Source organism: Quercus robur, chromosome 10, assembly GCF_932294415.1.
Source record: "Quercus robur chromosome 10, dhQueRobu3.1, whole genome shotgun sequence".
Lineage (NCBI taxonomy): Eukaryota > Viridiplantae > Streptophyta > Magnoliopsida > Fagales > Fagaceae > Quercus > Quercus robur.
Window position 1 is genome coordinate 31,252,612 of NC_065543.1, and position 71,767 is coordinate 31,324,378.

Here is a 71,767-nt window from a genome sequence, read left to right on the forward strand (position 1 = left end):
CACCTTTTTAGGATTGAGGCTGCCCTAGTAGCCTTTAGGGCGAGGTTCAACATCCCCCAAGATGTTTATATCGAGTTTTGCCTTGAGGGAAATATTTCGAATGATAGACTTCCTAGGGTATTTTTCTTCCCCCTTTTGTCAATCCTTGAGGGCAAGGTTAGATTTCTTGTGGACCCCATATTACTTAGGACCCTTAGTTTCTACGGGCTTAGCTCCGACCAATGTCTCCCTAATTTCTACAAGGTAGTTAATAGTGTGATTCGCTTAAATAACATGTACGATCTAGGGCTCAACCATCTTGACATTAACTTCATGCATAATATCTGCGGTGGCCTCAAAACCGATAATTACTTAAAAATTCGCGACCCCACGGTGAGGTTAATATCATGTCTCCCTGACTCCAATAGGAACTCCGCGAGGGAGTTCATAAAAGTGACCGATAACTGGCTCGCGAGTGAACTCATGCGCCCAACATCACACCGGTAAATCGATCGGTACTTTTACTTCTCGAGCCCACATAATGTAGGATTGATTGCCTCTATCTTGCCTTCCCTTATCCCCTTCTTGCACACATTTCATTAGATTTACTATTATTATTAATTATTATCATATATATATATATATATATATATATATATTGTTTATATTGCTATGCTTCATTTATTATTCAGCACATAAGATTTATTGTGTAGTCTTCAAGCCCCAAAGCAGGGTTCTTAACAAACATTACCCCCTACACCTTACACTCGCAGAAAGAGGCCGAGGGTTTCTGACAAACCCTCCATGGGATCCGACGTTCCTCTTGTTGAGCACACCCTTGCTCCAATCACTACTACCATGGTGACTCCACCGGCCAAGGACACTGCTTCAAAAACAAGACCTACCGAGCAACCAGTGATCATTGAGTCCAACGTGGCCTCCACTTCTGCATCCTCTTCCTCAAGGTGGCACAACACCTTCATGTTGGGGGACAAACCTCTCCCCAACAACTTTTCGGTCTGAACTTGGAGAGAGGGTGGGGGGATTTGGTTGCAAACAGCCTTGGTCAAGCACTGCTTTTGCCCAAGGACATGCATCATTACTTGAGTTGCCGAGATGAAGACATTGCCCTTAAACTGAAGGCTGTAAATACCCCATCTCCCCTACTGCTCCTGTGTGTTTGTTGTTGTTAGTTTCTCTCTCTCTTTTTTTTTTTTTTTTTTGCTTAAGTGTTAGTCCTCGGCAATGTTTAACCTCTTTTTCCTTCTTTTTTTTAGTTAGATTTTGTTCTTCATCTTGTATTTGCTTTATGAATTGAATAATACTTTGGTTATTGAATTTTGAAATTGAAAATATTATAAGTATGTATGCTTGGTTAAGATCTTTTCATGTAATTTTAAGTTCAATTTCAAAAATTATCTCAAGTGTTAATGATTGGCATATATCTTTATAATTAGACCTTTTGATTCGAGTGATGCACTCTTAAGACTTTTGGATAACATTGTGAAAATTTGTTAATAATTATTGTGGATGTCTATGGGATGTTTGAAATATCTCCTAAAAGATAACTTGGAACTTAGATTAATTAATCAGGGTCTTCAACTAGTTGATGACCGAGGTCAAACCAAGGCTAATCCTTTGTCCTTAGAAAAAATTCTTTAAGGTTCCACCTAGTCGGTGACTAGGGTCAAGTCGGAGCTAGGTTTCTGTCATCAGAAAATATCCTTTAAGGTTTTCATCTAGTTGGTGACCGAAGTCATGCCGAGGCTAGGCTTCTGTCCTTAGAAAAAAAATATTTTAAGGTTTCCACCTAGTCGGTGACTGGGATCAGGTCGAGGCTAGGCTTCTGTCCTTAGGATTTTTTTTTTTTTTTTTTTTTAAGTTTTCCACCTAGTTGGTGACTGGGGTTAAGCCAAGGCTAGGCTTCTGTCCTTAGAAAAAATTCTTTAAGGTTTCTACTTAGTCGGTGATTAGGGTCAGGCCGAGGCTAGGCTTCTGTCTTTAGAAAGGTTTCTGCCTAGTCAGTGACCAAAGTCAAGTCGAGGCTAGGCTTCTGTCCTTAGAAAAAAAAATTCTTTAAGATTTCCACCTAGTCGGTGACCAGGGTCAGGCTGAGGTTAGGCTTCTATCCTTAGAAAATATCTTTTAAGGTTTTCACTTAGTCAATGACCTGGGTTATGCCGAGGTTGGGCTTTTGTCCTTAGAAAAACTTCTTTAACGCTTCCACCTAGTCGATGATCGGGGTCAAGCCGAGGTTTAGCTTCTATCATTAGAAAAAATTCTTTAAGGTTTCCATCTAGTCGGTGACCTAGGCCAGGCTGAGGCTAGGCTTCTGCCCTTAGAAAAAAAAATCTTTAAGGTTTCCACCTAGTTGATGACTGGGGTCAGGCCGAGGCTAGGCTTCTGTCCTTAGAAAAAAATTCTTTTAAGAGTTCCCCTTAATCGGTGATCGGGTTCAAACTGAGGCCAAGCTTTTGTCCTTAGAAAAAATTCTTTAGGGTTTTCACCTAGTTGGTGATCGGGGTTAGGCCAAGGCTAAGCTTCTGTCCTTGATCCCTTAAGATAAACAATATGTAAAGTGACCGAACGAATAACTGCCACAATTTAATGAAAAGCAATTGAATTTGTTCTTCATTTCTTTTATTTACGACATAAGACATCCATTATTACAGTTACAACTAATGATTGTACTTCTTCAAATTGCTCATGTTCCAAAGTCGGGGGAGTGGTCTCTCCTCCATATCCTTTAGGTAATATGCTCCAACCCCCGCCACTGTGGTGACTCGGTATAGGCCTTCCCAGTTTGAAGCAAGCTTTCCAATACTTAAATCCTTCATACCTAACACCGCCTTTTGCAGTACTAGATCCCCTACGACAAACTTTCTTCGTCTCACATTCTAGTCATACCTTTGAGCTAGTTTTTGTTGGTAATCTGCCTACCTAATCAAGACCATTTCTCGTCGTTCTTCCAGTAGGTCCAAATCATTGGCTAGCTTAGTGTTATTTTTCTCCGGGGTAAAGTCTGAGACCCTCATGCTACACAGCCCTATTTCCATGGGGATCACTGCCTCGGTTCCATAGGTCACTGAAAAAGGCGTTTCCCCTATAGACCTCCTAGGCGTTGTATAGTAAGCCCATAAGGCATTCGGAAGCTCCGCAACCTATCTTTCTTTAGCTCCTTCCAGCCTTTTCTTAAGTGTGGCAACTATTATTTTATTTGTTGCCTCTACTTGCCTTTTGCTTTGAGGATACACAAAGATGAAATATCAGTTCTTGATCCCTAGGTCATTGCAATACTTCCAGCAAGCCTTACTATCGAACTATAATCTATTTTCTGAAATCAATGTTTCAAGGGCCCCAAACCTAGTTACAATGTTCTTCCAAACAAACTTTTTCGCATCCACATCTCAAAAATTTTCTGTTGCTGGTGGCCCGAGGAAAAGGACCCACAATATTAAACCCCCATTAAGTGAAAGGCCATGGACAAGAGATCGGATTTAGGTGTTACTCTGGTTGGTGAATATTTGGGGAATTCTTCTGACACTGATCACACCTCTTTACGTACTTAGTAGCACCACTTTGCATTTTTGGCCACTAGAAACCTTGAGTCATTGCTCGGTGTGCCAGTGATTTTCCCCCAGTATGGCTCCCACAGATCCCTTCATGTAGCTCGGCTAAGAGGTTGTCCACCTTTTCAGGATAAAGATATAATAAGTACGGTCCACCAAATGACCGTCAATACAATCTCCTATCTCTGCCAACCAGAACCAAACTGAAATTCTCTGTATTTTTTCCGCCTCCTTCACCTCGCTTGGTAGTACGCCGACAGATAAAAACTCTATAATCGAGTCCATCCAACTCAGACTGGTCACCAAGACCACTGAGACATTTAACTGTCGCTCTATACTTAGCTTCTCTTGTACCTCCATTGAGATCATTCAGGGTACACAATTATCCATAAACAAAGCCAAGGTGGCCAACGAGTCAACATGATTGTTCTTTCCCCTTGAGATCTGTGATACCTTCGCCCTCTGGAAACCAGCTGATAATATACCCACCATCTTTAAATACTCGGCCATTCGAGGATCCCTGGCCTCAAAAATTCCTTCCACTTGACTTACCACCAAACGAGAATCTAAAAAAATCTCAACTACTTGTGCAGCCATCTCCTTATCTGTCCTAAGTCCTGCTATAAGTGCCTCATTCTCAACTTCATTGTTGGAAGCCCTGAAGCTCAGCCTTAATGGATGCTTTAACCTTATACCCTTAGGTGACACCAGTACAATGCCCACTCCATCCCCTCGGGCATTAGATGCCCCATCCATGTACACTTGCCACGACCTTAACAAAACTGAACTAAACTGAGCCACATTGCTCATGGTTGGAGTAAACTTCATCACAAAATCTGCCAACACCTGTCCATTTATAGCATTTCGCAACTTGTACCCCATATCAAACAACCCAAGCCTCGTTCCCCATTTAGCTATTCGCCCCCTGAAATCTAATCTCCTTAACAATGACTGCAAGGGGTGTTCAGTCAACACATAGATCGTGTGGGCTTGGAAATAGTGAGGCAACTTCCTCATAGCGTGGACTAAGGCTAGAGCCAGCTTTTCCAGTGGTTGGTACCGTGTTTCAGCATCTACCAGGGTCTTACTAATATAATATACCGACCACTATGCCCCATCCCTAATTTTTAACAACATAGGGCTCACCGCATGATCAGACACTGCTAGGTACATATATAGGTCTTCCTTGGGCTCTAGACAGGTCAAGATAGGTGGGCTCATCAGATAACGCTTCAAATCTTGGAATGCCTCCTCACACTCCTCGGTCCACTAAAACCCTTTCCACTTCTTTAGCAATTGAAAGAATGGCCTGCACTTATTCGCTGATCTTGACACAAAAAGATTTAACGCATCGATCATCCCCGTAAGTCTTTGCACATCTTTCGGGTTGCTCGGAAGTACTAGCTATTGTATGGCTTGTATTTGATCCAAATTTACCACAATTCCCCGACTAGAGATCATGTATCCCAAGAATTTTCCAGCACCTACACCAAATGCGCATTTGTTGGCGTTAAGGCGAACCTTGTGTCACCTAAGGATCTTTAACATCTCAATCAAGTCTGCCACATGATCTTCCTACTTCCGGCTCTTTACTACCATATCATCAATATAAACCTCCACTATGTTCCCAATCTTATCCCAAAAATCCTTGTCACCATTTGTTGATAGGTGGCCTCTACGTTCTTCAGCCTAAAGGGCATCTCTGTGTAGTGATAGTTTCCCTTGGGGGTTAAAAATGATATTTTCTCTTGGTCCTTGTGGTCTAGGGTTATCTAATAATACCCTTGAAATGCTTTTAGAAAGCTCATCCTCGGGTGCCCATATGTGGCATCAGCTAGCGAGTCGATCTTTGGGACCGAGAAAGGATCTTTAGGGCATGCCCGATTCAGATCTGTAAAATTCACACACATTCTCCATTTCCCATTTTTTTTCTTAACTACAACAGTATTTGATAGCCATTCAGGGAAGAACACCTCTTTAATTGACCCAACTTGTTTCAACTTTTCTACCTCTTCCTTCACGACGTCCACATGCTGCTTAGCAGATCTTCTCGGCTTCTACTTTTTATGCTAGAAAAGTGGATCCACGTTCAACTTATGAACGATGAAGTTAGGATCAAAACTGGATACCTCGTATAGACTCCACACGAATACATCCAAATTTTGCACCAAGGCCAGAGGTACAGCAACTCGATCCCCCAATGGTAGACTCTTTCCAATCTGAAAATACCTATCTTCGTATGCAAAGATCCAAACTTGTATCAGCTTTTTCGCATTATTAGCCTTAATGTCCACTATGGCTCAAGTAATTGCTATATCGATTCAGGCTCTACTTGCTGCTTTAGTTTGATCTCATGATTGATCACCGAGACCAGTCATTGTCAGGCAACTTGCTGATCCCCCCTAACCACGCTGACCCCATCCTCAATCAGAAGCTTAACTTTCATATAGAGCGTAGAAGGCACTTCCCCCATGGCATGTATCCATGGCCTACCTAAGATGGCCGTATAGGGAGAGAAAGCATTGACCACTATGAAGTTTACCATCACTTCCTTCCTTTTGGTCATAACGGGGAGCAAAATTTGTCCTTCGAGCACCATTACCTTTTGTCGAACCCTACCAAAGGCATGTCATATTTGGTGAAGTTTTCCTGCTTCAAACCCAAACCCTTGTAAAGGCTGGGATACATTATCTCAGCCCCATTCCCCTGATCTACCAACACTCTTTTTACCCAAAAAAAATAACAATCCTTGAGGTCATGACTAACGCGTCGTCATGCAGTTGGGACGTCCCTTCCAAATCATCATCCCCAAAAGAAATTGGCTCTATATTTAGCCTCAGTCTCTTCTTTGGCCGATCACGTGGATCCCTGCTAAACTATGAAGTCTCTACCTTTCCCTTACTTTGTTGCCTATCATCCTCCAGTTAATCCTTCTCATGAGTTGATCCATGTTCTCGAGGGGTCGCATTATTAGGGATTCCCTTAATTCTGACTCCTGAGGGAGCCTTAGCCTGAATGTACTCGCTGCAACCTGCTCATTTCCCGCACCTATCTCGTTGTACAACTCCCAATACCAATTGGCATAAGATCGAAGTGTCTCCCCACTACCCATCTTTATAGACAGCAACGCATTGATAAGCTGAGGGACCCGACTACAAGTGATGAATTGGGCCCCGAATGCCTGGATCAGTTCTTTGAAGTTGTGTATGGATCATTTCCTTAAACCGTTGAACCATCTCATCGCTGTGGGCCCAAGGCTGAACGAGAATACTTTACACATTACACCATCATTCCAGGAGTACGGGGACATCATCTAAATATAATGGCTTGCGTGTTCCACCGGGTCAATTTTGTCATCGTAGCAGGTAAAAGGTGGGTGATTCAAACACCTTTGCATCTCGGTGTGCTCTATCTCATCAAAGAATGGTGATCCGGCGGCTCACTGAAGTGCTCGTCTCATGGCATCCAAAGCCGCACTTAGGTGCCTATGCCTATTCCTATCATAATGTCGCCCTATAGTTTCGTTGGACCTCTCTCTCAAACACTGTGAATCACTTTGACGAGATGACCTAGCCATGTTGCCTACTTCATAGTCGGGATCACTAGATGACCCCTCACGGTCCCTCCTACAATGTTGGCCTTGATCTCAATTTCTAACTCCCTGACCTGCTTCCGCAAGTTCTCTATCTCATGGTCCCACTTACTACGATGTGAATGCTCGGGTACATTAGATACTGATCTTTCCCCCTGCGAAGATCCCTCATCCGAATCAAGTCTTATCTCATGCCCATCTTGCATGTGATCCTGTTCTCTTTTTCGTTCCCTCTCCAGCCTCCTTTGGCCCCAGGACGAGGCCTTTGATCGATAGCCTCTAGGGCCTATTGATCCCTCTCCTGCATCCTGGGCAGTAATAGACTGTCTTTGGATCTTTAGCTGAGTAGGTGTTTCCCATAGACAATGCCAATTGTATAGGCTTGTTGCCTAATATGACTGGTTAGCCCAGAGGTCAGGCCCTTAATTTACTTGTATGAAATGGGTAATGAGATTCCTACAATGAAAAAACCTCTTAAGGCCAATCTGGCGGCCCAAATGAAAGAGTTTATGGTCTAGCCGGTATCTTCCTACCCCTTTTTGCATATCCCTTGAGAAGTCCAAGGCTTGATGGAGAGTTACTCCTCTTTTGTTGTCCTCACAATTTTCTCTCGTGTGTATCTCTTGCCCTAAATTTTTTCCAACCCCTTTTCTCCCTCCTTTAGCCCCTATTTATAAACTTCTCTTAGTGGTATTGTCATGATGATGGGAAGGCTTTTTTGGTAGGTGGGGCCCCTTTTGGGATATATTCCTAACCAGATGGGATCTACTTCTCAAGACAGATGTGACTCTTTTGAAACTTGCACCCGTTACCAATTAGTTATCTGCAGGCAATTTCACCCAAGGCACTACCGTTGCCAAACAGTCATGTCCCTGATATGTAGCAAATTTCTGGACCAGTGTGTCCTACTACCTGTTATTGGGCTTGGGGTACTCGGTATATTGAAATTGATGGGCTAGGCCTCTATATCACGCTCGTACAATGGGCTGGGCCTCTATATCATGCTCGTATAATGGAATGGGCCTCTATATTTTGCTCGTATAATGGACTAGGCCCCTATATCATGCCTGTACAAAAATTATTACTAATTCTCATATAAGAACACCACCATCATTACTTTTTTTTTATTATTATTATCTATTAATAATAACATTTATATAGATTTTGAGCATAATCTTGCCAATTTGTGTACACGAGCAATTCCCATAATTAGGCCTAAGTGCCCAAGCCTAAGCCCAAGCCCAAGCCCTTGGTGTTGGTCTAGTAGCTCAGGCAGTGGGGAGCTTGTTCATTTATGCATGAGTACTTTGCTACCATAATCCCACTATTGGAGAAAAATAATATGTTTGTTTTTAGACCCCTTAAAACACAATTGGATTAACCTAGTTAATTAGCCAAGTGATTACTTAGTCCTAATTTCAAATCTAGGTTAACACAATCATATAATCATATCAATGTAAAGTGCAAAAAATAAAGAACACAAAGATATGATGACCCAGGAAACCAAACCGGTAAAAACTTGGGAAGGATTTAACCTAGCTATCCTCAAGGTAAACTTGAATCCACTATGAAAGAATCGAAGTTTTACAATAGCGACTTAGACCACTAACAACCTATTGCTATCTACTAGTAGAAAACTTACTGACACGACCACGTGACAGTTCCGAGACCACGGACTCCTTCTTTCTTGGATGCTCCAGCAAGTACAAGCACTCCTGCTTGTGTATCTTTAAGCTTTTATTGCAACAATTGAATGATCATCAAGTTCTTGAATCGAATTCTCCTTCTTGATAATCCTAAGTATGTGTGAAGGCAAATACCTCTAGATCTCACAAAAGATTCACACACACAGCAAAAGGAGCTTCTAAAACGTGGCTTCTAAAACGTGGCTAGGGTTTTCCCTTTTATACTTAGGGTAAAACATAAAACCCTACACGTCATATGGGCTTAGGGTTGAGTTGGAAAATTATGCAGAAAAACGTTCTGTCCGAATTTCGATCGATCGAGTCAGGCAGAATCATACTATAACTTCTGCAGCAACTCGATTCCAACTTTACATAAAACGCATACACTTTGAACAAGTCTAAACAAGACTATAAAACCTGTTTTGATCATGGTTTGCCAACAATACAAATTAGAGTTCTAATACATTAGTTCCTAAGTACTAAGAACCTAACATAATATATAAACAAAAACATCAAAAGGTGACTGCAAGACGTCACATTTAAAAGAACAAAGTTAACAAAATACTCTCTCTATCTCTTGTCTTCATCCCATGAGTCACATCTCATAATTTAAAATCAAGAACCAGCAATTTTATTTTGTCTTGTTTCTGTTTTTTTATTTTTTTTTATTGATAAGTAAGAACCAGCAAATATATATATATATATATATATATATATATATATATATATATTAAACAATGAGAAACTAAAAAGATTGAACATTGTATTGAAATTATAATTTTATAAAAAAAAAAAATTCATTTTTATTTTTACTGAATGAAATATCAATTACATAATGCGTATGATTGTCTACACTCTACACATATTCAGATTTAACCCATGACTAACGGATTAATCATCTTCAAGCCAACACTCTACACATATTCACATTTAACCCATGACTAAATGGATTAATCAACTTCAAGCCAGCATTATTCAATTGATGATTATTATTCAACTCCAAGCCGTGAAGAACACACTGCATCCCTGTCAACAAATGGCCACTATGTCTGAGTCCACCATTGTTCTTTTCTTTGAAGTATACATCCAAGAACTTCCTGAAAGTTTGCAGAGTCAACAAGGTATCCAAACCAGCCTGGTGACTCTTCCCAGCCTCGCGTTCCACTCCTAATCTGTTAGCTACCGTATCTAAACCCCCAAAAAGGCCATCACAGAACTTCATCATATGCTTCAAGTCGAAAAGCCTTTTCCCCAATAAGCACTGCACCAGGTTCATATATCCCACCAGATCATACGGTAGTGATTGTCGGATCAAGATTTTCATCAAGTGGGCAATGTAATAGGCACCATGAAAGGTAACCCAAGCGAAGCAGAGTGATTGCCTAACAACCCAGATTTCAACATCAACGCTGCAAAGTCAGCAGAGTCAATACCCTCCTTCAAGTTCTTGTCGAAATTGATTCCCTGGCTTTTGAGTAACTCGATTGATTCTGTGTTCTGGATGTCATTATAGATATCAAAATCTCTAAAGTTAAACTCCCAAGAGTATTGATACTTGGTACCGAAATTGGGCAATGATCCTTTGTCGTAACAGAGTGCCAAACCCAACTGAATTCAGTGTCGAAAGCCGCCATTCTATGAGTCATCCCTGCAATTTTGATGAGATCAAACTCCTTTAAAAGATTGTGTTTCCACACCTGTCTTACCACAATCAGAGGAAGAGAGACACCATCCATATTGTATTTTGATATCAAAATTTCTCAAGACTCAGAGCAAGAAAGAACTGAAATTGTGCAAACCATTTATTTGCGCTTATTTATAAGCACAATTGAAGAATGGCTGTGCTGTGAAGCGCTTGTCTTACGAATAGGAATAGGAATAGGAAATTTGAATAAGGCGGTGGTTCAAATTTGGGCTGTGACCGTTGGGCTGGTGTTTGGCTTTGCTAGAGACAATTTCTATTCCCAGATGTGCCATCTTGATCTTCCAAAACAATCTCACAAGTCACAAGTCACACCGCGTCCCCTAAAATCAAAATCCAAAACAACAAACACTATGAGCAAAGTTTCGTTTCTTTCTCTCTAATTCCCTCTAATTCTAATTTGCACGTTTATCTATGTTAGGCCTAGGTCAGTTTGGTTCCGTCGGATTTAATTTAAGGACTAAAGTATGGATTTCCTTTTTCTATTCAGAAAAGGAATTAATAAATTTATTTTTTACGAAGGGATTACTTCTTTATTTTGAAGTGTTAAAAAAAAATGTGAACAGACCAAATTATATATAATTCCCAAAAAAATTTAATTTTAAAAAAAAAAAGGTAGAGAAAAAAAAGGGGAACTGATTTTTTTTTTTTTTTTTGGGGTTTGGTTTCATTTGATTAATAAAACATAAATAATAATATATTTTTCAACATAAATTAAATTCAATGTAGTTATCTAATTATAGTTAGCTCAACTGATGAAGCTTTTTGTCGTTGAATAAGAGATAAATTGTTGTCTTAGCTTGCTAATAAGAGAAATCATCAAGGAGTGGACACAATAGCCAATAGGTTTAAATTATAATTATATATATATATATATTAATCATTAGTCAAATATGCAATATTTTGGAGTAAATTGCAAAGTACACCTTGAAGTTTGGTTCCATTAGCAAAAACACACACTCGGTTAGTTTTGGTTATTAAGTGACACATCATCATGTTGATGTGTATTTTTTTCCCAAATCAGCCCAAACAACGTAATTTCACTTAATTGTCAATTACACACACTCCTTTGGATACATTAGGTTAAAGATATTTTATAGTCCAACAACCCAAAGTTATGCTAAACATTCACTAACATAATGTACCCACAATTATATTGAAATATTCAAAGGTGTGGATGAGTTCAAATCCTATTTACACAAAAAAATCAATTGTTGTCTTAGCCTATTGATAAGAGAAATGATTAAGGAAGGGACACAATAGATTTAAATTCTATTGCATCTATAAATTTTGTTTATCATTAGTCAAATATGCAATTTTTCGTGGTAAATTGCAAAGTACACAATGAAGTTTATGGTTGCTTGGATTTTACATCCTAAAGTTTGGTTCTGTTAGTAAAAACACACTTGGTTAGTTTGGCTTTTAAGTGACACATCATTGTGTTGATGTGTTTTTTTTTTTTCCCCAAATTAGCCCCAAACAATGTGTTAGGGTACTTTTTTTTTACACCTATTTTATTTAAGTACCACCTATTTAATTTCAAAAACCACTAATAAGTTATTAGATTTTGCCAAATATTTTTTGCTCTATTATTATGTTAATCACAAATATTTCATATCTCATTATCTAAATTAGGTCATGATATAAACTATCACAAAAAGCCCAAAAAACTCATATTTTATCCAATTTTATTATCCTTATTTTGCTAAACTCAAAACCGGCCCTATGAGCCCAATATACACATCCTATTCTATTTAAAGCCCAAGAATACTTATACTTGGCAATATTTGAAAAGCCCATGATTCAAATTCATGGCAAAACAATTTTATCAATAGAATTCAAATTCATAATAAAAGCCCATGATTTAAACCCATGGCAATTTTACCAATGGAATTCAAATCCATAATCAAAGCTTGTGGTTTAAACCCATGGCAATTTATTTATCCAAAACCCAATTCACATTGGCAATAGCAAAGTCCAATTTTCATTGGCAACATCAAAACCCAATTTTCATTAGCAACATCAAAACCCAATTCTCATTGGCAATATCAAAACTCAATTCTCGCTGGCAATATTTAAAACCTAATTTTCATTGGCAACATCAAAACCCAATTCTCATTGGCAACGTCAAAACCCAGCTTTCACTAGCAATATTTAAAACTCAATTCTCATTGGCAATATCAAAGCCCAATTCTCATTGGCAATATCAAAAGCCCAATTTATGTTGGCACTATTAAAAACCCAAGCTAACTACTTGACACTATTTTATCAAAAGTCCAAGGTTATTAATATTTTGGCAAAATACTACATCATAATTATTTCACTTAAAAGTCCAATAATGAGCAATGCTTTAGATTCTTAAACCTATTACTACAATATTACAAGCTCATGGAATTTATGAATTATTTATTCTCAAAACCCATGGCAATCATCTTATAAAAGTTCATGGAAAGTTATGATTATTTATCTTAGACCCATGACATTTATTTATTTCATATCGTATTATAAACTCATGTTCACTATCTATATTACATCATAACATTCATAATATTTATTTCCAAAACTCATGACAATTATTCACCTTACAAGCATATTATGATTAAAAAAAAACCATGAGAATATCACATTATTCCACTATAATGGTTGTTACCATATTTTATTTGAAACCCTTGGATATTGCCTCTATTTAAAATCCATGGTAAATATTATTCTCAAGAAATATTGGAGGTCATTATTTAAAAGCCCAAAGAAAATATCATTTACAAAAATAATCCATAGCAAAAATTATAAGAAACTATACAAGTTGTTATTTAAAACCCATGAAAATTAATACCCAATACCTATCATAAATATTTATTAAGGCTCATGGATTCATTTTATTTCTACTAACAACTAAAGCCCATGTGGAATAAAAATTCATGGCAATATATGGTAGCTTTGTCCATTTTGTAGGACTCACAATAAGAAAGTAAAAGGATAGGCCCTGATAGGCCAAGAATGTATTGACCCCTTGTGATAAATTAACCAATTAATTAGCCAAGTGAATTAATTAAGCTAATTAACATGCAATACGTGTGGTAGTACAAACAAATCAACAACTAAGTTAAATGCAAAGGAAAGTAAAGTTGACACAGTGATTTATTTTCGAATAGGGAAAATCTCTAAGGCAAAAACCCTACTAGGTGATTTTAAGGTCACCATTCCCGAGAATCTACTAATATCACAACAAGCAGTTACAAGTAAAGGAATCTCAGTACCTTATACTAACCTACAATTGAACCCTTACCCCAATACACAATTGGACTTTTTCTGTAGTGACAATCTCTCCTTTTCAATGCACGGCTCCCAGTACGTGATTAACCAATCGATGCACGGATCCAAGTACATAACTAACCACCAACTTGAGAAGGATGTTGGCTGCAAAGTTCTTCAGTTCATCAATACGATGAAGATCACGAAACTCCTTGGTTACAAACCCTATGGTGTACAAACGTAGAAGCATCTTCAAGAGAAAGATGAACTAAGGCAAATTTGTCTCCGGTCACAATTTGCTTGAACAAAACCTTTGTATCAAGTTTCATCAAGTGTGATGGTCCTTAAAATAATCCTTATATATGTTTAGGATTATGAGAAAAGAAAGCCTAAACAAATATACACAGATACGTGTGAAATCAAATCTAAAAAATTGATTTTTGTAAATCTTAATAGATAGGTTATCTATTAAGCAGCTGTCGAGCACGGGGCTAAACATGTCTTTTAAATCTCGATAGATGCTATCTGTTGAGCTTTAAAATATAGCACTTCTTCACTTGATTCTTGGACAAATTTGCATGGCTTTAATACTTAGACTTGAACTCTTATTTCTTGAAGTATTAAACACATCCTAGATTTACCCAATTACAAGTAAATTGCATTTTGTCAAAAGATTAGCCAATCTAAATGACATATGTTCCTTACATGATTCACACATGTCCTAATAGGCCCAAGTGGAGAGAACCACCACGTTAGAGGCTCACTAAAATACTCAACCCTTATGGCCAAGCCCAACATGAAATCTCAGCCAAAACAGCCTATGTGTGCAAACTGACCCTGCTGAAGAATTCCATTCAGTTCTGCCTTCCACTAGAGGTCACCTCAAGAAGCAACTAAGCTCCCAAACCAAATTAGGAGCTAGCCACCTATCCTACTACCAACTCTGACGTGAACAGTACCAGAGGCTAACACCTAAAAGGCTAATGGGCAACAAATACCCTTCTTCCCCAAGTTTTGGTTACAACTCAAGGAAGCCATAACTAAGACCTCCAAGCTCATGAAATTCTCAACCAAATAGTTTATTTTATTATTAAAAATGTATGTAATTAGTTCATGAACCAAGCCCATGAATCCTAAAGGGGAAATTTTGGGAACATGTGGTTTGGAGGGTATAAAGGGATTTCCAGCGGAACCCTCTGAAGTAGACTTAAAATTTGACATCTGTCTTGGGATGTTAAATCCTACTTCCTAGGGCCCAAATCTCAGTTGCAGTATTAGGATTCCTCCTTAATACCTACCTTAATCCCATTGGCTAAATACAATCTCAGAATTCTTAGCATTTAATGCATGATTATGTTGATTTTTACCCATGTGTGACATTGCCCAAAGAAGCAAAGCAACCCCAAAAGCAAGTCTCCCATTTTAGGCCAAATCCTAGGATAATTAAGTCTGTTGTCGTGCCCCGAATTAGTCCTACCTTTTGGACTTTTGCTAATCAATCCCTTAAGCTTCACTATAAAAGGGAACTATCATCAACTCATGGAGGATAACAAATCTTATCATAAAATTCCTAATCCATCATACTATTTTCAATCCAGAAGTTAGTCCCTTAGTTCAGAAACTAGCCTTTAGTCTATAAATGCTCATATACACTTACCCATAAACGTCACATTCTATCTTCTTAGAAAATCCCAACACCTTAAAAGTAGACACCAAACCCCTCTGAAATTTTCAATTTTCTTGTCACTTGCCTTGTGGTTCAACTCTCCCCAAGCTCATAAATCATTCCCTTAGCCCACATTCACTTAGCCTCAAACATTCCCTTTCTTTTTCTGCATATTCACAACCCATAAATGTTTCATAATTAGTCACAAATAACTCTTTACCCATAAAAGTCTTAGCCTCAACATTAACTCCATCACACCACCACAAGCTTAAATACCCACTCACTCAAAAATAGCCTACACTACACCATTCATGCCCCACATATAGATATTCTAAAAATCTTAGTTTAATATGTGCTGCACTGAGCTGGAATCTCTCTCTCTTCATTCCATCCTATTTTTTCCTCTTTTACTTGCAATTATGAAGCCTTTAATCCTTGTTTATTGTTATTATGATGAAAGTCATAATGTTTTGGATACTATGGAAGTTTTCTCTCATGATAACTTGATAATAATAAGAAAAATATATGATTTTTACCATGTAAACACACTTATTAACCTGTCAGACGTCTGCTGCTGGAGGTTTGTCATGTTCTCTACTGAACCATTTTTCTCTTGTGTACTTGTCATAATGGACCCACTTTTATATTAATCGACTATGGAGGAAATGCATAATTTTTATTATGAAAATATATTTATTAATTTTCCAAGCATTTACCGTTAGACATTTCTCTTGCTTATCGCTAGACTATTATTTAAGCACTTGTTGTGATGGGCTATCCTTTGTGCTAGCTTATCTTTGTAGGGGGTATTTTTGGGCCTTATTATAATCTTTGTTGGATGCAACCTAGACCTTGAGCAAAATGGGCCCTTCACACTTCACCGATAACCTTTGGGCCATGTTTCAAGCCTAAAGTCAAGTCTCAGTCTTGACTCCCCTAACATCACATGGGCGACAATAAAAAACGCCCCCAACACAATGCAGTTTCACTTAATTGACAATTACACACACTCCTTTGGATACATTAGGCTAAAGATATTTTATAGTCCAACAATCCAAAGCTATGCTTAACCTTCACTAACATAATGTAATTACAATTATATTGAAATATTCAAAGGTGTGGAAGTTTTGTTTTCTTCTAAAGAAAAATATGACTTAAAATTTATGATAAACAATGATAGTCACATGACTCACATAGACTAAGGGGAAATGCATACCCCTATGAAATCTAATAAAGTGCAAGCACCTAAAACGGCTGAAAATGACCAAAAGGGAAAACTTTTAAGGAAGTGGACATATAAACTAAACGTATATAGAATGACTAGGGTCACAAGTAATTTAGTCCAAGTATATGATAAGGCAATTCATCTAAGCATGATGACTTTGAATCAGCACAAGCCCAGTTTGATATTTTGGTTATTGCCAAGTTTTTCAGTGTTTGTATGTAAATTTAACAATTAGTTAAAATGTGCACAATTTAGGTCTCACCCATTTAACATGTATGCGAATTGAACAATTAGTTAAATGCACAATTTAGGTCTCTCCTAGATTAATGGTCCATTTGAATTGAGGGGGAGAAAGGAGGAGTAGAGTAGATTTAGCCCAAAATTATCCTATTTTTAGGCAACTCTACTTTACTCTCCTCCAATCCCCTTCCTTTCTCCCTCTATCCAAAAGGGCCCTAAATGAATTGGATGGCTAATGGCCATGGGTACCAAACACAAATTTAAACAGACAACCAGTCTAATTGCCACCTACTTTTGACACAAAAATAAAAGTTAAAAGGATTAAAATAATACATTTGAAATGCTTGGAACAAGATAGTTTTTTTTTTTTTTTTTTTGATTGAGAAGAAGGAACAAGATAGTATTTCAACCTCAATTCAAATACTTCAATTGACAATGTGAAAAAATAACAACTGGAAACAAAACAAAGATAAATAAAAAACAAACTCATAAGCCAATCTAATCCTATCAGATCCTAAAGACAGAGAGCTCATAAATTTTGTGGATAATTCCTATATCACCCCCAGTAATCCTTAATCACAAAGCTCCCTTTTCCTTCAACCAATAAGCCACTTCTCTAATTCTCTTCACCAAGTTATATTACCTTTCTTGTGGAGTAACCCTTGCGGCATGCAATTGATGCACAACTAACACCATTTCCGGCTCATAAAAATGTTCACTCAACTTCAAAGAGCTCCTTCACCACTCTCCCATCTCAAAACCCACCCTCCAAAACCCCCATTTTTTTTCCCCGCCAAGAAATCTGAGTCTCTTTTTAACAAAAAAGTATAAAGATAACAAATACTTCAGAATTGAATGTGGAACATTAGGTTTGTGAGGAAATAAACTAGAATAAAGCAACTAGTTGGTAGGAAGATTTTTCCTATAAAAAAAAAAAGTTGGGAGCAAGATTCCCTTTATAACTTAAGATCCCAATAATTAATAAATTAAATGATTTATAATTGTAAATTGATTCGATAGAGTGAAAATTACAATTTCATAGATAAAAAATGGAGCTAGATGGCCAAGCTCAAAATCTTTGTTCTTTTCCACAAGAATATATTATTTTTGAAAATATTGGGCTACTGGCAGCCAAATTTCCAATGCACCCTAACAAACGGACATGAAGAGATATTTTTGCATATTTTTTATGCATTCATGAGGTGGAATGGATTGAATTAAGTCAGTCCAAATTGAACCATTACTGTAGGTTACATCACCAACTTGAAATTATGCCCTATTCACGGGCTCCTTTTTTGACCAGCAACTTGTCTAATCAGAAGGGGACCAATCTTCTACGGGTAGGGCCTGAACTCATTGTCCTCTTTTTTTCCTTTTTTTTCTTTTTTTTGATGAGCTCATTGTCCTCTTTAACCTTTTGTTTTTCTTTTTGTTATTTTCTCCCCTTCCCGTTTTGTTCTAGGACAAGTATGGACCATCCAAACTCGATTAGGATAAAGTTCCACTAATCTATGCTCCTCCTTTTCTTCCTCAAATTCTTTTCCTTTCAATTCTCAAAAAAAAAAAAAAAAAAAAAAAAAAATTCTTTTCCTTTCGGCTTTTGCTCTAATTTATGGGACTAAAAAATGTCGAATCTTTGACACTTTTAATTCAATTGGGAAAAGTGAGTAGAAAATGAACAAGATTTCTCTTCAAATTAGTTTAGAGTGAAATCATTCAAACTTCTCTTGTACATTTTCACTATATGTAAATTTTGAAAATCTAACCATTGTATTACATATTGTTTATGCTCTTCACATACATGTCAAATTTCATTCAAATCAGATGTTATTTACTATTCAATTAATAAACTTATTTTTTATGCATAATTTTATACTACAAAAAATTAAAATTTAAACATTTGATTAATAACATAACTATTGATCTTTGATTTTTTTGAAATTTTGCAAGAATAGAAGATATAATAAAAACATACAATCCAACGGTTAGATTTTCAAAATTCACATTTAATAAAAAAATATAAGAGGAGTTTGAAGGTTTCTATCCAAATTATTTTGGAAAGAAACCTTTTTCGGTACAAAATATTCCATTGTTCCTTATTTAATTTAATAAGCTTATGTATACAACATTTTTCATAATTTTTTTTCACAATTATTGACATAACTGAAAATGATATATGAGCTACATAATAGTAATAGTAATATTAATTGCTTCAATCATAACTTGACAACTTAACAAATTATGAAAAATTGTATAAAAAAAAACATTATTTTTAATGAGAAATTTTGTTCTTATCATCAATTAGGAATAAGAAAGTGTTGTTTATTTAAATTCCAGTCAAATTCTGAGGAAAATGCTAGTTGCTAGTGTATAGGAAAAAAGAAAAAGAAAAAGGAATATGTTAGTTGTTGGAAACTAGCTTAAAAAAATCAAACAACTAAATAAAAAACAGTTCTTTCTCTCTCCTCTCATCACTTTGTTTTAGTCTCTTTGCTTCTCTCTCAAAGACTCAAACGTCTCACATAACCCAAACAAAAAATACAAAACAAAATCCAATTCTTATTATAACAACAAAGTTGAATTAGAACAACAAAAAAAGGAAAAAAAAAAAAAAAAGAAGAAGAAGATAGGCCGATCTGACTTAGTTTGGTGGTGGGGAGGCAAACGAGGTGGTGCTGCATGGTGACTCCATCAGTTTTGTCCTTCCGATGACTCAATCTCGACCAACCTTCTCTCAAGGATATGCAGCGTTCTGTAGAAAAAGAAAAAAAAAAAAAGGCCAGTGTGGAGGTCCTGGAGGAGACGAGGTAGAAAAAGAAAAGAAAATTAGAAATCATATGGATGAAAAATAAAATAAAGAATAAGAAATTAAAATTAAGAAATGCTACTATAATATTTTCACTATATTTTCATAATAAATCTTAAGTGAAAGATTGTTATTGGCTATTATTAGTGAGTAAACAAATAATTTCAATGACGAGTGCAAATTAGGACCAACAAAAACTTATCACATAAGATTTATTGTGAAAAATATTGTGAATGTAGTATTTTTAATTAAAATTAGATGACATATAGCTCACTACATCTTTATCACACAAGTGCTTCACAGATTTGTTAAAAAAATATTATTAGGAAAAAATTTTAAATTTTTACTATTGGGAGATTTAAATAATATGGTTATTGAGTATTTGAAAAAAATAGCCATTAGAAATGAACAAAGGAAGATTGAAAAAGCAAACAAAGAAATATTTTAAAAAAAATGAAGAAATAATATTTAATTGGATAGATAAAAGGATAGAAAGTTTATTGGAAAGTGTATTTAAAAAAGTAGATAGCTAAAATATAAAAATAAACTGTTCATTCTCCAAAGAGTACAAAAATTTAAAGAGCCTATTAAAGATGCTCTTAAGGAGAAAAATTCATTTGAAGTTGCTACAGTGCTCTCCATGTCAAGAGAGCTACTATAGCAACTCTAAGAAGAAGAAAAAAATATAGAGGTAAAGAGATGGTTGGAGGATTTTTTTTTTTTTTTTTTTTTTTTTTGTTTTTCTATCCAAAAATGACTTTAGAGAGCCTGTTGGATATGCTCTTATGGGGTAGAGCAAGATGGCCCCATACCAGTACTACTTTTTCCCAACAAAACATCTTCAATAAAAGCTAAAATCTTACTTAGTCAATAATTTTTAGGCTGACAAGTGTATATCTTTGATTTATTAGCGTTAAAATTAAAACTATTAAGCTAGCTTTTTGCTTATTAGTTTTGGACTAGCTAATAAGCTAACTTCTCTTTTCATTTGATTCCAAAAAAAAAAATTAAAATTAAAGAAAAAAGCTAAGGTTATTTTGGTAAATAGCATTTGTTTTCTATTTTCAAAAACTTGTTTTTGGGAATTAAAAAATAATAATTTTCTTATATTTTTTAAATAAAAAACATGTTTGATTAGTTGAAATTAAAAAAAAAAAAAAGGTTTTTGAAGAAAAAAATATAAAATACTGAAATATGTTGTTATTAGGATTCGAACTTTGGCACTAACTCATTAAATGGAATGGATTCATTAAATCAAATTCATGTTTTCATTGGCTTTGAAAACTAGAAACTAAAAACAACATTTTGCTTGTTTTCAATTTCCTTCACAAATTGAGTTTTGGGAATAATTTTTGTTTTCTATTCATTTTAGGTTATCAAACAAGTTTTTTAGTCTCAAAAATAGAAAATTGTTTTTGGAAACAAAAAATAAGAGAAAAACACAATTACCAAACATACCCTAACTTTTTGGCTTTTTGGTTTGGTAATATTGGCAATGTTTGGATCCACGTTTCTTCCACGTTTGCGTCTGCGTTTGTTCCTTTTTTTTTTTTTTTTTTTGGTTTTCACGCGTTTTGAGTGTTGCGTTGCGGTTACTGTTCAATGAACAGTAACCGCAAATGTTGACTTCTGCAGTAAACAGTGCAAATATGCACTGTTCACGGACCCACAAATTTCATTTTTTATCAATTTTTTCATTAAAAATGGGTCCCACAGCACTATTCACACATTTAAAAATTATTTTGCTACAGTGTTTTCAGTTTTCAGTTTTCAGTTTCAGCAAAATAAGTTCTATCCAAACACACCCATTAGTTTGGGATGCACTTATAAGCCAACTTATTTTTTTTTTCTTTTTTTTTTAATACTATTTGTGGATCTCACGTGAGTTACTTACTTATTTTATTTAGCTTTTATCTTTTATCTTTTATCTATAGTATTTTCAACAAAAAGCTAGATAAACTATTTCCAAATATATACAATTAAATTTATATAAATTTTTTAAAACCTCTTTTTTTTTTCTCATTTTTTAAAGTACAAATATACGTTAACATACTTTTAGCAAACAATTTTTAACAAAAAATTAAATAAGTTGTTCTGAAATGGACACCAACTAGTTACCATCATTAACATGGGTGAAATTCTATTGTTTGATAATTTGAAAAATAACAATAGTAACTTTAGTATAAGATCAGTAAAGGTAACTGATAGTTATCAACAAAAATAAATAAATAAAGGTAACCGTTAATTCAAAGCAAATTTTTTATAGGTAGAGTATAACCATGTCCGTAGATATAAGCTTCTTTATTTATTTATTTATTTATTTTGGAGCAGAGTCTGTAGATATAAGCTTCTAATCCTAGACTATTAGACTTTAAATTTCCATGCCTAGACAATACTATACACAAAGTATGGTCTATTTTTAGACTTCTTGACCTAAAAATAAATAAGAAGGTTTGTGATTCATTTCTAAATGGAATAAATATTAATATAATACAATGCATCATTAAATTAGTTTAATGTATTAGAATGAAGTGGGTTCCAGTTAGCTCAACTGGTAAAATTTCTGATGGTTGAATAAGAGATTTGAAGTTTAATCAAATCCCCGCCTACACCAAAAATCGATTGGTGTCTTGATCTGATGATAAAGAGCTATCATCAAGAACATATGCCATAGGTTAAAACACTCTTTAAAAAAATAAAAAATAAAAAATAAGTGGAAGATAATGTGGTATTTATTTCTGTCTTCAAATTGGCAAACCAATATGTACATTAGGATTTTCCAAAGACCCGTTCAAATCGACTTGACTCGTTGGGATTTGGATGGTTTCAATAGTTGGCAGCGGATTGAAGTCTCCAAATACTTAGGGGCTGTTTGGATTTATGATTTCCATAACTCATAACTATGTTTGCATCACCCGTAACTCAAAATATGTGGATCCTACAGCTGAGAAGTGTGTTTGGCATCATAACTCAGTTTTTGTTTCCATCACTCAATTATCTGATTTTTGAATGATGAATTATGGAAACTGAAAACACATTTTAGGTGTTTTCAGTTTCCAAAACTCTATTTCCAATGGCAATTTTGTAATTTTTCAGCACAAACGAGTCGCACTATCAGTGTCCCGTCCAACTGAAAACACCTTTTGCCTTTACTCTCTATTTCTCTATTCTCCGTTTCCTTACTCTTCTCTCTATTCTGGTTGTTTTTCTCTAATCTATCTCTTCTCGTCTGTGGTGGCGTTTCAATGGTGGAGTTGGGTATTGATGTGTGGCGTTTCGGTGGTGAAGTTGAATCGATGGCTAGAGTTGAATTAGTGGCCAGCGTTTCAATGGTGGGTTTTGTCTATGGGTCTGTTTCAGCGGGGGTGGGTCTCGTCTATGGGTTTAGGTTGTGGCCGTGGGTTTTAGATCGGGTTTCAAGTTGTGGGTTTCCAGTGGGCATGGGCCGTGGGTTTGATTATGGTGGTATATGGTTTGAGATTTGAGAAGTGGGTATGATTGTGGTGGTCACTGGTGTGGGTTTGGTATTTGGTTTGAGATTTTAGAAGTGGGTGTGATTATGGTTTGGCCGTGGATTTGGGGTTTGGTGCGTTGGGTTGATTCGGTGGTTGTTCAAGGGCTGTGGATTATGGTGGTGTTTGTAAGTTTTGGTTTGGCCGTTGATTATGGTGGTGTTTGCTCTAACCAAGTTTCAAGTATAGGGTTCACAAAAAGTTGAAAATTTTGAGTGATGACAAGTTGAGTAATGTATGTCAAACAGACTTCGGGTAAGGAGTTAGGGTATTTTAAGTGATGAATGATGAAAATTAAATGAGGAGTTATTAATGATGAAAAAAAAAATCCAAATAGGGCTTTATCCTTTCAGTTTGAGTGTTGGTTTCTTGGACTGGAATATATCCAACGCAACCAAGCCGACCGACAGAGATCTTTTGCATAAACTCATTTTTGAGATAAAATGCATTCACCAAAAAAATAATTAATAATAATAATAAATAAACTAAGGGAAAGGAAAAGGACATGTCAACCTTGAGGAATGGTCCCTTCTGCTGCAAATGACAAATCACGCGCGTGCCTTTTTGGGTCTGCGAAGTTAGTCCATGCGTCAGGCAGTGTACTCTAGCGGAAAAAAAAAAAAATCAAAATGGGTACTATGGTAATTTTAACAAGTAAATTGTAAAGAATAATTATCATTAATATAATATGCCAATTTCTTTAAATTTAATTAATAATATTTTAAATTTTGTGAATAGAATTTGATTTAAAAGATTATGTTCACGTTATTGATATCGTCCAACTATTACGTGTAATTTTTCTATTTTACTTTTTATCATCTATACTTACTATATATAAAAGGATTTATTTTTTAACTGGATTTTTTTGTGATTCAAAGATACATTTATTAATGAATAGTAAATTTATTTAGAAATAGGGTCATAAATGTTAAATAACAAATTTCATTTTGAATTCAAAATGAGAACTCCTAAAATTTAGAATTTTTTTTCCCTTCATGTTCAAAAAAGAAATTACAATTACTACTTATCTATAAAGTTTATCATTTTTATTTGTTTGAAAAATAAAAAAAAATTAATAAAAAAATTTTAAAAATATATTTCTAAATTATAATAGATGCAAATTATTCATTTTTACCAAAAAAAAAAATAAAAGAGTCTCTGAGCACGTGTATGAGCGCGCACTCAAAGAATAGTATATAATAATATGATGGATAAATTGAGTGATGCCTAATAAAAAGAGTGAAATGATTTACCTTACACCATTCTTTGTATAAATTATAAAAATAAGCACAAAAAAAAAACAATTTTCAGCTTGTTTTAGTTTATTAATTATGTATGTACTTTTTAAAAAAAAATATAACTATACTTATATCCACTCCAAGTCTCCAATTAATTAATGAAAAAACAAGGTTGTACTCAACAAGCCAAAATACTCACATAAAATTTGTAAATAAATATATATATATATATATATATATATATATATATCTCGCAAATATAGCAATAACAAGGAAATTACAAATTTTTATAAACTATATAAATTGACGTGTCACTCAACACAAAAACATATTTTTACAATATTTTCTCAACAAATTATAGATGATTAGTTGTTATTGGTTCAAATTTAAGCATACCACTAAATTTACTTTTTTGTCCTACCGATAACAATTCATAATTACGTGTCATTTAAGATTTATTATGAAAGTGTTGTGAAAATATTGCCCACGTCACAACTCTCCAAAAAGATAGCTCAATATTTTATTGCTAGTTGTTGAAATGAATATTAATTATATTCCTTGTCCCCAAATTATAAATTGCCAACGCATCTTATTGACCATTATACTCTTCTGAATTAAATCCAAATTCTCTGTATTATTGCTTGTCTATATAATTGCTCACTCGCACACATAACATTCTTCACGGCCAATACTCTCTCTCTCTCTCTCTCGCTCTCGCTCTCTCTTTATCCTTCTTTTTGTGTGTATGTATCTGTGGCTTCAAGATGAGAATAGGAATAGCTCCAATGTCAACGTGGTTGTTCTTGCTTAGTGTTGTTGTTGTTGTTATCCAATGTGTGGTGCTTCATGCAAGTGGTACTACAGAGCCCAAGAATGAAGGTTTATTCTCAGACCCAGAGACTGAGAGCATGAGTTTGGACAGTGGTGGACTTAGCAGAGACAAGTTTCCGAAGGGCTTTGTGTTCGGAACGGCCACTTCTGCATATCAAGTGGAAGGCATGGCCCACAAGGATGGTCGTGGGCCCAGCATTTGGGATACCTTTGTTAAAATTCCAGGTTATTTCTAATATCCATAACCATGTTAATCTAATTCTTCCAGTCTTTTTTTCTTTTATTTCTTTTAAGAATCAATTCTTTTGAGTTAGCACTTAGCATTATTAGGATAAAGTATATATAATTGGATATCAGCCACCATCACCGGTCCACCACTACCAACTTCACCGGCTCCACTAGAAAGAGATCACCAACGTTGTCATCGGCCATCCACTACTGCCGCCAGGTCCACACCTCAGCTGGCCAGCCAGCTACCAAAAAAAAATAAAACCCAACACATCTTCACCGGTCACCACCAGCAAACAATCCATCAAAAATTCACTAGATACTCAACCCCAAATTGGTACAAGTCAGTGAGTAACCTTTTGTCCGTACTTTGATTACCACAATTAATCAATCAGCATCACAGAAATTGAAAATTTTCACGAATTGAAAGCCAGGAAGCACCGTGCCACACAGTAGAATAAACACAACAAAACCCTGTGTTGGTAGGTGTGGACCTAAGGTAGCCACTAAGGTAAGTGCTCTAAGCAGCATACAAAACATGGCAGCCGCTAAGGTAAGCCTGAAGCTTTTGATTGACAAAAAGAGTCACCAAGCGCTCTTCGCTGAAGCAGCAAAGGAATTGGTTGATTTCCTTATTACTATTCTCGCTCTGCCGATTGGACCGGTGATGGCGGCTGGTGAACATGTGTTGGTTTTTTGTTTTAATTTTTTTAGGAAACTGGGTCCGTTTGGTAATCTAATCAACACATTTTTTTACCCACAAACATACTTACACATATTTCAACATACTTTTTCACATATACATATATTAAAAATATCCAAAATACCTTACTCAAACTTAATTACCAAACAAGCCCAAAGTTCGGAATATAAAAAGCCAAAAAATTAGCATCTAATTAAATAGAATAACATGTGTCAAATTCTTATTATTTGTAGGGTATAGAGTGGAGTATGTAGTTGTGTATTTTTTAAAGGGTTTGAATTTGATAAGATAGGATATAAAACTCATATTTTATACCATCTAATAAGAAATTGTCACATCAATATTTTATTTAAAATTTAATATATCAAACCATACCTAATAACATTTCAATAAATTTTTAATTTAGTTGGATTTATATATGGGTATTATTCCTCGAAAAAAAAATATGAGTATTAGAATTGATTAGATGCAATTGTATTTATTCTTAAATATGTGATAAGCTGATGTAGCATGTTAGGATTGAAAGAGTAAACCGTGAGTTTTACATCACATTCTTATAGAATTTAATCTCTTTTAAGACATAAAAAAAAGTCATTTTTTCAATTTTTTACTAAATCCCTTTTTGAAAAGAAAAGAAAAAAAAAAGTAAAAGTAAGCCTTTAAAAAGCTTTATTTTATTTTATTTAAACAAAACCTGAAAGCTAAAAACAAAATGTGCACAAACAGACTGACAGGTCTGACCTTTTTGCATGTGAGATTAATTAAAAGTAACTAAAAATAAGAAAAATAGAGAATTTCTTTCCTATAATTCGGAGGAAGTATTCTAACTTGATTCTCTTAATAAAAATAGGCATGTTAAAATTCGATTTGAATTAGTAGTGTCAAATATTTATTTATTAGTGCCACTTGTTTCAAATATTTATTATTTCACTTGAATTTGAAACAGGGATTGTTGCAAACAATGGGACTGCAGATGTTTCCGTGGACCAGTATCACCGTTATAAAGTAAGTGCTCTTATAGCAACGAAACAAGAAGGGTCCTTTGTTCTGCCTTTTTTAGAAAATAAAATTGAGCTCATTATAACAAATTTTAAATATAAGTGTTTGTAGAGTGTGGGGGGCAAGTCTCTTCAGAGGGAGCTTACACACAAATTTCATCGTGATTCCAATTATGCCATCAATTACTTAAGTGATCCTCAAGTCATTTTCAATTTGTCCCATGATGAAACTCATATTAATTAGTAATAATAATAATAATAATACAATTTGCACATCCAATGGCATCTAAAATGGTCGGGTAACAGAGTCAACTTGAGCAGGGATTAACAGTAGCAGTAGCAAATTTTGATGCATCATTATAGCTATTTCTGATATAAGGGAAACTCTGAAATATAAAATGTTTCTGTTGTTACAGGAAGATATTGATATAATGAAAAAGCTCAACTTTGATGCATACCGGTTCTCAATTTCATGGTCCAGAATTTTCCCAGGTAATTTCATCAGCATGTTTATTCATCACATCAGGACATATTATGGTATACAACATTATTACTTGCCCTATTAAATCCTGTGCAACTCCTTGTTAATAATGTAGATGGAACCGGGAAAGTAAATCACAAAGGTGTGGCATACTACAATAGATTGATCAACTACTTGCTAAAAAGAGGTAAATTGCAATGGCCAAGTAAAAAAAACATTTTCTCATAAGGGCAATTTGAGCTCCAACTCAAAGTATTAAACTTGAGTATTCATACTATGTGATCAAAGAAGGGTATGATAATTGAATAACCACAATACCTCTAAATGTTCTGTAGGCATTACTCCATATGCAAATCTATACCATTATGATCTTCCCTTAGCACTTGAGAAGAAGTACAAGGGATTATTAAGTGACCAAGTCGTGTAAGTACCTAATAAATTTTTTATCATATATTTCCTTGTTAGAAAATTGAGGTTGATTAAATGTCCAACATAAGAAGTTGTTTCTATAAAGATTTGGAATTTGATAAAATTTTCAAACCTTACAGGAAAGACTTCGCCGATTATGCAGACTTCTGTTTCAGGACATTTGGAGACAGAGTGAAGAATTGGATGACATTTAATGAACCTAGGGTGGTGGCTGCTCTTGGATATGATAATGGGTTCTTTGCTCCTGGAAGGTGCTCCAAGCCATATGGAAATTGTACAGCTGGAAATTCTGCAACTGAGCCATATATTGTTGCCCATCATTTGATTTTAGCTCATGCAGCTGCAGTGCAGAGATATCGGGAAAAGTATCAAGTAAGATTAGCATTTTTTTTTCTTTCAATAAGATGATTTTGTTTAATTCATTAAAAGGCATTAAAGCTTAATTTAACTAATATATATGTGATTTTCAGGAAAAACAAAAAGGAAGAATTGGAATTCTTTTGGATTTCGTTTGGTACGAACCTCTTACCAGATCTAAAGCTGATAACTATGCAGCTCAAAGAGCAAGAGACTTCCATGTTGGATGGTAAAAATCTTTAAGACCAACATTTATCTCCTCGTGTTTGGTGTCTTTGATCAAAACTTTCGGCCTTACTGATATAGTTACCATTGAAAAACTATTAGATAAAACTCATTTGTCATTGGTAGTGAGTTGGATATAAAACTTATTTTCAAAAATATATTATGCAATTGTGGAAAAATTCTATAAATATATATATATATGGAATAGAAAACTAATGACATTTTCCTATTATTTATGAATAATTTGTAAGTAAATGGGAATAAGAGAAAAAAAAAATAGAATTTTAGATACTACTCACAATTCTTTTTATATAAACAAAGAGCTTGGTTGTAATTGATCTTACTTCACATAGGTTTATTCATCCCATTGTATATGGTGAGTATCCAAGAACAATGCAATATATTGTTGGGGATAGACTACCCAAGTTCACAAAAGAGGAGGTTAAGATGGTGAAAGGTTCAATGGATTTTGTGGGCATCAACCAATATACTGCTTACTACATGTATGATCCACATAAATCAAAACCAAAAGTTTTAGGCTACCAGCAGGATTGGAATGCTGGATTTGCTTGTAAGTTATTCCCCTCCTCCTCTAAATTTAGTATATGTAAGTTATTTTGTCACTCAACCCTATTCATTTTGAACGGTATTTTCTAATGTCCTTTGTATTTTTCATTAACTTTGCAGATAAAAAGAAAGGAGTGCTTATTGGTCCAAAAGTAACTACAATCCAATCTTACACATCATTTCATAATTATGTCACTGCACAATTCAAATTTTAATTTTATTTATGTTTAATTGGACATTTGCAGGCAAATTCTTATTGGCTCTACAATGTACCATGGGGGTTGTACAAAGCCATAACGTACATAAAAGAGCATTATGGAAACCCTACTGTGATTCTATCTGAAAATGGTAGGAGTCGGTTACATGTCTTTTTAATTCCTCCTATTAAACTTTTGTATTTTGTTCATTATGTGAGTTGAAAGAAAATGAGTTTGAAATAAACATTGATGTTTGTTTTGCAGGCATGGATGACCCGGGTAATGTCACAATTTCTAAGGGATTGCACGACACTACTAGAATCAACTTCTACAAAGGCTATTTGACTCAATTGAAGAAGGCCGTTGATGAAGGAGCAAATGTTGTTGGTTACTTTGCATGGTCATTGCTTGACAACTTTGAATGGAGATTAGGTTACACTTCAAGGTTTGGAATTGTCTATGTTGATTTCGCCAACCTCAAGAGGTATCCAAAGATGTCTGCCTATTGGTTCAAGCGTCTACTTCAAAGAAACAAGCATTAAGCAGCCAGCTATGTTCTTGTTAATTAGAAATGGTGTTATGCAGTAAACTATAACTAATATCAAGGTACTAATGCAGGTGCTAAGGTTCTTCCCTTCTGTTTACTTCTACATTAATAAAGCTTTTTTTCTTTTTCTTTCTTAAACTGTAATCATATGGAAATAACCATGAAATTTTAAGAATGTCTTTCGATGACTTCTGCAATGATTGTTATGGCCTTGTGATGCGCACACCAAACATATGCAACCCTTATAGTTTACCAATGAGTACAGGGGACATTTTGCGAGGGTAAAATGCTAGTAAACTGCTTGGATTTGTAAATGCCAAAAGAAATGAAGGTGCAGAAAAAGTAGCATAGAATTCAAGACAAGTTTACAGGGAGATACATCCTAATCTCAATTCTTAAATAGTGATAGCCAAGAAAATGTTAAAAAAAAATTCACTTGATAACAATCAAATTTAACACAACACTTGGGGCAACTCAGGACAATCCCTTGTGAGAAACCTAAACTAGATGTGCATTCCAAAGATACTCTCTTTCTTATCAAATCATCAACCGGTTGCTCATTCTTTATGTTATTAAGAACTTAAAAGATTCAATCTATGTTTAAGAAAGATAGCATCTTGTCACTGTATGATAAAATTACAGGACAACAACACTTTATGAGAAAATGGTTTCACCTATCTTATCATTGCTTATCTGAATTCTTCGGCAAATGCTACCTCAGTTTATGAATCATTTAACATGGTGAAGTCTTGCTTTTTAGTTTTGTTTTTCCCACCAAAGCTGAACCTATAGCTAGCTGGCAGCATTTCCTTTTATCATAGTTTTTTCAAATTTTGCATATTCTAATTGACATGTTTTCTCATGCTTAGATATCACATAAGCTATATTTTTAAGCCATTAGTCCTATTTATCGTTCACATTTTGTCTCCAGTTCCACTTCCAAACCATAATTTTAATGATCAAAAAACAAAAATGAGCTGCTCCAGCCTCCAGCAATCTTCTTCTTTGGACTGAATAAATGCTTCAAGGAACTCCTTAAGGAACTGAAAAATAAAGAAAGAAACAAAATATAGCTTACATAAAAATCAAAAGATTAAAGAAAAGAAATTCAAGATACTGCTCTTTTTACTCTCAGAGCTCTTGCTATTACTTTTCTTTGACTTCTCAATTTTCCCTCTCCTTTTTCTATCACTGTCCTTTTTAGGCTTAGAATTTACACTCACTTGGGATGCCAAATTTATGCACAGGATGTCGGAGTCTTCTACCTCAGTTATACATGAAACTTGTTCATGCTATCTGATCTGAGTGAATATTCCTGAGCCCTTCTTTTCCTAGAAGATTTGCCAAGAACCTCTAATGGAGTACTGCTATATAGAGTAACACACAAGACGTCCAAATTTTCAACACCAATCACGAAAAGATAATTCAATATTTTATTATTAGTTGTTGAAGTGATCTTAATTAAATTCACTACCAAGTCAAATTGTAAACTATGGGATAAAGATATTAAAGCAATTTCAATATGCCTTATAAATGGACATGTCACCAACCACGAAAAGATGATTTAGTATTTACTATTTATTGTTAGTTTCTCTAAAAAACAAAGGTATTTATTGTTAGTTGTAGAATTTTTTTTTTTTTTTTTTTTTTTAGAATAGTAAGGTTATGTTTGGTGACAGTTTTTATTTTCTATTTTCAAAAACTTGTTTTTGAGAATATAATGAAAAAAAAAATTTCTTGTATTTTTGAAATAAAAAATATGTTTGGTTAGTTGAAATTAAAAATATAATTTTTTGAAAAAAAATAGAAAATACTAAAATATGTTGTTACTAAGATTTGAACTCTAATGCTAACTCATTAAATAAGATAGATTCATTAAATTAAATGCGTGTTTTCATTGACTTTTGAAAATTAGAAACTGAAAACAGTTTTTTGCATGTTTTCAATTTATTTTACAAATTGAGTTTTGAGAACAATTTTTATTTTCTATCAATTTTAGGTTGTCAAACAAGTTTTTTAGTTTCAAAAATAGAAAATTATTTTTTGAAACAGAAAATAAAGAGAAAAAACAATTAACAAACATACCCTAAGTATTTTAACACATACACGGGAAGATAGGAAAAAGTCTTTAAGAAATTGATAGTAGTGTATATCCAAAATGACCTAAATATTGAATTGATATTAATTAAACTCACTACCAAGTCAAATTGTTTTTTTTTTTTTTTTTTTTTGAGAAAAAAGTCAAATTGTAAACTATAGGATAAAGATATTATAATAATTTTAATACACCTTATAAATTGACATGTGACCGATCACAAATCAGTATTTACTATTTATTGTTAATTCCTCAAAATAAGAAAAAAAAAGTATTTATTTTTAGTTGTTGAATTGATATTAATTATATTCATTGCCTAGTCAAACATGTAAACTAATAAACTAACATGTAATTAATCACAATAAGTATTTATTAGTGGTTAAAAAAATAGACTTAAAATAGCAATATTCAAATTCACTGTCAGTAAGATGATTAGTCTTTTTATTGTAAAATACTTGTAGTAACTTCACAGTATATATGTCACCCTCTGTCCTCCACGATGTGGCTGCCAACAAATCTTAATCATTATAAGATTGTCTTTTGGAGGAACTTTATTTAAGGTTATCCCTCCGTTGTCTCAAACATTATCTTTTCTTGACAAATGAGTACATTTTTAAAGAGGATTTTTAAGAAAACTATCTCATGTTTCTAGCAACTTTAAAAATAACTTGGAATCCTTTCTTAGCGGAAAACAATCTTCTAAAACAAGAACCTTACTTTTAATAGAGTTTTTCATTGACCATAAATAGTTTTTTGTTAATTCATTTTTTTCTAATGCCACTAAAAAAACGCAAAAAACCTATCTTTATGTTAAAAAGAAACCGACAGTAAATCCCTATATAATTGCTCACTCTCACTCCTCAGCATTCTTCACTACCAATACTCTCTCTCTCTCTTTATCTTTCTTTTTGTGTGTGTATATTAAAGATGAGAAGAGGAGCAATAACAATGCGGTTGTTGTTGGTTATTAGTGTTGTTGTTGTTGTTGTTGGTGTTATCCAATTCCAATGTGCAAGTGCAGAAAGTGTGAGTTTGGAGACTGGTGGGCTGAGCAGAGACAAGTTTCCGAAGGGCTTTGTGTTCGGAACGGCGACGTCTGCATATCAAGTGGAAGGCATGGCCCACAAGGATGGTCGTGGGCCAAGCATTTGGGATGAATTCGTTAAAATTCCCGGTTAAATTTCTTATCTCCATAAAACCTTCTTCTTCTTTTTTCGTTTTTGAGAAAAAATATTAAGCAAGAACCAAAATAATAATAATAACTATAATATTATTATTTTCTGAAAGTACAAATTATTTATTATTGTCACTTTACACTTATTTCAATAATTTATTATTTCACTTGAATTTGAAATAGGGGTTGTTGCAAACAATGCTACTGGAGAAGTTTCTGTGGACCAGTATCACCACTACAAAGTAAGTGATTTTTTCAGCAGAAGGGTCCTTTGTGCTGCCTATGAAAAAACATAGAAATTTAGCTCACTATTATTAATTCCATAGAGATTCCAATCATGCCATCACTTACTTAAGTACTGGTCCACACATCATTTTCAATTTGTCCTATGATTTTTTTATTTTTTTTGATAATTTGCAATAAAATTTTATTCCAAACTCCAAAGAACCAACCCAGAGGGCTACACAGAGGAGCCTAAGCCATTGGCTTGCTCCAACGAAATTACATAAGAGAAAACATTAGGTGCAGAGCCCAATACAAAACAATTAGTTAATCTATTTGTCCCCGTGATGAAACTCATAATAATAGTTATTAAATTCTACTAACATACTCTAAGATATGGGTTAATGCTAATCAAGTCTATGACTTTTTAAAACGGACCAATTTTATTCCTAAAGTCAACTATGACTAACTGGCTTAACAGTGTCTAAAGACTAAGTTGGCCTTAGAGACCAAATTTGTTGGTTTTGAAAAGTAAAGTCTTGAGCCTGGTTAGCATTAGCTCAAACATCTCGGAATATGTTAATACAATTTACCCTAATAATAAAATAATAATATTGAATTTGTACATGCAACCAATGACTTATTTAGGATTTTTTTTTTTCCTTCATAAAGTGTACATTTTAATTCATAATTGAGTAAAATTTCCTTAACGTGTACCCCTATTCATTAACCCCCATGTAATAAAATTTATAGTATTCAAGCACTTTCCATGTAAATAAAAACAAAGATTTTTTTTATTTTTGAGAAACAAAAATAATTAGAAGCATGTATGTATATATCCGTGGATATTGTACACAAGCCTAGGAAGCAAAATGTTTGGATAGGCATGGTTTTGAAGTTTCCAAGCTTGTTTATTGTATGTTTACTCTATATTTGATGCGCAGAATTGGGTTGGCATGAACTTAACCATGACCAGCATGCATAGATAGGCTTCAAACTATTAAATCTGTCAAAATCGATTTCAATTTCAACCCTTGAAGCTAGGCTTCTCAACAAGGGAAGGTGATTTAAAACCCACATCCATAGATAATGGCAACGTGAAAATATCATTGTGATAGCTCTAACTAAAACATGTCATTTGAAATTAATAAGTGTCCTTTTTATTTTTATGGTTTGTTATCTTTTCCTACTTTCCCAAATAATTATTGGAAATTATTTTTTGGTGCTAAGTTTATTAAGAATGGTGTAGGGATGGCATCTAAAAGGGATGGGTAATGAAGTCAACTTGAGCAGGGATTAACAGTAGCATATTTAAATGCTTCATCATAGGTGATTATGTTATTAGGGAAACTCTAAAATATAAAATGTTTCTGTTGTTACAGGAAGATATTGAAATAATGGAAAAGCTCAACTTTGATGCATACCGGTTCTCAATTTCATGGTCCAGAATTTTCCCAGGTAATTCATCAGTATGTTTATTTATCACATCAGGTCATATTATGGTATACAACATTATTACTTGCACTATTAAATCCTGTATAACTCCTTGTTAATAATGTAGATGGAACCGGTAAAGTGAATCAGAAGGGTGTGGCATACTACAATAGGTTGATCAACTACATGCTAAAAAAAGGTAACTTGCAATGGCCAAGTAAAATAAATTCTGATTTGGGAAATTTTGAACTCAACTCAATGTTTTAAACTTGAGTCTTCATACTGTGTGATCAAAGAAGGGGATGACATCTGAATTGTATAACCACAAAACCTCTACATGTTCTGTAGGCATTACTCCATATGCAAACCTATACCATTATGATCTTCCCCTAGCACTTGAGAAGAAGTACCTGGGATTATTAAGTGACCAAGTGGTGTAAGTACCTCATAAAATTTTTACCATATATTTCCTTGTTAGAAAAATGAGATTGATTAAATTTCCAACATAAGAGGGTATATATATATATATATATGTAATTATTTGGAATTTGATATATATTTCAAACCCCACAGGAAAGACTTTGCCGATTATGCAGACTTCTGTTTCAAGACATTTGGAGACAGAGTGAAGAATTGGATGACATTTAATGAACCTAGGGTAGTGGCTGCTCTTGGTTATGATAATGGGATCTTTGCTCCTGGAAGGTGCTCCAAGGCATTTGGAAATTGTACAGCTGGAAATTCTGCAACTGAGCCATATATTGTTGCCCATCATTTGATTTTAGCTCATGCAGCTGCAGTGCAAAGATATCGTGAAAAGTATCAAGTAAGATTAGCATTTTTCTTTTGATAGGATGATTTTGTTATAATTCATTATTAGGCATGAAAGCTTAATTTAACTGATATATATATACATATATATAAATTTTCAGGAAAAACAAAAAGGAAGGATTGGAATTCTCTTGGATTTTGTTTGGTATGAACCTCTTACAAGATCAAAAGCTGATAACTATGCAGCTCAAAGAGCAAGAGACTTCCATGTTGGATGGTAAAAATCTTTAAGACCTACATTTATCTCCTCATGTTTGTTGTATTTGATCAAAACTTTCAGCCCTCCTGATATATTTACCATTGGAAAACAATTAGATAAAACTCATTTGTCATTGGACGTGAGTTGGGTATAAAACTTATTTTCAAAAATATATTATGCAAAAGTATGGATAAATTTCATAAATGAATAGATTGTAATAAGTAATAACCATCCTACAAGAGAATAGAAAATAATTGACATTTTTCTATTATTTGAGATTAATTTGCTGGTAAATGGGAATAACAGAATAAAATAGAATTTTAGATACTACTTCAAAATTCTTTTTATATAAACAAAGAGCTTGGTTATAATTGATCTTACTTCACATAGGTTTATTCATCCCATCGTATATGGTGAGTATCCAAGAACAATGCAAGATATTGTTGGGGATAGACTACCCAAGTTCACAAAAGAGGAGGTTAAGATGGTGAAAGGTTCAATGGATTTTGTGGGCATCAATCAATATACTGCTTTCTATATGTATGATCCACATCAACCAAAATCAAAAGATTTGGGCTACCAGCAGGAATGGAATGTTGGATTTGCTTGTAAGTTATTCCCCTCTTCCTCCAAATTTAGTATTTGTAAGTTATTTTGTCACTCAAGCCTATTCTTTTTAACAGTATTTTCTAATGACCTTTGTGATTATCATGAACGTTGCAGATGAAAAGAATGGAGTGCCTATTGGTCCAAGGGTAATTACAACCTAATCATACACATAATTTCTTAATTATGTCAATGCACAATGCAAATTTCAATTTTATTTATGTTTAATTGCACATTTGCAGGCAAATTCTAATTGGCTCTACATTGTACCATGGGGTTTATACAAAGCCATAACATATATAAAAGAACGTTATGGAAACCCTACTGTGATTTTATCTGAAAATGGTAGGCATCAGCTACATGTCTTTGTGCCTATTAAAAATTCGTATTTTGTTCATTATGTGAGTTGAAAGAAAACAAGAAAACAAGTTTGAAATAAACATTGATGTTTGTTTTGCAGGCATGGATGACCCTGGAAATGTCACAATTTCTAAGGGATTGCACGACACTACGAGAATCAACTACTATAGAGCCTATTTGACTCAATTGAAGAAGGCAGTTGATGAAGGAGCAAATGTTATTGGTTACTTTGCATGGTCATTGCTTGACAACTTTGAATGGAGATCAGGTTACACTTCAAGGTTTGGAATTGTCTATATTGATTACACCAACCTCAAGAGGTATCCAAAGATGTCTGCCTATTGGTTCCAGCGTCTACTTCAGAGAAACAAGCATTAAGCAGTCAGCTATGTTCTTGTTAATAAGAAATGGTGTTATTCTGTAAAACTATAACTAATATCAAGGTACTAAGCTTCCTACCTGGTGCTTTGATTCTTCCCTTCTATTTTCTTCTACATCCTACCTGGTGCTTTGATTCTTCCCTTCTATTTTCTTCTACATTAATAATGTTTTTTTTTTTTTAATTGTATTAATATGAAAAGAACCATGAAATTTCAAGAATTTCTTTTGATGACTTCTGCAATGATTTGTTATGGCCTTGTGATGCGCAGACCGAACATATGCAACTCTTACAGTTTACCAATCAATACAGTGGGCATTATGCACTGGTAAAATGCCAGTAAACTACTTGGATTTGTAAATGCCAAAAGAAATGATAGTGCAAAATAAGTTGCATGGAATTCAAGATGAGTTTACAAGGAGATACATCCTAACCTCAATTCTTAAATAGTGAAGGCCAAGGAAATGTCAGAAAAATCACTTGATAACAATCAAATTTTACACAACACTTGAAGCGACTCTGGAAAATCCCTTGTAAGAAACCTAAACTTGATGTATGTTCCAAAGATACTCTCTTTCTTACCAAATCAACTGGGAGCCCATTCTTTAAGAACTTAAAAAGATTCAATTTATGTTTAAAAAAGATAGCATCTTGTCACTGTATGAGAAAATTACAAGACAACAACACTTTCTAAGAATATGGCTTCACCTATTTTATCACTGCTTATCTGAATTCTTCCGCAAATGCTACCTCAGTTTGAGTCATTTAACATGGTGAAGTCTTCCTTCCCAGTTTTGTATTTCCACCAAGGCAGAACCTATAGCTGGCTGGCAGTATTTCCTTTTATCATAGTTTTTTCAAATTCTGCATATTCTGATTGACATGTTTTCTCATGCTTACCCTAAATTTAACTATTTTTAGATGTCACATAAGCTATACTTTTAAGTCATTAGTCCTGTTTAACGTTTACATTTTCTCCAGTTCCACTGCCAAACTGTCATTTTAATGAGCCAAAAAAAAGACCTGCTACAGAAATCTTTGAACTGAATACATGCTTCAGGGAACTTAAAGAACTGGAAAAGAAAAAAGAAACAAAATATAGCTTACATAAAAATCAAAAGATTAAACACGAGAGAAGAAATTCAAGATACTATTTTTATTCTCAGAGCTCTTGCAATTACTTTTCTTTGACTTCTCAGTTTTCCCTCTCCTTTTTCCATCAGTGGCCTTTATAGGCTTAGAATTTACACTCTCTTGGGATTCCAAATTTATGCACAGGATGTCTGGGTCTTCTACCTCAGTTATCCCTGAAACTTGTTCAGCTGTCTGATCTGAGCATATATCACTGAGCCTTCTTTTCCTGGAAGATTTGTCAAAAACCTCTAATGGAGTACTGCTATATGGAGTAACACACAAGACGTCAAAATTTTCAACATCAATTGCAACTGAAACTTGTTCAGTCATGCTCTCTACTTGATCCAACTGGATTTCATCACACTTCATTTTCTTGAATGGATTGTTGTCAGGGACCTTCATTGGATTTCTGTTCTGAACCATTGAACTATCTACCGTTTTATGAATTTCCAATGGCATAACTAGTTTCTCTAGTGCTGCAGCTTCCTTCAAATATTTACCTTCATTTGAAACTGACATTTGCTTCTCTGTAAATCAATCAATGTGCAAAAAAAATATTTAGTTTGTAGACCATTTTTCATCTATAGTATTCATATACGCACATCCATATGTATGCCCACATACAATCATACATACGTAGTTTAAAACAAAAAAAAAAAAAAAAAAAAACACAGATACACACACAACAATGCGTTAATGTATGCAGGCAGGCATATATCAGATACATCAATGTATGCAGGCACATAACTTCATCATTCTCATGCTTACATCAGTGTGTGCATTTGTTGTGTCGTGTGTATATAGAGAACTTTGGGATTTGCAAATGGGCCAAAAGCAGTCATTAATTGTTTATTTGCCACTCATTGGTGCTATCTGAAACCAATAAGCTTGCCTGCAATATCATGTTCTCTGGTTTTATGGGAGGAAAAGACTGTGAAGCAGCTCTCTTGTGTAGATACCACAGCAGCTTCGGGTCTTGAAAGTTGACAAGAGGTTTGGATCACAATTGGATCTGGATGACATCCAGAACTTACGAAATGATCAAACGCCTCCATGCTTATAGGGTCTAAATTTCCTTCAGCAATGGCAGTAGCAACTGATGGAGGCATTTCTCTAATTCCATTCATAATCAGTTAAGGAAAATTTGAACATCTGACATAACCCTTGATGCAACTAGCAACAGTTCAAGGACAAACAAGTTTAACACCAAATAAATAAATAAATAAATTGTGGTCTAGTTTCAATATGGAACCTCATGGCTACTATCATAGGATACTTTTACTTTATTGATTCTTAGTATTAAGTTTCTTTAGGTTAGAAAATAGAAAGTTTTTGCTGCAGTTTTAAAGAAGTTATACTAGAATAGGGGTATATTGGTAATTTCCAGATTTTCTAGAATGGGCTGCAAGCCTGTAATAGGTTGAACCAGAGGCCCATCTGGTTTACTTTATGTGTTGAGTCAGTTTCTATTGAATTTAGATGTTCTTCAGTACTTCTATTTGATATTAGGAGCCCTAGTATTTCTATGAAATAATTATAGTAGTCCTAGTCTTTATAGGAAAGGGTTTGACGATAACCTATACAGAAGCTTCTGTGTTAGTCTAACAATTGAGATAGAGAGAGGTTGAGTTTAATAAAATTCCATCCTCTTATCTTAAGCTAAGATGTGATTGGCTTCTTCTTCCTAAGTACAATTGCTTATGGAACCTAGACGTGATTGTTAGAACTTATCTTCTTCTTTTTTTCTTGTTCACTTTTCAATTTCAACCGCAAACAACTATCAAATTCCCTCCAATATCCATTGAAAATACAATATTTTATTTTCAATAGATATTGAAGAAAATACAATCTTTAATTTCAGGGCTCTTCTTTAGAAAGGTTCCTTATGTTATATAAAATAAATAAATAAATAGATGCATAAATAAAAACTTTGTTATTTACCCAATCTTGCCTAAATCCTTAAACACCAAACCCTATCTAAGAACCCTTCAAGATCTTGTCTTGTCAAGAACCCTAATGTACTACTGAATTCTAAAGATTCTCAGAATTGGTGGTAGAGCCCACTAAAGCTTCCATCCTGCACCACCCCCCCCCGGGCGGGTTCTCAAATATTAGCAGTTGCCTTTTAGCAAGAAAAGTTTCATAGGTGATCATGTCAAACAGAACAAACTTTCCTATGTTCAAACCTCAAACGAATTGAACTTTGATAACTATGTCATGTCCTAGGACTTAGAATGGAGGCTTATGATCTATGTTTTATGGTGTCTGACATAGTAACATTGCTGAAAAGGAGTTGTCTTGATAGATGGCTTAACAGTATATTAGAATCAAGGGAAACACTAATTAAATGACAAAACAAAGGATACGGTCCCAAGAATTCAAGCTCTCCATTCAGAAACTGTAGAAGCTTTTCTGGAAGCGGTTTCATATGTTTGAGCTTTTTAGTGTCAACATCATATCTGCATATAGTTAAACAAGAAAGGCAGTATTAATCACTAACAGAAGGGGGAGAAGCCTGTATGCATTCACAAACATGCGAGACAGTTAATGAGGAATGGTTAATGGATTATTCAAATTTCACAAACCACACACATTTGGGCATGCTGGAAAACTGCAACTGCTTCTCTGAAAGATTTTAAGTAATCTTCAGGCATAAGATTGCCCTTCTCAAGCTTCAAAACTGATAGAACCTGTAAACATGGCACACATGATATTAGTGACACCAATGCCATAATAGAATGAATCATTTACATCACCCACATCTCTAAAATTATAAATCAATAAAGCAAAGTAGAAACAAAAATAACACAACAGTATCAATACTACCTAGTTAAAAATAGACATGAAATCATACACACAGGGATGTTTTGAAGAGTTTCTTGATAATTCAATAAGTCCATTTGGAAAGTTTATAAGTTTTTTTAATTAATTGTGGCTTTCTGAAAATCTACTAGTCTTTTTAACAGATTAAAGTCCCTATGCAAATTCACAAAGTTCCAGTAATTGAAGGCATATTTTAATTTTAAATTCAAAATAAAAAAGTAAACTCTCAAATGTGATCAAAATCTTATCAGTTATCTGAATTCCAACTCAAATCCAATAACCAATGCAGTAATGTTACTAAAGCCTAGTATCAGTTTTGAGGTTGGTCAAAGTCAAGCAATGGGTGGAAATAAGTATTCTGATTCCTGAAAATGAATATAGTCTAAAAACATGATAGAAAATAAAGCAATTTTCCCACTTCTTTGAATATAAATCTTTTTTGCTAACTTCCCATTCTTTTTGCTAAATACAACGGTGGCACCAAGCTGAATCAGACATGATGTACTTCCGAGCTCATAAATGTGGAGAACCAAGCTCCAAACTTTTATGGAAATTTTGTTCAACCTTTGGATGCTGAGATGGCATAAGAAAATAATTGAAACAAACACTTTAAACTCCTATCTTGCTTTGCATTGCTTTCAATAAGAACTCAACAGAGCATACAGTGGTCTTGAGGTTTTCTATTGCCTATAAACCTGGAAACAGATTAAGAGACCTCAATTTCTTCTCTGCTTTACCACAGTTTTCTCAAGAAAATGAATAGACATAAGCAGAACAAATTACAGGATGTAGAAGCCCTGTCTAATTCAACAAGTATTAGCACCCGTCTTGTAGACTTCCTCAAAGAGGCACCCAACAGAAAACCAATCAATCTCCTCAGGAAGTATATTTGATGGCAACAAGCCAACAACCAAATTATTTCATTTTCCTAGTGAGCTAATAATATTTCTAATCTGTTCGAAGCTTACCTTGCATCATGATCTGATCAAGGAACTATTTCTAAATAGCCTAAAGGATTACTTTTGAAAAGAATTCCAATTTTATCTTACATTTAACATAAGAAGCTAAAAATCTTTTTGAGTTGTTATCATCTGCAACCCACCAGCCACTCCTCTGATGAAACATAAACATATTTGATATCCTACTTCCCAGAATAAGGGCAAGATCCAGCTAGTTATCTTATGATTATGTACATCAATGATATTAAACATTATTCAGAAGCAAGTTACTGATACTTACACGGTCTAAGTTCCGGTACTTGGAAACCAAGGCATAAGCTTTTCCAATCCCAATTCCAGGAACAGATGGAAGGAAATCACAGCCGGCTATAACACACATACCTGTGAAAAGACCACAATCTAATTTGGTCATTGTTTCAAATGCATCTAAAATGAAACCACTAAGAAACTGAGATACTGTTTTTACTCATCAGATAGAAAGAGGAACTAATTTCAGCTTTCACATTTATCAAACAAACTTCTTGATGAAAATAGGTGGAAGGGTATTATCCACTTTAGACGCATGAGTGGAGCAACGCATGTCAGCATATGAGGTACAGAACCCCGTCATTTGTCCAAAATCAATTTTTATTGTGGTATGCATGTGTTTTCTATGCATTTATTGATGTTATGCTGGACGCCCTCAATTAAGTCCACCCTTTAAATTTTTTTCATGAATACAAACTTTTTTTTTGCCGTAAAAAACACACAACTAAACCTGTAAGCATGTTATGTCACACTGAACCCACCTGTGAACAATTCCATATCTAAGTTTCGAAAGGAAGGTTTACGAGCCACTGAATCAAAAACATTGTTAAGCACTATCTCTTCACCATTCCCGAATCGGTCCATCTTAAACACAATCTGTTTGCAACCAATGCAAATCAAAACAAAACAACACCAGCATTTTTAATGAGTAAATGAAAATGAAGTCATCAGGAGAGCAGTAGACCTCTGCCTGCATCATATCAAATATTTGTGGGAGATCTTACAGCTTGGCAACCATATGCCACTAGATCACTGTCTTCTGTAATCACTGCTACAATTCCACCCTTTTCTGGTTCAAGGCTGCACAGATATGCTAACTGAGCATCAGCCTCATATGGAGCTACCACATATTCAATGTTTTCTGATCTAAGAACCTGAAAGGTCACCAGTGACACATTTACTAGCATTGAATTAGGTCCCAAAGCTTGTTAAAATCTAAGTGATACTCAAAAAGAATTGGGAACTTCTAACAAAAAAAAATGCAAGGTCTACAGTCCTAGAAGATGCATATAGCTAATAGTGATATGATAATTAGGTACCTGTATCACTTGATGTGCCATGGATGGATTGATACTCACTGCCCTCTACAAGATAATGACAGTAGAAATTGAATTTTCAGTAGTTTTTTAAAACATATATAGGAAGAACACCATGAGAATATTAAAGAAGAAGATTATGCTTGCTAATGCAGTGAACTGTTAAGTAATGCTTTAAAAATTTGTACCTAAGAAAGACTACTAACTGACCCTACTAAACAAGCACTCACATGATACATTATTGTTTTTCCCGCAGTCACAAACAGTTGCTCAAATTTGAAGTTGGGTCAATTTTTCCATATCAAATCAAATTGTTCATAAGTTTGAACAAGATTTAGCATAGATTGAGCTCACTTAAAGCAAACTGTAATAACCCAATATGTTCAAATATTATTAAATGATTTTACATTCAATAATCTGCAATCTATCATGGTATTAAAGCAGGTGGAATTGAGTTCGAACCCTATGTCTGCTCTACCTCCCATATAAATGTTGAAAATCCCACATGTTAGGTCCCACTTATTAAGGGAAATGTTGGGCCCCAAACATGAAGAATAGTGTTAGAATATTAATTAAATAATGATATTCATCATTTCCTAACAACTTAAAACTTTTGAAACAATCAGTAATTTATCACATTAACTCAATAAGAGACATAATAAGTATGTATGGCAGTTTACAAGGTAGATAGGCATTTCTCCGATTACTTAAACAATCAAACAAAAAAAGCAGAAAATAGCAGCGGCTAATAGTACCTGGAAGAGCTCAATAGCAGCGCTAACATTCCCTTCTTTAAGCTTTACCATTGCTAAATCATGATTAGCTTTCCTTTTTCTGAATCAATAACACAATTACAAAATCTTTTATAATTTTTTTTTTTTTTTTTAAAATCAAACCTTTCAAACAAATTCCGCATTATCGAAATGAAGCTTGTATTAGAACATTGACAAAAACACAAATGTGTATACATGCCTATGCCGATCATCCTCGGTGGCGGCCTTACACGGAATATTTCCGCCATCGAAAACGACAACAGGCGTTATCTTATGGTGTCGAAGCAGATTGATTCGGTGCATAAAGTATTCTATGTACCGCATTTTCTTATTGTTGTCTGAATTCAGACAAAGCTCCATGCTACATGAATAAGCTGCCCCCCCCAAAACAAAAACAAAAAAATCCCAATAATTATTTTGTTAATTTCTTTCCAACCCAATAAACTAAATTAAACAATAATACCAATAAATCATAAATATTGATAAAAGTTACCTCCTTTGTGAAGCCATGAATACGCGTCAATACCCACCTGCAAAAAAAAAAAAAAATTAAAATTAAAAGATGCCCCATTTGCGGTAAATAGTTTTATAGCTCAACTGACATTTTCTGATCCAACTATCGAATTGAAAATAAATAAAAGAGTACAGGATATTTACACGCTTGCCGGCGTATTTTTTGATGTGAATGGGTTCAATGTGGGGCTTCAGGAACCTGAGCAGATCTTTGATACCCATTTGCAGCTCACCTTCAAATATTTCTGGGTTTTGCTTGGGTTTATCTCTCTCTCTCTCTCTTTCTTTTTCTTTTTCTTTTTTTGGTTTGTTTGTTTGTTTGGGTTTAAAAAATAGCAGAAGGAAAGGGAATGAAGAAACTTGAATATATTATAAGGAGGAGAAAATGGCGGGAAGGGGGAGCAAATGTTGTCAAATTTACAATATTTCAGCTGAGTCCAATGGAAGAGTGCCACGTGTGATGATGGTGTTGTGGCGCTTATTGATTGGTTTGTGATTTGGATTTTTGTGTACGTGAGGAGGGTAATACGGTCTTTCTGTGTAGCTCTTTTACCGCGAGTTTCTTTTTGAAATTTTTAATACGTGAGGAAATCTCGCGCGCGATTTTCTTTCCAATATGGGAAATCCCCACGCTCGGTTTTGGCACGTGGGGATACAATTGTGTAGTCCTGTTTTGCATTTTTTTTTTTCTTGGTTACATATTTTGTCATCAAATGCTGTGATTTTGGAGCAAAGAGCAATACCTGTGTTTCTGTCCTACTTAAAATGAGGAGAATTTGGAGTATATTATAAAGGGGGTGGGGGGTGGGGGGAGGTGGGGTGGGGAACAATTTGAGCATATTTGCTTGAATAATGCTACTACACAAAATTCTCAACTTGCTCATGGGGCGAGTTATGATTTATGAGTGTTGAGTTTATGTGAGTTCACAACTTTACCACTCACAATTTGCCACATGAACAACAATGCCCAATTTTGACCGTTTCTTTCTTTCTTTTAAGAGTGGTGATAGTTACACACTGTGTGTACGAGATATACAATTTTATATCAATTGAAATCTTGTTTTAAAAACAAGTTAAAATTGTGAAATCGTGTTTTTAATTGTGTGCAACTATTAGTCCGTAACAAGAATTAGCCTTCTTTCTGTGTCTAATCCTCGGGACTACTTAGTCTTGTGAATGTGTCCTAATTGAAGAGCTATATCTTCTTCTTTGTTCAATGTCACCCCATAGAAAGCTTTTATTTAATTTGTTAGACTCTTCGTAAAATTTTACTAGGGAGATGAATGTATTGTATAACGTGGGTACTTATGGCAGTAGAAAAGTTTACTAGTGTAATTCTTCATGCCATTGAGTCAATGGAATTGACAAAAAGAATCTGGCTTTCCAACCCGACAACTTCAGATGTTATCCACTATATACTTAACATGCTTTTATAATTTATATCCCTCCCATCACTAGTACTGTTAGTGCTACCAAAGGATAGGATGTAAGTTAATGTTACCAATTGCAACATCCTTTCTGCCATTGTACAATTGTCATAGTCATCGCCGCAAGTCCCATAACCAGCCCCACTAGCAACTGACCTTTTCCTTTCGTTTTCATGGTTATTGTGTTGCAATTACCAGCACCACAATAATGTCGTGGAGGATGCCCTTCCTTTACATCAATGCCTGCACCCACCAGGTTGCCATGGAGGCTGAAAAGACTTAAGTGTGAAATTTATGAGAAAGAATAAAGGCTTTAGATTGGTAGCAATCTTATTACAGTTGATGCTCTAGTAATGTTAGTTTTTTATTTGGGTAATGTGGGTGTCTAAGCTCTAAAACTCTTAAAACACTTGACTATATCCTCAAGTCTATGTAATATCTCAACCGACACACATTAGGTAATTAGAGTAATGAATCTCTTGGAGGTGGCCTTAACTGATTAGGAGTTTTGAACCTAAGACCTCATGGGAGTATGAGACATTGGGACATGGAGATATAAACAGCTAGTAGTCATCTGAAAATGGAGATTTAATAGCTGGTGCTGTTGCAAATATTTGAAAATTAAAAACAGCCAATACTCTCACTGAAAAATACTGCACAAACTATGACATTTGCAGTGGTATATAATATCATTTCATATGACAAATTCAGTGGGATATGATTATGCATAGTTCTGTTTAGTATATAACATTTACTTGAGCCAATACTAAACACTCTTTTGTTTATAATAGAATGGTGGACAACCAGATAACCATACTTGTTGGAAGTACTAAATAGATGAAAATTAGATGGAATGGTCGCAGGTACAGCGGTATGTAGTTAGCTGGAGTTGGCATTGAATCCCACACTGAGAATGCACTTGAACATGTCATCCATTTCCTCGTCATTTCAGGGAAATGCCGATCAATCACATCCTTCAAATTCTCGGTCTTGTTAACCCATTCTAGGCCTTTCTTTGTATATGTTTTGGAGTTGAAATTGGTTGTGAAAAAGCGATCAGCTTCTAGCCTCCTAAACAAGATTATCATGCAAAATGAAGGCATAAATAAGTGTCTAAAAACAAATCAAATTTCTCATTTTATTCTTAGTATGACATTGAGCATACCTTGAAGCAATTAGTAGGAAGATAAAGAAAGCAGTCTCACTGATGGCAAAGCCTTTGATCTTCTTCTCTGCCTGTAAGCCAACTTGCAGGTCAAGCTTCTCCACATCTTCTCCATACACTTCATGGAGAGCTTCAATAACTTCTTCATCATCTGTCAAATCTTCCCACTTGCTAATAGGAATCATCATCAAGTTCCGTCGGAACTCATTGTACCTAGCAACTCCCCTCTCTCTATCTCTATAAACTAATGGTCCAGCATTGTAAAATTAGATTTGCAAAAATGAAAGTGGAAATAAAATGAAATTTGTAAATAGAAATTGAAGAATGAGATGATATACTTTCCAAGGTGGCCATATCAACAGGATCTGGTCTATCTTCTCCATTAATATCATGGGCTACAAGGTTTCTCATCCATGATGGATAGTTCCACAATGTGAGTGCCCCACAAGCCTGATGACCCAATGATACCAGCATTTGCTCCATTCCTATTGTTGACAGTTTTCTCTCTCCTTCAATACCCACTAATTCCCACATAGGCACCCTGGATTCATAACCACTGCAGTTAGTCATGTAGAGTTTCTATCAAGGAAACTTTAATTAGTATCTCAAATTACTTTCCTTTTGAAAATTAATTCTAAACATCATTCTCTTGCAAAGAAAAAAAAATGCAATGTTGCTTCCTTAGTTGAGGAAAATTGGACACTGTTCTTATATCTGAAAGCATTTGTTTTTTACCCCTTTACCCCCACATCAGCAAGAACACAATCAGAAACTAATGATTATTAACAAGTTATAAAATGGTACTAGCACAAACATCAACACCACATGGCAACACCACTGATATACATCTCTCCTCCACCAACACTGCAAGGGTGCAACCACTACCAACTCTGTTACCACCATCAGTACTAAGCCCACACCACCAAAACCATAAATGCAGCAATGGTACTATGTTGGAACTTGGGAGCCTTGAAATGGTCTAAACTTACATTCAAGGCCAATTTTTTGTAGAATACAAGAATGTCTACGACCCCCCCCCCCCCCCCCCCCAAAAAAAAAAAAGAGAGTATCTATTACACATATAATATAACCTTATAATCTTAAACTATAAATAATGTTTTCTCTAACTTGACCTCCAATTCTGTAATCCTAATTCCACACCTGCACACGGTTCTTTGTTCCTAGTGCATTTTTCCACACCTGCACACGGTTCTTTGTTCCTAGTGCATTTTTGCCAAATTTTCATCCTACTGGTGCCTAATATTTTGGTGATGTAAATACAGTGCTTAAGAGAAAGGGAAGTACTCATGTAGTATGGGAGGACATTTTTCTTCTGTAGTTGAAGACGTGATATCCCTAAGGACAAATGTATCAGGAAGAAGTGAATGCATTCTGTAGACGCTTACGAACTCTTCAGTTAGTGAATAGGGAACTCCATGATCTCTCGGCTTTTTAAGACCAACCAATCCACTCAGTATTGGTCCCAATAAATGTCCAAATAAATCCTTAAATTTCTTCCCCAAAAGTCCATACCTGCAAAAAGCATGGTTTATGATTTTCAGTGAAGTGTAAATTAGAAAGCAATAAGCACTAGTATTGCATCACTATCTTACCAGTTTACCCTCATCCCTACTAGGAGAGTATCGGTCTTCAGGAGTTCAACAGTCCAATCAATGGTGTGGATTTTAGCAATGACAGCTGCAGTCACCAATCTTGCATGCCTATAGAGTTGCTCATCATCCAAATCAGGATAATGTACCTAAAACCAAAGAGCTATCAACTAAATCATTGGCTGAACATTATCTTATTCATAAAGTGCAGACATTATCACACATACAACTTTCATATGAGGGAAATTATAGCATAAAATTCTACAATTTCTAACCCAATAAAATATAACACTAATATTATGCAGAAATATTGTAATTTTTCTGAAAATGGTCCAAAACCATTCAACTGAAATTAGATTATAGAAATGTTGAAGTACATATGCATCAAATTCACCATGGGGTAAAAGAATCATATAAATATAAACTAAAAAAAAAACTTACTTTTAGCATATCACATACAGCATTGTGCTCTTTGACAAATAAGGCGTGTAGGAGTGAAAAGCCAGCCCAGCAATTTCGAACATCACCTGAGATAGGAATACCTTTCTCATTATGCTGAAGCAGCCCATCTTCTGAGATCTTCAACTTTCCATCCTTGAAAGTCCTCACTCTTTTCATGCCCTCCTCGTCATTACCATAAATTACACTCCCATCCCTAGTCATATGTCAAAAGAATTCAATTCTCATAGAATGCACATATTCTTTTCTATTGACTTGTTTTTACAAACCTAGACAAGTTGAAAACTTAAAAAGTATTGACAATCAAAATACAACAGAAAGCTCAGGTCTAGTTGATTGCCCCACTACACATTCTTCATTATCAGCCTACCTAACAGAAACTATAAAATTGCCCCAGAGAATCAGTTCCAAAATTACACGTCCCCAAAAAATTTTGAGGGGAAGTCCTCCCCCTTTTTCTTTCCCTTTTTTTTTTTAAATTCAATTCTTTTTGTTTACTCAGACTAGAAACTCCCTTTTTGTGACTGTTATATATTGTACTCCTCAGTCCTCAATATGTTATCCATGGCAACAAATGGAGCCAGTAGGAACATGCAACATTGTTTAAAATGATTAGATTGGGTTTTGTAATGTAATTATTTGAAGAATAAATGTCTGTTTGTATTGCGCGTCCGCGTTTCAGGGCTTCTTTTTTTTTTTTTTTTTAAGTCCACCACACCAAGGCAAATGCACAGTGTTCTCTCTAATGAACAGTAATTAAAAAATATTATTTTATTGTTTTCAGTTTTTAGTTTTCAGCAAAATAAGCTGTATTCAAACACACACTAAGTTTCTTTTCTTGGATAAATATTTGAAGATAAATGTTATTAGTTATTCATAAGAATATGTAATATGCTGTTTTATTTGTATATGAATAATTCTATCCTAAGCTTCGTTTAGTTACTAAGAGAAAGGAGAAAGATAAGAGAACAAATCCTACATCATTTTTGGTCTAATTTGATGATTTTAGTTTCCATTTTCTCTGCATCCAGACAGAGAGGGGATAACATGTGAAAAATTTTATACATGTTGTTTATTAAAATTAAAAATTTGAATGAGTTATTATAACCTATATGCACTTATGACTTATAATAGTAAAAGGAAGTACTTTGAAAATTACTTACCACCAAGGAGTTCTTGTATTCAAAGAGCCATTCTTGAGATGAGGTGAATCCGTGGAGACTTTTTTGGTCTTAAAAAACTTGAAAGACTTCAAGGGACACCCACTTGAAATTTCATCAGGAGCTCTAATCTCTATCTGTTAAAAGAATTATGAAACAATAATTTCTCTTGCTTAATTGATAAATAAAATGTTTCTAAGCATGTCATTATAATTTATAAGCTTTGAGCCATATATACTAGGCCTTTTGATATTGCAATATTCTTTGTCAATTACAATGATAAGGTTAAACATATGGATGGCTCATGGCTGTAATTGGTTATCATGTATATGGTACATGACTGAATTGGTTTCTGACATATCCATTTTTACATAAAATAGAAAGAATTCATTTTACGGTTAAGATTTTATTTGTTGGATCTCATAATGTACACCTTTCATATTTGTAATGTCTGAACCATAAAATGGATCCATTTCAAATGGAGAAGATCCTAATACTTAGTGATTGTTATGCTTTAACTTGCTTTGCTAAAAAGCGAACTTTGATCACAACAATATTCAAGTTAAAACCTGTTCAGTGTCCTCCAAATGATCGACCCAGTCATGAACCATGAACTGTATCCATGAGCAGGCTATCATGTTGAACTGCTTCCCATTGTCTATGAACTTTTTCCTCACCAAAAGCTTTGAGGCTACTACTGTTGGATGAGGCTCTAACAGCTGTAGAGATTGATGACAAATAATACATGAACATCATACACCTTATTACTTGTGAAGAAGAAAACTGTGTTACCTACTAACATACCATAAATTGACACAAGGAAAAAAAAATGTTCCAACGTAGAAAATATTGACTAAATAGTGTTATTGAAACAATCATATGATGCACATGATCATGCTATGCTATAAACCCTCAAAATATATGGGGAGGGGATTGTTTTGTTTCATTTAACTGGTGAAGATACCAAATATGAACCAAAGTAAATCCAAAATACTGGATAAAAATTTGGACCTAGGCCCCAGAATTCATAAATCTATGGGTACAATAAATACAAGGGATCAAGTAGCAGGGGCCACCCGGGGGGGGTGGGGGGGTAGTATATCTACTTGTCTAGCAAGGGGACCGTGGTCCTCTTAGCATTTTAATTATGGTAGCAACTTGTTTGTAAACTTATCTCACTTTCATCTATATTCAAATTACTATTTGAAAATGTGGGTTCCAGTTAACTCAACTGATAAAGTCTTTGATGATTAAACAAAATATCTAGAATTCAATCCCTGTCTACATCAAAAACTGATTAGTGTCTTAGTCTGCTATTTGACTACACCTAAATGATTTTTTTTTTTTTCACTTGGCAACACATTAGACAAAATATTGGACATATTATAGAATATAATACTGAGTGACTAAGGCTGATCAATAGTTTCAAACATTTGCTTGTGTTTGGAGAGTTTTTATATATTTTTTTAGTTGACAACTCCAATTAGTTTTCAATTAGAAGAATAATGAATATATAATGTGATAATAAAAATAATTTTTATTTAATTTGTAGATGATGGGAAAACCAACTACAAAATTTGATCTTTCTAGCCATGAATATTGTCAAGAATATGCTTTGTAACAAAATAAATGATGATTTCTTAACGGGTTCTTTGATTTTGCACATTAACCAAAAATTGCAACAAAAATTTATTATAGAATCAATTATAGATAATTTTAGATTCAAAATAAGGTTCAACTCTTGAGTTGAAACTTATTATGAAACAATTATTTTTGTTTTTTTTATTAATTTATAATTTGTTAACATTAAATAAATGATAGTTTGTATTTTCATTTATTAATTTAGTTTTCAATTTTACTTTATTTCTAATTCTTAAAAGGTAAAAAGTAAAGACTTTTTGTTTTATACTTTGGTTTTAAAAATGAAATCATGTTTCGTGCTTGGAAAGAAATATGATTTCACGAATAAGCCATGCATGAATTATCAAACTTTATGTTATTTATAATGGCAAAACTTTAAGGTGCCCTAATTAGGGGTATGTATGGATTGGGTTGGTAGGCTTTTTTAACCCATTATAATTTTATTGTGATATCATTTGTGTGACATCTTGTGGGTTATAAAATCACAAAGACTGTTAGTAGTAACAGTAACAAGTTGATTAATACATATTCTTCCTTGAGCAAAAGGCAAAAACAGTAACAGCTTCATTAATTAAGGTGTTTCACTGTCTCTTACCCCATATGGTGAAGTTGATGGAGGCATATTGCGACCCAAAAAGGTTCCTTGGCTACCAATGGTATCATCACTAGGGTGATTGCATGTTCCATCAGCAGTCCTATATGCAAATTCTTCTGTGTTATATCTCTGCCCATTTATTTCTCCAACATGCAATAGATTATAACGTTGGTGCAAGTGTCTTCTAATTCCCAAATAAACAGCTCCAATAATCACTGGTAGTCTGTGCCATGCCTCCAGTTTGTCCACGAAATGTACAACCTAATATCAAACATATATAGTAACTGATATCACAAATTCAAGTACAACATATATAGTAAGAAAGAAAGAGCTAGAGATTGCACTAACATAGAACAATAGGGTGTCTAGTAGAGTCATTTTGGCCACAATATGCTGAAGTTGAGGGTGGATGAAGGGTGACAAAAATAGAAAGAATGCCATTGCTTTTTGTGGGAAGATGTTCCTTCTCCTGAAAAAATAGTGTAATTTGTGAAAGCTTGTTCTGCTTTACCTGAACAGAGTGAGAGAGGACAATAATTTGTGAGAGAGGGAGGTCTTACTTTATAGTTGTCCAAACGTGTCTGACCATCCCTTTATTAATGTTCAATAAAGCTCTTACTGCCTGTTTCTTTATATACCACTTTTTAAAGTTAAGTTTTACTAGTTCTTGTTTTTTATGTCCAAAAGAAATCGTAAAGTTTTATCTTTGTGATAGATTAAATTCTATATTTTCAAATGTGTAAATTTCACAATTTTATTATTGTACCAAATACTTTATACCATGGAGTTTTATTTGGTACAATAATAAAAGTGTGAGGTTTAGAGCCACACATTTAAAAATATGAGTTTTAATTTGTCATATAAGGATTTTTTATTTAACTTTTTCCTCTCTTTATTTTTCTTTTATGATAAAAAATTTTACCCAATGTATTTTTTAAACCAAATAAATCATTAAAAATAAGTTATTTAAAAACAAGCAATTGCATTTTAGTCAGAGATAGACCCAGGATTTCAAGCTAAGGGGACCAGAGATAAGTGAAAAAAAAATTTTCAAATACACACCCGTATAGTATTAAGAAACTTTCAACCAAAACAAATACACAAAAATCATTATTTCTTAATATATTAAGATGCAATCATCTATCAACAAAAACAAAAAACACAAAACACTATTGTTTCTTTACATTTTTTTTTTTTAAGATTTACATGGGCAAGGTTAATGATTCATGATTTTGGAGGGGGCCCAAGCTACAAAGTAAGGGGGGCAAGTCTAAATTTTTTTTATTTTTTACTGAAAATTAAGCTACTAAAAAAAAAAAATTGGCCCAGGGGGGCTCGGGCCCCTACCTACTGGGGTCCTTCCCTGATTTTAGTAAGCCATATTTACTAAGAAGTTATAGTCTTTTAAGGCATAACTTATTTTATAAGGAAATCCTATATGAGGACTTAAAATTTTATAAAGAAAAATATTATGAGATCAATCAAAAGTTAAAAACACATCTTCTATTTTATATATATGCTCGACCCATTGTCATCCCTAATTAGACATGGCAAAACAGGCGGGTCAAGTTGGATTCAGGTCGGGTCAAGTTGACCCGTATTTTTCAAACAAGTTTTTTTTTTTTTTTTTTTTTTTTTGAAATAGATGCAATCTATCAATTGTTTATAAGTTCCTCATCTGTGATTAGATTTTCACTGGTGATACTGTTTCCACTTACCAATTACCACTAAACACTTGATATCCAAATTTGGTGCAACTCTTGTTCCAGCTTCTAGAAGCTAATCTTGGTATAATCTTCGATCTGTTTAAAGTAAGAAGAGAAAATGAAGGTGACAAGTAAAGAATGACAAACTATAATGGAGTACAACCAGCTAATGTATACATCCAATTTAGTAATTTACCAACACGCATAACATGCACATGCATTGTACACTAATATTAAAGAATAGGGATTTCCCTTGCTCCTCACCAAAGCCAAAGGACACTACGATGCTGATGTGAACTCATCAAAAGCACAATTCATGCGCTTAGTCTCTAGATCCTCCATTCATTCATTTTGATTTACGGCTGTACAATTCATTGTCCTGCACCAGTATATAGAAAAGTCACCCAGTAGTAGCTAGCAAGACCAACTTAATTAGCTTTAAAGACCACCAAAACAGAATGGGTGTTAGAAGGGGAATCTTGCTAGTAAGCCAGAGTTTGCTTCTACATTCACACACATGATAGTAAACTTGTAAAAGGTATGTTTTAAGTTTACATTACTAATAATATCATTCCCACAAAAGAAAAAAAGAAAAAAGAAAAAAAAACTACATGTCTTGGACCATATCAAGTTATCGGCCTTCTTAAGTGCAAATGTTCCTGTTGCATTTAAAATAATAGTAAAGTTAGGTTACTTAAAAAGATAAACTAAACAAAAAAAGGTTTAAAAATAAACATAACATATTAAGTAAAGAAGAATAAGTAAATATTTTATAAGAATTACACCTCAATCTCAATCTACTCAACATTGGTAACAGATTCAGCATTGCAAATATTCATACTTGCAAATTGTAGCTCAATTTGGCTAATTTCGTCAGCATCTTTCTCTACAATACAATATTTTAGTATAACTTAAGATATCATGAAAGCAAATAATAAAGAATTAAAATTGTACAATTATGAAAAGTTGAAAGTGTAGAGGTAGAGGCGCTGAGACTGAAAAAGTGTGAAAGTGGAAAAGAAGGGCAGAGGCGCAGCACAAGAGACAAGAGTAGAGGAAGTGAGGAACTGACTCACTTCACGTTTGTGGCTGTGGTTGTCACGTTTCACTCTGTCTTTCACGTTTGTGAATTGTGCCTTTGGGCTTTGGCTTTGGACTACAGCTAAGCTAGTCAATGAATGAGTTTTTTTTTTTTAATGGTTGTGTTGTGTTGTCTTGTCTCATTCTCTCATGTCATGTCTGTGGAGGCAGTGGAGCTGAAGCATTATTGGTTGATGCTCAAATGGTCAAATTTCATGTGAAGTGATTGTCTTGTCTTGTAATTTATTGACTACTAGTCGCTAACCCGTGCAAAATTCAAAAAAATGTTCAAGAAATTCCTTTTTTTTTTTTTTTAATTCATCTTCCTCTAGATTGATGAAAGCTATAAGATTAATTCCTAATATTCATGTACTTAAACAGCAAGTTTAAATGGTTAAATGTTGCAAGTTTGATTAATCCAAAATCATAACTTTTAAAAATACTTCATTCCAGACTTACAAAAGTAAATTTATGAATCTTTACTCCTCCTTCAGCAAGCACAATTATTTTCCAAATAAATCTCCTTTCAAATATTGTTTCTCATTAGTGGTAAATTTTGTAGTTGGAAAAGAGATATGCAATTCTAATGTTTTGTTCATATTGCAAAGTTACATGCTATTTATAATTTGTTTATAAATATTTGAAGATTGATCTATTTAATGAGGCATGTTATAGAAACTATTTCATTAAAAAAAATGTCAAATGTTTCTTGAAAATTCAATTGGTTGAAAACACAATCGGTGCTATCTAACAAATTTCCACTTTGAATTCATTATATTTTATTAAAATGCAAAACTCCATTTAAGACTAACAGGTATTTGCTAAACTATCTAGCCATGCAACTATATAAGTTGATAGTGTATATATTGTGTGCGGGAATGTGGATAGGCATACACAAAAACACACAAAATTAAAATACAAATTTTGTGTTCCTACTTCTCTATAAAATCTAAAAGGCAATAAAATCCAACATCAAAGTTGAATAAAAATTGTATCCGAAAACATAATATAAAAGACATTTCTTATTAACTTATATCCCAAAATTTTAAGGATCGTCTCAAGTAGTTTAGTAGCTAAACATAGCTTTTAGTAACTATAGCATTCAACAAGAACTCTCAATATCTAGCCTAATTTACAAATTTTTTTTTTTCAATAAGTAGCCTAATTTACATACATGCTTAGCAACTGAGAGAAGACTTCCACTGAAACTTCTATGGCACCATCAAACCCCAAACTTGTCAACATGCGCTAATAGCCTTTGAGACATTTGTTGGTTCCTCTCTCCTTTAGATTCAATCTTTCCACCATGTTCTATAATAAGTTACATACAATCATCATAGAACTCCTAATCATAACTTGAGGCAAGTTTTTAAGAACTTCATAGAACTAAAATTATGGTTTTCTTCCACTCTATCTATGTGTGGGAGTGCACCATCAGATACACAATTCAATGTAAACATTCATCTTTAGTCTAGCAAAAAAAAGGTAAATAATCATCAGTTGAATTATTTCCATTTAAAACAGATTTTGGATGCATGTTTGATTCAATAACTAAGTAAAAAAATAATTAATAGGAGTTTCTTTGAATATATTATGTTGAACTTATGACTATATAAGATATCAAAGAAAATGTTACCCATTTACAGCTTAATAAAGGAAAAACAAAAACCTTGAGATAGAAGACAGGTAACTCATTATCTTTGTCTAAGTCCCCCCACATCACCATTCACATCCAGTAAATCAATACGAACTACAAAACACAAACATAGAAAACTCATCAAATTTTTCCCACAAGTAAAACAATAGTACAAATACAAAATAAGTTTGTCACTGAATCCTTAACATTAAAACAATAAGCAACAGAATTGATGTTAGTTGCATTGAAATCTATACATAAAATAAAAATCCATAAACAATTTCATCTAGAATAAGAAAATTGTGTTGTTTCAATTTCAACTAACAAATCAAACGACAAAGCTATATTAGGGGAAGGAAAATAATTGAAACAAAAACATGCCAACAGACTACCTAGATGTTCATGGCCTTCATGTTGGACTTAAGTTGTTCATGGCTTTCTTGTTAGACTAAAGTTGGCTTCCTAGACAGTAAAAGTTTATAAAATTTCCACACTATTACATTCCCCAAAATTCACCAAATTTGAAACAATATTCTAACTGCAAAATGTATGTACTAAAACCCCATTAACTTGCTCAAAATTTAAAAATTAACAAAATCAAAATTCTTTCATATATATAAATATATATATATATATATATATATATATATATATATATATATATATATAAACCCTTTTTGGGTCAACTCTATAAATAAGCAAATTTAAGAGGAAGAGAGAGAGAAATTTATCATGCACAAAATGCTTTCACCAATTCATTACAATTATCTAACATTTCCAATAATCCAACAGCAATATCAGGATCTACATCATTTTTCTTATATTTCTTGATCACTACATCAATTCTATGTCCTATTTCATTATCTGTATCATAGTTATAGAGTTGAGCGAATGTAGGTTTTTCCCCTTCAATAGGAAGAGGTGACCCAATCCTATGATAATTTTGGCCATTGAGGTGGAAAACATATGGGCATGTACCATTATTTACCAACCTATCTACTTTACCACCCAAAGAGGTAAAAGCAAACAATGAAATTCTTCCAAGTAGAGGTATATTTTCTCTATTTCTTGTCTTCTTTGTTTCTTAAATTTATCATATATTTTCAACTCTTTTCTTAAATTTATATTTTCAACTCTTTTCCTTTCACTTGTGACTAATTTAACTTGAAATTTCATGGAATCAGATGGCTAAATATATAGATAAACAGTTGATTTACATACTCTTTTCTAAGAATAACTCCATCGCCCAACCTTTTCATTACTCTTCTTAGTCAAAGTCTAATATAAAGAATATTAAAAATAATAAAAAATATTATTTCTATATAGTATTTTTATAGAATTCAAACAGGGTTTATATTATTTACGTGTAATCTAACATACACATTTTAGTGCATTTGAGGTCCGAAATATTTAATTAGTTAACTCATGTTAAACATTACTGACATCTCTTTGTTTAAAATATTGTGTCAATTTTTTTTTTGGTTGTAGTTGCATATTCTGAACACAATGATTCTAATTCCTTTTCATCCATTTGTTAGTATAGTAGTAGAGTTTAAATAGAACTCATTTGTGTGAGCAGTTGGATTTTTTTTTTTTTTCTCTTCTTTCATTTTTTACTTCAGTAGTTTAGATTGATTTCAGCATTCTCAAATAGTAGAGTAATAGAATTTTCGTTAGAATCAATTTTCTTAGAGCAAAAATTGTGTCATCACTAAGTTTTTCTTGGAGTTGTGAAGTTTCTTTATTTACTTATTTTTTATGCAGCAGCTAGAATTTATATGTTGGAGTAAAGTAATACAATAATTTATATAAAATTGGCTAAGCCACAAATCAAAAACCATTGTACAGTGATAAACTAATATTAATATAATTATTATAAATAAATAGTATCTCTCTCACCAAACAATGGATATTCAAAGTAATTAAAATTATTATCCTAAGTGTATAATGCCCCACCAATCAAACTACCAAATATGCTAGAACTTGAGTCCTCCATCAATTCTAAATAATGCATATTCTTATGTTATGATTAGGGGAAAATACAAAACAAAAGGGAGTGAACCCACACATGGGGTAACATGAGAATTGTAGAGAGTAGATGGCAAAAAAGCAAAAGCAACACAGAGCAACATAAATAAACAAAAAAGCAATGCAAAGCAACCCCAATGAAACCAAACGGCATGTTGAGGCAGAGCAAGAGTGATAGAAAAATCAAAAACCAAAGTCAACACATCGTATCATCTACCCGACGCCTATATGATCCTGGCTAAAACCCATTAAGTGAAAACAACATAGCGTCTCACCAATGAAACTATCTTAGTCCCTAAAACTTGATCCGTCTCAATCACTGATTTGACGGCATGCCGAAAAGAATGTATATGGCCGATACTTAGACATTGTAAATGCCAACCTAAACCTTGTAAACAGTTTGAGAGGCAGAATCCTCAGACAATGTAAATGGCAACCTAGGCTAAAACCAAAAACACTACCACATTTAGATTAAAACAAAAAAAAAAGGGCACTCCCACACAGCCACAATTCTACACTCCCACATTTAGATTATAAAAAGAACACTCCAATGCCACGGAAATACACTCCCACGTATAGATTAAAAAGAAACATTCCCAACCCCCCCCCCCCCCCACAAAAAAAAAAAAAAAAAAAAAAAAAAAAAAAAAAACACTCCACATCCCACGTTTAGATTTAAGAAAGAAAAGAGAAAATAAAAAAGAAAAACTCAATCCCTAGTTTAACTCGAATACCCCAAACTTAAAGCATTCTTACCTATATTCCTTAATCAAAATCAAATTTAACCCAAACACCTAATTCAATATTAGTCCGACCAAAATATAAGTATATAACCAAATCCATTAAATCTACATTGACACAAACACAGAAAATTGTTTCAGCTGCAACAATATTGCCTTATTTTGCACATACTACACGAACTAATCTGAGTCGCATCACAACACTCAAGAGGCAGTAGGTAGTAACAAAATGTAAGAAGGGAATAAAAACATCAAGCAATCAAGCAAAAAGAATAGAGCAGAAAACAAACTGGGATTTAGAGATACCTGAACTGAAGTATCCAACTTTTGTTAGTATTTATAAACTATGAGGAAAGGAGTAAGGAAGATAGAGAGGCTGCTGTTAGAAGGTGGGGAAGGGGAAGGAACATATTTTGTGTAAGAAGTCTACGGTTAGAAAGTGGGGAAGGGGAAGTCACACAATTTGCATGAGAAAACTACCGTTAGAAGGTGGGGAATGGGAAGGAACACGTGAGAAACAAAAGGGAAGGAAATTAAGGAGGTTGAAACCATGATTTTCAAAGGGTTTTCAGTTTAGAAGGCTTGGGTTTGGGCTTTAAGTTATAATTTAATTTATAAGTGGTGGGCTGATAGAATTAAATTTAAAATAAGTGGGCTTTATGGTGGAGATAGTTAGGAAATAATTTTAGTTTTATTAGTATTTTAAAATTGATAAAAATTATTTTAAAATTGTAAGATAAATTTAGGAAAGAAGATGTGAATGACATGGTTGTTGACGTGGCTCAATGTGAGCGTAGCAACATTAAATACTACACTTCAGTTTTTAGTAATATATAGATATAGATATAGATTGTTTTGGTTATGGTGTTTTGTGCTTTATGCACTTAGTATTAGGACGTAGTTTAAATATATTTTTTTGCAAGTTTTTTATGAGGGGTTGGGTCACGGGTTATCCAGGTCAGGTCAGGTTGACCTGCAAAAAATCGAGTTTGGGTAAGATATTTTTCGAGTCGGGTCAGAAAATTCTAACCCGTTTTGCCATGTTTATTTCTAATGGAAAAGTTAAAGAAAAAGCATGCCTACATGCTTCATTGGGTTTATAGTAGTTTGAACTATTAGACAATATTTAGGTCCCATTTATTTCAATGTAACCCTTTTTTTTGTAAAGGGAAAAATGCCATGACATCCCTTAAACTTTAGAATAGTAGCTATTACACCCTTTGAATTTTTATTTTAGCTAATTTATTCCCTCAACTTTACATATGTGCCAAATTAATACAATAGCTAGTCTGCCGATAACACACTAACAAATCACTCACCTGAGACCCACATGAAACTAAAAAACTATCAAAATTTGCAGAAACCGATAGATAGAAGAGAGAGAAACTGTTCAGTTTAGAGATTAAAAAAATTTTAAAAAAATTAAAAAAAACATAGGATTGTGAGTGGTTTTGTAACTTTTGTTCATTGTCCTCCGATCTAGCTAATCTACTTCTAAATAAAGAGTAACTCTAATGTCTAAACGTCGCCCATCTGATTTTTATTTTTTTTTATTTTTTATTTTTTAAGAGTTGAGAGCCGTATAACAATTTTCTTCAAGATGTATCACTTCAAACCCAACTCCGTTCCTCCATGATTGAGCTGCCATTAGATCACTTTCAGTTTCATGAGAAGGTCCTGGACTCCTAGCTGGTTTCCCAATGTAAAAAAACCACGTCTTTATTTTAATTCACTCTTCCAATTCAATTTGTTGTTTTGCCACCAAAAATAAAATTAATAATAAAATCTCTTTGTTAGGGTCATATTTTTCATGTGTTGGCATATCTTTTAACAAATTGCACTTTACTTGTAATTTGGTAGTTCTAAGGTGTTTTAGAATATCGTGAAGTATGTTGAATAAACAAGACAAGTGGTATTATTGAAAACATGCAAACTACACCAAGAAACAAGTGAAGAAAAGTTGATAAGTGAACCTCAATACTAATCTCGATACTAGCATTTATCAAGAATAAATGAAGAACCTTGATACTAGTCTCAACACCTCTCGATCTATTGAGCTTCGCAAATCCTGAATTCTTAGATCTATTTTTCGTCCCATGATGACTTGGATTACTAGGGTTTCGTTCACTAAACCCCTAGAAGATATAAAAGCTTTATTTTAATTTATTAAAGGAATTATTACAACTTAACTTAAAAATAAAATTTACAAAAGGCTAGTTTATATAAATTAAAACCTTAAGTTATCGTTAACGGTGATTCAAGCAACAATTTTTTTTTGGAAACAATTTAGGGTTTCAATTCAATTGGGTTAGATTTATATTCGTCCAATATTTTGGAGGCATTATTGGATGTGGGGGATAGAGTGTAAGCCACCTATAATAATTATTTTTAAAATTTTTAAACAAAACAATTATCATCCCACGAATTTTGAAACCTTTTCATAATCAACTTTGCTATGGACAGTTGGACACAAATTAATTCATAATTTATTCACAAACTACTGATGTTGTATTTGTGAGTGGTAGATGATTATTTTCATATGGACCTTGCTTACATCACTTTTATTTTTTAGCACTCACAACTAGGGATGGCCATAGCCATAATGGAAATTCAACCCTATATGATCCAACTAACTATTGGAAAGTATGCAATTTTTAAATTTTTTTTAAAAAAATTAGCAATTTTAAAATATATCTTTTGAAAAAATAATTTAAAATATCACAATTAAACATTAGATTTAGGCTTTTAGGCTATTTTTTTTTTTTTGTTTGGACAATTTTTGAAAAATGCTAAGTCCACAATATTTTCACAACAAATTTAAGGTGACAATTGTTACTGGTTCTAATTTACATATCATTGAAATTGTTTTTTTTGTCCACTGATAACAATTTGCCACTTAGGGTTTATTGTAAAGGTGTTGTGGAAATATTGTAAACATAGCATTTTTCGTAAATTTTTGGTTCAATTTTCAACGGACCAAAATTTTGGGGAGAGGTCAAATTTTATTTTTAACAGGCTTAAATTTTTATTTAAAATCTTCAAGTTTATTTTTAGGGTGGTCAAGTTTTTTTTCTAGAGTGGTTCACAACACACATTAGTTTAAAATTCTTTTTTTAAAAGGTATAAAAATGATTTTTTCCAATTTCAGGTAGTTCTGTGACCACCCTAAAGTATACATAGCGCCGCCCCTGAATACCCTTATGGGGTTGGAATAACAAATTATGGCTTACCGATTCCTCTGCTTCCAAACCCGGACCTAATAGATAGGGTGCTAATAGTCCCTTCCTACCCTTTTTGGTTATTAAAAAAAATAGTGCTGAAGTAGACTTAGTTTGGTAATTACTGCTGGCTTGGTTGGCTGCATTGATTTATTTTGTTTTATTGGGAAAAGAAAGTCCAAATGTTTTGTTATGGAAGGTTACATCAAATCCGGTCTCGATATCTTATGCATTAATGAATGAATGGGGCTGGAAAGCATAGCCTTTGAAGTTTGAATGAGGAAGAAGAGGTGATATTTAGTTTAGGTGCCAATTGCTATTGGCCTCCTTTTTGCTCTTGTCAAAAAGTTTATATAAGCATTGATTTGATTTGATGGCATAGTTGTCAAAACATTAATTATAGTAAATTTTTTTCTTTTCATATATTGTGTTTAATATCGTATCGTGTATTGAAAAATATATAAATATTTTATAAATTTATTAAAATAATTGTAAATATATATAATGTATATTTATTATAAATTTGGCACATATTCAACTTATTACTAAATTAATCATCATTTATGTAATAATTAATATTAATATAAAAGCCAACTAAATAAATCAAATTAAAATATATTTAAAACATCAACGTTGAAATTGATCAAACTAGAAAGTGATAATACATAATATATAACAAAAATAATAGTTTCTTTCACATCTCATAATCTTCTTGCCTAATCAACTTCATCTCCATAGCCCAAGTCAATTTTATCATCATTTTCATCATCTTATAAAATCAATTATTCATTGACATCTTTTTTTCTTAATCTCCAACATTTCTTTTCTTTATATTTTTTTCTTAACATTTAGGTTTTTAGATTTATTTTGTTTTAGGTAGGTTTCTTGGATTCATAAAATCTAGAACAAAAAAAATTATATGTTCATTTAATACTTTATTTAAAATATAGAAAATAAGTTTGTAAATTTGAAAATAAAGTGACCTATATGATCCAAATTTTATAGGCAAAGAGAGAGAAATAAAACTCATGAACATGTGATTTGATTGATTTAAATCAAGAACCCAATGATTTTGTCTCATATCTAACTCCCCGTTAGACTATTTGAGTTGATCATGGGCTGGTCGGGTTTGGGTTGACCATTAACATGCCACTTAACTTGTAAGGTTAATGACTAATACAAGTATACAAGTTTAGAGCACTAGCATTGGGGGGTGAAAAAACCCCCTTGTTGCTATTTTACCACCTACAACCTTAAAATTACGCCACATCCGGGTAGGTAAACCTTTTTTTTTTCATCCTCGCTACAATAAGTATGGGTATTTAGAACTTACTGTAGCAGATATGAATAAGTAAAACAATATTATTTTATTTCTCTCTCCTCTATTTCTTCTCACTCTCCGTTTCCGACTCTTCTCTCTTCTTTCTTTGACTCTCTCTCTCACTCTCCTGATTTTTTGGCTTTGGATTGGAGGGGCTGTGGATCAGCGATGGGTCTTGCAATTTGGGTGGTAGTGGGTTGAGATTTTGGTCAGTGGGTTGCGATTTGGGTTTCAATGGTGGTGGCTGGCCGATTTCTGGTGGTAGTTGGGTTGGTGGCTGGCCGATTTCTAGTATATATTATTTTAATATGTTGTATGGAATTATATAATATATGATGTAGGTGAATTGTAAAATGGTGTGTTTAAAAAAAAAAGTAACTTTTTGATATGTGAAAATAGAGTTCTTTTAGAACAACTGATGCTGAAGCTTTTAAATTGTGATATGTGGTAGCACACTAGCAGCTAGCCACCTAGTTGTATAAATTTCAGCAAAATGACTAATTTGACTCTTAAAATAGTGTTGCAATGCCGTTTTCTGCTTTCACTTAAAACATTGGAAAAAAAAAAAAAAACTAGCTTTGAACAGATTGTAGGCTTAAAAAAAACAATTTTATAGTGTATTTGCTATTCTTTCTTTGTATTTCTATATACAAAATGAACATTTGAAATATACACCAGTTCTAGTATAGAAGAGCGTTTCTAATTTGAACACCTGAAGAGAGTTAAGGGAAAATCTTTTTAGAATTATAAACTATTACAAAATAAAAACACACATACAAAATGTACAAGCAAAAAAAAACATAAAAAAGAATGAGTACTAAGAAAATTACTTCTGTTTATGTCTCAATGAAAAAGATAGGGAGGGGGAGAGCTGGAGAGGGCATTTATTTAAGTTTTTGTTTTGGCAATTGGCTTGATGTTTAGAAATATATATTGTAGGGACACGATTATTTAACGGTCCAAGAATGACGTTGGGCTCGCACATGAAAGATCCCTCACAATATGAGTTGTAGATGATGGGCTTAAAAGGCTTGCTTTTGATCACGGGGCGATGGTCCGGCCCTGAGTTTAGGGGGGCTCAAGTAAAAAAGGGGGTTCAGCCTGAACATCCAAGCCCTACAGCATCGTAGCCTGAGGGGTTGGACTCCTCGGACTTGGTCCGAGGAGCATTAAGTTCTTCCCCTTCTTCTCCTTTTTCCTCATTTTTCTCTTGGCTTTCGTTTCCTTTTATACTCGTATTCCTTCCTCTCTTTAGGGTCCACGTGTGAGCTTTACCTTCGGGGTAGAAGACTTGTCCTATCCGCCCATACCTCAAGTGGTTGGGAGTAGACATAAAGGTTGAATAGCTTGGTCAAGAATAGGGGCTTGTCAGGCACAGAGTTCTCTACTATAGTATGGGCAGTCTTTTCACTTATCCTATCCGTGCATTAAACTCCTCCTTGACAATAGGTCTCCTCAGATCAAGCCCTGGGCCTTGATATAGGGCGGGGCCTGGGCCATGAATTTTTTGGCCTACAATAGCCCCTCAAAATCCTGCTGCCCGACTTTTAGTTGGGGAGGAGGGTTTTGGTGACTTTGGGCCCACATCACGACTCGTTCAAATTCTGCATGGGAGACGTGCCAAATCAAGAGTCATCCCTTCGTTCGCGAGTACCCTGAAGTTTTAGCAATCGAAGCGTGTCTTCCCGAGGATCTTGAGATCCTACGGTTGTGGATGGTGTGGGAAATTGAGCCAGAGCTGCCTTGTCTGCAGCACGTCTTGGGAATCTGCTCAAATTAAACTAAATGATCCCTCCTCACCCTTTATATAAGTAGGACAAGTGGTTGCTCTCCTGGCATATAAACCCTTCCGCTCTCTTCAGAATCATAACCCTTTGTCCATACCCAGTTCCCTCGTCCGGTGTCATCTTCCCTTTGCGCCGTATGTTTGAGGCTTGGGTGGAGATGGAGGAACTTTACCCGCCACAGAGACACCGGACCCTTCCGAGACGCAAAGTGATGTGGCCTGGGCAGGGGAGGCACAGATTTAAGGTGTCTTCCCGCTTAGACATGGTGGGGACGGTGTTCTCCCCTCTTTTAGTCAAAATCCGAAGCAGGTTCTGGTCACGCCAGACTTTTGGCGTGTCAGAAGAAAGATTTTCCGCCATCAGCGCCGTCTGCCTTGTCGCAGGCAAATTTTGGTGTAGGCTCCTCAACTTCCGGTTCCCGGCACCTTCTCTTCAACGGTGTGGGCCTTAAGTTGGGCTCCCTGCACCTTTTCTTCAGCTGCGCTAGCCCAAAGCTGGGCATTCTCTGCACCTTTTCTTCAACGGTGCAGGTCCCATGCTGGGTTCTTTTGCTGCCTGAGTTATGGGCATGTAAAAGTGTTAAGGAAGAACAAAGTCTTGAAGCAGCAGCCAACCTCTCATCTGTACTACCTCCTCGCCTTTATCTTATTCTCTTGTACTACCTCCTTGGCTTTATCTTATTCTCTTGTATCTTTCTTTTCGATTATGTACTTAACTTTAATATAAGCTGATTCCAGCTTTTCATTGTAAGCTGTACTGTTTCTTTGTTTTAATAAAAGGGAAATTTATTTATTTGTTTTGAATATTTTTCTTTTTTGCAACACTACTTTGTGAATGGGTGTGCTCCATGTGTGTTTTTCTTCAATGATACTTAGAGCAGAAAACCTTAAGACAGAATCCAACTAATTTTAATTTACCGACATTACCAGGCATAATAACGATAATTCACAGTAAATTAAACATAGGAAACTGACCGAGATAACAGCTGAATATTCTGTAATAAGTGCGAGGAGACCGTCCGAGAACGATAAACTCTAAATAATTCATCCGAGGGGGTAACCGAGCAGTAAGGGACTCCGGTTGTGTTTTTGGTAACATATTGCTCTATATTGCATCAGTCCCTTTGGTACTGAGGATCCGAGAGCAGACTTGAGAATCCATGCAGTTTAGGAATTAACCCAATTGTTAATGGAGAGTTCTCCTCGGAGGGATTCTAAGGTCCATGCAATGTAGTTTTTCTTTGAAGTAGTTGGTTTCCCCATAGGCTTGAGTCCGAGGACCATGTAAGGCCTTGGTTCTGTCCAAAACTTGTGCTTTTTCTCTTGAATACTTGGTTTCCCCATAGACTTGAGTCCCAGGACCATGCAAGGGCTTGGTTCTGTCCAAAACTTGTGTTTTTCTTTTGAGTACTTGGTTTCCCCATAGGCTTGAGTCCGAGGACCATGCAAGGCCTTGGTTCTGTCCAAAACTTGTAGTTTTTTCTGTGTGTACTTGGTTTCCCCATAGGCTTGAGTCCGAGGACCATGCAAGGCCTTGGTTCTGTCCAAAACTTGTAGTTTTTTCTGTGTGTATTTGGTTTCCCCATAGGCTTGAGTCCGAGGACCATGCAAGGCCTTGGTTCTGTCCAAAACTTGTAGTTTTTTCTGTGTACTTGGTTTCCCCATAGGCTTGAGTCCGAGGACCATGCAAGGCCTTGGTTCTGTCCAAAACTTGTGTTTTTCTTTTGAGTACTTGGTTTCCCCATAGGCTTGAGTCCGAGGACCATGCAAGGCCTTGGTTCTGACCAAAACTTGTAGTTTTTTCTGTGTGTACTTGGTTTCCCCATAGGCTTGAGTCCGAGGACCATGCAAAGCCTTGGTTCTGTCCAAAACTTGTGTTTTTCTTTTGAGTACTTGGTTTCCCCATAGGCTTGAGTCTGAGGACCATGCAAGGCCTTGGTTCTGTCCAAAACTTGTAGTTTTTTCTGTGTACTTGGTTTCCTCATAGGCTTGAGTCCGAGGACCATGCAAGGCCTTGGTTCTGTCCAAAACTTGTGTTTTTCTTTTGAGTACTTGGTTTCCCCATAGGCTTGAGTCCGAGGACCATGCAAGGCCTTGGTTCTGTCCAAAACTTGTGTTTTTCTTTTGAGTACTTGGTTTCCCCATAGGCTTGAGTCCGAGGACCATGCAAGGCCTTGGCTCTGACCAAAACTTGTGTTTTTCTTTTGAGTACTTGGTTTCCCCATAGGCTTGAGTCCGAGGACCATGCGAGGCCTTGGTTCTGTCCAAAACTTGTAGTTTTTTCTGTGTGTACTTGGTTTCCCCATAGGCTTGAGTCCGAGGACCATGCAAGGCATTGGTTCTGTCCAAAACTTGTGTTTTTCTTTTGAGTGTATTTATTTGTTTTTCGAAGGTCAGCCCCTAGACCATGGCGAGGAAAGTTGGTTTGAGGCTGGAAGCCCCTAGAGTTGCCCGCGCCGTTGGCAATGCAGGGCGTAGCCCCCGGCAGAAGTTTATGTCGGAGCAACAACTACATGTCGTCGGAGAGGGAGGAAACCCCGCGAATCTCTACTTGCTAGAGAGTTGACTTCACCGCCACCTAGGCCAATACACAAGCCTTCCCACAGACGGTGCCAATTGTAGGGACACGATTATTTAACGGCCCAAGAATGACGTTGGACTCGCACATAAAAGATCCCTCACAATATGAGTTGTAGAGGATGGACTTAAAAGGCTTGCTTTTGATCACGGGGCAATGGTCCGGCCCTGAGTTTAGGGGGGCTCAAGTAAAAAGGGGGTTCAGCCTGAACATCCAAGCCCTACAGCATCGTAGCCTGAGGGGTTGGACTCCTCGGACTTAGTCCGAGGAGCATTAAGTTCTTCCCCTTCTTCTCCTTTTTCCTCCCCCTTTTTCTCTTGACTTTCGTTTCCTTTTATACTCGTATTCCTTCCTCTCTTTAGGGTCCACGTGTGAGCTTTACATTCGGGGCAGAAGACTTGTCCTATCCGCCCATACCTCAAGTGGTTGGGAGTAGACGTAAAGGTTGAATAGCTTGGTCAAGAATAGGGGCTTGTTAGGCACAGAGTTCTCTACTACAGTATGGGCAGTCTTTTCACTTATCCTATCCGTGCATTAAACTCCTCCTTGACAATAGGTCTCCTCAGATCAGGCCCTGGGCCTTGATATAGGGCGGGCCTGGGCCATGAATTTTCTGGCCCACACACATATATATATATATATATATATATATATATATATGGTTTTGCCTTAATTTAAAGATATGGATGAGAAGTTATAATAGTGGTTTTATAGTAGGCTTTTTTTTTTTTTTTTTAAAAAAAAAAAAAAAATCAAATTAAAGAAGAAGAGATTTGAAGGGAAAAAAAAAAGTGAGATTAGAACTAGGAAACTGCAAATTTAAAAAAAAAAAAAAAAAAAAAAGGGCAAAAGAAACATATAAGTCTTGATAAAGGGAACAAAAAAAGTAGAATAAAAACGTGGGGTAAGTTTTCTAGTGATTGGAGAAATATGGGATAGCTGAGTTTTAAAGCTGACGAAAAATGGTTCTATTTCCTAGGTCATGTTTTACGTGGGAGTTAAAAATGTGTTTTTATTGAGTTATCCTCTAATTTTGTCTCTATTTAAATGTTAAGTACAGGAGTATTTTTGAATCACAAAATGAGAATCCTAAACAGGATAGTAGTGTAGAAGGAAAAAGTATGAACACAGTGTGACTCACAAAGTAAAAATTTGTTATGGATCACTTCTCACAATGAGATCGACTTTGGCCACACCTCAAGAGCAACTTTCTTGAAAACAATCAACCATGCCAAAACATCACCGCTACGACCCGAAAGTTTCTTTCGAAGATCAATCATTGAGCCTTGATTGGTGAGAGAGAAATGTGCTTTTTGAAAAAGTGATAGTTTTAAAAAGTGCGGTATGAAATTCAATTTTTTTTTAAAAAGTAAAGCGTTTGGTAAAAGTCGTCAAAAAGTATTTTTTAAAAAAAAGTTGAGTGTTTGGCTAGCAACCTAACACTTATAAAAGTGATGGTTTGAGTTATAAACTACCAAAATGACAAATATATATATAAAAGAGAATTCTTTGCTTTAATTACCTCCTTAATAATAATAATAATAATAATTGATGTTACAAAGTAAAATCAGTAGATTGAATGATTCGGGCTTCAATGGTAGGAGAATCACTTAGGAAACCTGAAAGGATGAACACACAATCAAAGGTGACCGAGGAAGACCGGTCAAGAACCCTCCAATGGTAAAATCAATATTTCTCTCAAATTCTGGAATTCCAATCTCTTTGGAAATGTTCGAAAAACTTACTTTATTTTGGTGTAGATGAGTGCTTATATAGTATACACTTAAAGTGGTTACTTGTAGATAACTTCCCCTATCATTGAGGAGGTCGTAAGGTTTGGAGTTAACTTCCGTAACTGCCATGGAAATTATATTGTTTAGTCTCATTTTCCATAACCATCATTGAAAGCGGTTTGTAGCAATGAACCCCGATTTTTGCTTGTGCTCTAAAATAGGAATGTGGAGGTCGTCCAGAACATGTATAGAGAAGCACGCTCGGAATGTATGGAGGTCGTCCAAGCATCTTTTGGATGTATGACCTTGTCACGGACGAGGGTTCTATACAATCCATTTTTCAATTCTTGCCCTGGACGACCCTCATGGACGAGCTTGGGGTTGGTCTATTTTATAATACACCATCAAATAATAATAATAATAATAATAATAATTATTATTATTATTATTATTATTAATGACTTCTCAATAGTAATTGGCTCTTTTAATTTTTCTTAGAATGGAATACACTATCATTATCTTAAAACTTAATAATTTAAGTTGTAAAAATCTTTGCAATAAGTTTTTATTAAGACTTATATTTTTCTTTTTGTAATTATTATACTCATTATTATTAATAGTATAACAACTCTTTTCAAATTATTTTTTCACTTAATGAAAGTTATGCTCACAACATTTTTCACAAAAAATTCACAATAAAATCAATTTGATAATTGTTACTGATGGATAAAAATAATAATAATATCAGTAGTAGGTCCAAATAAAAACCAACAACAACTTGCTAAGAAAACTTTTTTATGAAACAGTTATGAAAATATTGTGTGAACTGTGAATAACACTATTTTTTTCTAAAGAAAAATAGCAATAATTAAAAAAATTTAGGGACACAATAAAATTTCACAATATTTTCACAATACTATTTGTTTTTAGTAGTGATCAATCCTAGTCTAATATTTTATTAATTTATTAAAATTTTCTTTTTGACATATGAATATTTGATACCTCAACTG

The 71,767-nt window shown here is 34.3% G+C and overlaps 5 protein-coding genes across 7 annotated transcripts; 2 read left to right on the forward strand and 3 right to left on the reverse strand.

The window, feature by feature from the left end:
- Positions 1-9,726: 9,726 nt before the first annotated feature.
- On the reverse strand, positions 9,727-10,561 carry LOC126704063 (probable CCR4-associated factor 1 homolog 11). Its single transcript, XM_050403101.1, has 3 exons — positions 10,430-10,561; positions 10,173-10,322; positions 9,727-10,086 (listed from the first exon to the last, which is right to left on the reverse strand). The coding sequence occupies exons 1-3, from the start codon at positions 10,559-10,561 to the stop codon at positions 9,727-9,729; spliced, it is 642 nt and encodes a 213-aa protein (XP_050259058.1).
- A 14,566-nt stretch (positions 10,562-25,127) lies between these two features.
- Positions 25,128-30,226, forward strand: LOC126703708 (beta-glucosidase 44-like). Its single transcript, XM_050402766.1, has 11 exons — positions 25,128-25,522; positions 27,175-27,233; positions 27,643-27,718; positions 27,823-27,894; positions 28,043-28,130; positions 28,256-28,508; positions 28,607-28,722; positions 29,072-29,289; positions 29,406-29,437; positions 29,531-29,633; positions 29,747-30,226. Exons 1-11 carry the CDS (start codon positions 25,231-25,233, stop codon positions 30,022-30,024), a joined length of 1,587 nt encoding a protein of 528 aa, XP_050258723.1. The 5' UTR covers positions 25,128-25,230; the 3' UTR covers positions 30,025-30,226.
- Positions 30,227-32,837: 2,611 nt separating this feature from the next.
- Positions 32,838-37,565, forward strand: LOC126703709 (beta-glucosidase 44-like). 2 transcript variants are annotated; one of them, XR_007648171.1, is made up of 12 exons: positions 32,838-33,298; positions 33,482-33,540; positions 34,903-34,978; positions 35,082-35,153; positions 35,303-35,390; positions 35,528-35,780; positions 35,887-36,002; positions 36,375-36,592; positions 36,708-36,739; positions 36,833-36,935; positions 37,051-37,409; positions 37,453-37,565. XR_007648171.1 is itself a non-coding variant. In XM_050402767.1 (11 exons), exons 1-11 carry the CDS (start codon positions 33,052-33,054, stop codon positions 37,326-37,328), a joined length of 1,542 nt encoding a protein of 513 aa, XP_050258724.1. In that variant the 5' UTR covers positions 32,839-33,051; the 3' UTR covers positions 37,329-37,428. The 2 variants fall into 2 exon arrangements, 1 of the variants encoding a protein (XP_050258724.1); XM_050402767.1 differs by lacking the exon at positions 37,453-37,565 and having other exon boundaries at positions 32,839-33,298; positions 37,051-37,428.
- A 799-nt stretch (positions 37,566-38,364) lies between these two features.
- Positions 38,365-45,194, reverse strand: LOC126703707 (exonuclease 1). Of its 2 annotated transcripts, none has more exons than XM_050402765.1 (12): positions 45,019-45,194; positions 44,855-44,891; positions 44,681-44,735; positions 44,344-44,422; positions 43,592-43,636; positions 43,277-43,426; positions 43,034-43,148; positions 42,526-42,626; positions 41,056-41,153; positions 40,830-40,922; positions 39,356-39,576; positions 38,365-38,990 (listed from the first exon to the last, which is right to left on the reverse strand). In XM_050402765.1, the coding sequence occupies exons 1-12, from the start codon at positions 45,094-45,096 to the stop codon at positions 38,452-38,454; spliced, it is 1,611 nt and encodes a 536-aa protein (XP_050258722.1). In that variant the 5' UTR covers positions 45,097-45,194; the 3' UTR covers positions 38,365-38,451. The 2 variants fall into 2 exon arrangements, with proteins under 2 accessions (XP_050258722.1, XP_050258721.1); XM_050402764.1 differs by having other exon boundaries at positions 44,561-44,735.
- A 1,751-nt stretch (positions 45,195-46,945) lies between these two features.
- LOC126703298 (alpha-dioxygenase 2-like) lies at positions 46,946-53,470 on the reverse strand. The gene is made up of 10 exons (XM_050402259.1): positions 53,280-53,470; positions 52,932-53,192; positions 51,265-51,414; positions 50,699-50,832; positions 49,518-49,731; positions 49,080-49,225; positions 48,772-48,999; positions 47,805-48,007; positions 47,467-47,710; positions 46,946-47,372 (listed from the first exon to the last, which is right to left on the reverse strand). Exons 1-10 carry the CDS (start codon positions 53,370-53,372, stop codon positions 47,084-47,086), a joined length of 1,962 nt encoding a protein of 653 aa, XP_050258216.1. The 5' UTR covers positions 53,373-53,470; the 3' UTR covers positions 46,946-47,083.
- Positions 53,471-71,767: the final 18,297 nt, after the last annotated feature.

Bases quoted from the DNA above. Each gene is read 5' to 3' on its own strand.
- LOC126704063 (XM_050403101.1), bottom strand. From the start codon at position 10,561: ATGGATGGTGTCTCTCTTCCTCTGATTGTGGTAAGACAGGTGTGGAAA. The intron at 10,323-10,429 runs GTTTGGCACTCT...AATGACATCCAG, and splicing joins TCGACACTGAATTCAGTTGG to AACACAGAATCAATCGAGTT. The intron at 10,087-10,172 runs GTGCCTATTACA...AACCTGGTGCAG, and splicing joins CGCTTGGGTTACCTTTCATG to TGCTTATTGGGGAAAAGGCT.
- LOC126703708 (XM_050402766.1), top strand. From the start codon at position 25,231: ATGAGAATAGGAATAGCTCCAATGTCAACGTGGTTGTTCTTGCTTAGT. The intron at 29,438-29,530 runs GTAACTACAATC...GGACATTTGCAG, and splicing joins GAGTGCTTATTGGTCCAAAA to GCAAATTCTTATTGGCTCTA. The intron at 29,634-29,746 runs GTAGGAGTCGGT...TTTGTTTTGCAG, and splicing joins TGTGATTCTATCTGAAAATG to GCATGGATGACCCGGGTAAT.
- LOC126703709 (XM_050402767.1), top strand. From the start codon at position 33,052: ATGAGAAGAGGAGCAATAACAATGCGGTTGTTGTTGGTTATTAGTGTT. The intron at 34,979-35,081 runs GTAATTCATCAG...TTAATAATGTAG, and splicing joins ATGGTCCAGAATTTTCCCAG to ATGGAACCGGTAAAGTGAAT. The intron at 36,936-37,050 runs GTAGGCATCAGC...TTTGTTTTGCAG, and splicing joins TGTGATTTTATCTGAAAATG to GCATGGATGACCCTGGAAAT.
- LOC126703707 (XM_050402764.1), bottom strand. From the start codon at position 45,096: ATGGGTATCAAAGATCTGCTCAGGTTCCTGAAGCCCCACATTGAACCC. The intron at 43,427-43,591 runs GTACCTAATTAT...GTGACCTTTCAG, and splicing joins TGGCACATCAAGTGATACAG to GTTCTTAGATCAGAAAACAT. The intron at 40,923-41,055 runs GTGTGTGGTTTG...AACTATATGCAG, and splicing joins GTTTTCCAGCATGCCCAAAT to ATATGATGTTGACACTAAAA.
- LOC126703298 (XM_050402259.1), bottom strand. From the start codon at position 53,372: ATGGCATTCTTTCTATTTTTGTCACCCTTCATCCACCCTCAACTTCAG. The intron at 53,193-53,279 runs GTTAGTGCAATC...GTTTGATATTAG, and splicing joins TAGACACCCTATTGTTCTAT to GTTGTACATTTCGTGGACAA. The intron at 49,732-50,698 runs GTAAGTAATTTT...ACATATGACTAG, and splicing joins AATACAAGAACTCCTTGGTG to GGATGGGAGTGTAATTTATG.